General features: G+C 36.5%; 9 protein-coding genes and 1 long non-coding RNA gene across 11 annotated transcripts; 3 read left to right on the plus strand and 7 right to left on the minus strand.

Moving 5' to 3' along the window:
* Positions 1-2692: 2692 nt before the first annotated feature.
* On the minus strand, positions 2693-4129 carry LOC130993689 (uncharacterized). 2 transcript variants are annotated; one of them, XR_009091745.1, is made up of 4 exons: positions 3884-4129; positions 3601-3706; positions 3155-3285; positions 2693-2894 (listed from the first exon to the last, which is right to left on the minus strand). It is a non-coding gene; the product is annotated as an uncharacterized LOC130993689 (long non-coding RNA). The 2 variants fall into 2 exon arrangements; XR_009091744.1 differs by having other exon boundaries at positions 3601-4129.
* Positions 4130-12569: 8440 nt separating this feature from the next.
* On the plus strand, positions 12570-16434 carry LOC130993680 (nucleolar GTP-binding protein 1-like). Its single transcript, XM_057918684.1, has 3 exons — positions 12570-12776; positions 13320-15369; positions 15638-16434. The coding sequence occupies exon 2, from the start codon at positions 13335-13337 to the stop codon at positions 15357-15359; it is 2025 nt and encodes a 674-aa protein (XP_057774667.1). The 5' UTR covers positions 12570-12776; positions 13320-13334; the 3' UTR covers positions 15360-15369; positions 15638-16434.
* Positions 16435-17031: 597 nt separating this feature from the next.
* LOC130993687 (uncharacterized) lies at positions 17032-18493 on the plus strand. Its single transcript, XM_057918712.1, is given in 5 exon segments — positions 17032-17502; positions 17822-17989; positions 18063-18085; positions 18087-18188; positions 18190-18493. Coding segments are annotated over 5 exon segments (642 nt in total). The 5' UTR covers positions 17032-17255; the 3' UTR covers positions 18292-18493.
* On the minus strand, positions 18486-19734 carry LOC130993688 (protein PLASTID REDOX INSENSITIVE 2, chloroplastic). The gene is made up of 3 exons (XM_057918713.1): positions 19448-19734; positions 19266-19361; positions 18486-18852 (listed from the first exon to the last, which is right to left on the minus strand). The coding sequence occupies exons 1-3, from the start codon at positions 19664-19666 to the stop codon at positions 18661-18663; spliced, it is 507 nt and encodes a 168-aa protein (XP_057774696.1). The 5' UTR covers positions 19667-19734; the 3' UTR covers positions 18486-18660.
* Positions 19735-20076: 342 nt separating this feature from the next.
* Positions 20077-24445, minus strand: LOC130993682 (DNA polymerase lambda). The gene is given in 19 exon segments (XM_057918686.1): positions 20077-20310; positions 20391-20475; positions 20661-20728; positions 20945-21025; positions 21124-21214; positions 21443-21531; positions 21934-21987; positions 22090-22269; positions 22675-22737; positions 22873-23003; positions 23116-23209; positions 23373-23438; positions 23440-23529; positions 23531-23686; positions 23688-23726; positions 24065-24088; positions 24091-24204; positions 24322-24381; positions 24383-24445. Coding segments are annotated over 19 exon segments (1632 nt in total). The 5' UTR covers positions 24431-24445; the 3' UTR covers positions 20077-20211.
* Positions 24446-24598: 153 nt separating this feature from the next.
* Positions 24599-28666, plus strand: LOC130993681 (DEAD-box ATP-dependent RNA helicase 22). The gene is given in 9 exon segments (XM_057918685.1): positions 24599-25010; positions 25578-25853; positions 25954-26076; positions 26175-26495; positions 26497-26603; positions 27028-27352; positions 27663-27815; positions 28002-28053; positions 28160-28666. Coding segments are annotated over 9 exon segments (1731 nt in total). The 5' UTR covers positions 24599-24689; the 3' UTR covers positions 28213-28666.
* LOC130993683 (UDP-glycosyltransferase 74B1-like) lies at positions 28517-31233 on the minus strand. The gene is given in 3 exon segments (XM_057918687.1): positions 28517-28807; positions 28810-29412; positions 30486-31233. Coding segments are annotated over 3 exon segments (1374 nt in total). The 5' UTR covers positions 31125-31233; the 3' UTR covers positions 28517-28675.
* Positions 31234-46920: 15687 nt separating this feature from the next.
* Positions 46921-47846, minus strand: LOC130993690 (snakin-2-like). The gene is made up of 3 exons (XM_057918714.1): positions 47482-47846; positions 47354-47399; positions 46921-47276 (listed from the first exon to the last, which is right to left on the minus strand). Exons 1-3 carry the CDS (start codon positions 47578-47580, stop codon positions 47092-47094), a joined length of 330 nt encoding a protein of 109 aa, XP_057774697.1. The 5' UTR covers positions 47581-47846; the 3' UTR covers positions 46921-47091.
* Positions 47847-51004: 3158 nt separating this feature from the next.
* Positions 51005-51478, minus strand: LOC130994009 (uncharacterized). The gene has a single exon (XM_057919045.1). The coding sequence runs from the start codon at positions 51476-51478 to the stop codon at positions 51005-51007; it is 474 nt and encodes a 157-aa protein (XP_057775028.1).
* Positions 51479-65184: 13706 nt separating this feature from the next.
* Positions 65185-67115, minus strand: LOC130993691 (40S ribosomal protein S6). The gene is made up of 6 exons (XM_057918715.1): positions 66927-67115; positions 66761-66825; positions 66304-66361; positions 66092-66200; positions 65740-66012; positions 65185-65632 (listed from the first exon to the last, which is right to left on the minus strand). Exons 1-6 carry the CDS (start codon positions 66930-66932, stop codon positions 65394-65396), a joined length of 750 nt encoding a protein of 249 aa, XP_057774698.1. The 5' UTR covers positions 66933-67115; the 3' UTR covers positions 65185-65393.
* Between the last annotated feature and the right edge of the window lie 4295 nt (positions 67116-71410).

The following is a 71410-nucleotide window of genomic DNA, read 5'->3' on the forward strand; positions in this document are numbered from 1 at the left end:
ATGTTAATCAATAACAGCTCAGAACGACAAGAACAAAGTCGATTAATCGGTTAGACTAGAATATATAACTATAATGGGAAGGGATCTATTGAGAAGGCTATATGTGTTAAGAATGGAGAAATAATCCTAGCCTTTTATTAATTATCATCTAACAGCCCTCCAAAATTCTGATCTCACACGTTTTTTATTAATAAAAAGGATACAATGGTAAAATTCTTTAAAAAGCTAACCGTCATTTACTATAATTATGCTAAATCAAATCTATCTATATTTGGCTAATGTCATGCGTTTTTTTATGTAAGATATTATTTCCAAACACATATTTTATTATATATGTTTCCTTCACCAAACGTTTGATGTAATAATTTTTTTTTGTTCCTTTTTATTTTTATTTAACATAACTAATTAATTTGTACGTGCTTTTTTTTGTTTGTCACCATAAAAGTTTAAACATTATTTCCAAAACAACCAATTACAAACGTATTAATTTTTTTTTGTGGATCACATTTCATTAATTTTATTTCCTTGTACAATTAAATATAATGTGCAATTCAACACTCTTTTTAAAAACAAACAATTATTGATATTTATATAATTCTCTTAAAATTTTAGTTACATCTTCTCCAAAATCGATGTTTAATTATTTTTGTAATTAAACAAATTTTCCAGAATATATAACCTTTTATTTAGGAAGAGAATATATAACCTTAAGCATGTAATACTATTAGTTTTGAAATTCATTTTTTTCAAATATGGTCGTTCCAGCATTCGTTCGTTTAATTTTGGTGTTTATTTGTTATATTTATATGTTTTTTTGGTAAATGTTATATTTATATTATCTATTCACTAAAGAATTAATTTATTCGTTACATTTTGCATTTATTTGCTGAAGGGACATATTTGACTCAACTAGAAACACCTCTAGATTGACTTGCAATAGGACAAGGACACTCTAGCAGTGGTAAGTTAACCCAATGTCGTCTCTCAATGAAGATCTTTAAGGGCTCTAATTATGTCACGAGAAAATAGTAAACTACGGAGTTTGAAAGCAGTAAAATTAAACTAAAGCTTCGAATTTAAACTTAACTAGAAACTTAAATTAAAGAATTAACTAGGCGAGAAAGAACAAAGCTAAAAACGTAAGCATAAAGAAACTATAAACCCTAGGCATGAATGAAACGCATAAAGTAAAGGCAGAATTTAAATACTTGAATTAAAGCTTCTAATCTAATGAACATAACTAAAGTGCAGAATTTAAAGGAAAGCAATAAACGAAAGTAAAGCATAAACATAATGAAATTGCAGAATTTAAAGGAAAACAAGTAAAAGCAAAGCAAGTAAATAAACGTAAATACGAAATACCATAAAACGTCTCGAGAAGCAACCTGTCACGTGATTACAACTCTAAACGAAGAACTAATCTAAAACATGAATTAAAAGAACTATGCTAAACTAACTAAGAACATAATTCGAAACTAAGACTAAGAAAGTAATAAACCTAAACTTTGGCTGCCTGGCGGAAACTAAAGATTATGGCAAAGGAATTATATTTTACAATGAAAAGTATGGCCCTATTTATAGACTTCAATCTAATCTTGATCACCATCAACTTGCCATGCAAAATTGGACTCTAAAAGGAATAGAATCGTGTAAACATAGGTAAGTCCAACAAAATCGTGCTTTGCAAGTTATCTTCAACTCTGGCGAGAAATTGGCTACTCTGCACGTTCAGCTCTGGAAAGGGAAGTGCAGAGCTGAAAATCAGCTATGCATTAGCGAGCTCTGAAAAAGTGCAGAGCTGAAAAGTCAGCTTTGCATAAGTTGACTCTGTCGATCCTTAGCTCTGCTCTGTCAAATTTACTTTGGCGATCATGGCAGAGCTGGAAGTCAGCTCTGGCGGTCATGACAGAGCTGGAACTCAGCTCTGGCGGTCATGACAGAGTTGGAACTCAGCTCTAGCGGTCATAGCAGAGCTGGAAGTCAGCTTTGGAAATTTAGCTCTGGCGAGAGTAACTCTGCTCTGGAACTTAAGCGAACTCTGGTGCGTCAGCTCTGCCGAATTCAACTCTGCTCTGAAGATTTTAGCTATGCATAGGGAAGTTCAGCTCTGGAAATTTCGGCTCTGACTCTGCAAGTCAGCTCTGCTCTGACGACAGAGCTATCCTCGCAGCTCAGCTCTGGCGACAGAGCTATCCTAAAAACGCCATTCTTAACCCAAAATCTCCAAAATTGCACTCTTCCATCTATAAAACATAAATCTCCTGCAAAGCATAAAACAAACTATAAACGCACCAATTTCCAGAAGATTTAACTTAAAATATGCATATGCAAACCCCTAAAATTAGAACAATTAAGCATAAATCAATATTCATTACCCATTATTTACTCATTTGTTCATTAAATATTCAATGTTATTCAATAAATCTACTGAATCAATATAGTAATACAATCTTGACATATCAAGATTTAATAAATGTGTATATAATGAACGTTTAATACATGGTATTTGTTAATTGTAACATCTTATTCATTTAATTTTTGGAAATATTCATTAAATTTATTATATTTAATTTTTATTCATCTAATTCGTAGAAATATTCATTAAATTTTAAATTTCCAAACACAATACCCAGACATACGAACAATATAACAACACATGACGAATAATCATAATTTTTTAATGAACAAACAAGTATTAACAGCAAAACATACAAGCTATTGTAGTTCTAGAAAAAAGAAAAGAGAAAAATAAGAACACTAAAATAAAGGTCTATAATGTGAGATGCCAAGGCAACCTCCTTCGAAAATCCTTTTCTGATTGAAATCAAGCGCTGATGCAATAACGTAACAAATCTTAGACGATGGGCCAACACCGACTCCTTGCAGAAAAGTGACTTCAATGAAATATACACAAAAAGATACGTATTAATATCTGAAAGGCATACGAATAACATACCACATATAAAGAATAATCAAGACTTTTTAATGAACAAAACATTAAATATTAAATTTTTACATACCACACTCAAACATATACAAAAAATATAACATAACACAACGAATAAAAATTTAAGTTTCTGAGGTATATAACATAAGCAACAATCGCAGTAGCAAGAAATGCATCATAAACTAATTTAAGTTGAAAACGGGCTACCTCTTCTTTGGCAGAATGATGAAAGCCCTCCCATTCTTTGAGTGAAGAACTCATACTGATTTTGAATGGCATTCTCCTTCTTAGAATTTGCAAGAATTGATCAGAACCACAATTCATCATCATCATATACCCTATCATCCAACATCTAAAGTTAACAACATCATTATAAACTATTACATTCGGGATTCCAAATTTAAAAACAAATGATTACAGTAGAAACAAATTACAATTTTTGCTCCAAAACGCAATTAATGCATTAAACATTAACAAAGTTAAAAGGACAACAATGATCATTAAGATCAACACCTTTGACATTTGAAAGAAGAGATGATGCAGTAGTATTTGGGTTAGGATCAAAATAATATTTGCAGATCATATCTCTAAAAAACAGTCAATTCTCAAACCAGAAATTCCATAGACGAATGAAAAGATCGAAAATTCTTTACCTATTCAAAATTTTCCTCCAATACGAGGCGTCGCTCGTGCTCGAATAATGGCGACATTCGAACGATTGAGATTTGCAGTGGTTTAGCCAAAAGTGATAATTGAATTCTGTAAAAAAAAATCACCGCCAAACATAGATTACATTCAATAACTGGAAAAAATAAGAAAAATACCGCTGTCGAATCCAAATCTACTGAATATTAAAATAAAAATGAGAAAGAAATCCTTGAATAGCTGCGCCCAAATTCTGACGAACAAATCTTGAATATTAGTTTGAAACCCTACCGAATCTCCTTTTCGATTGCTGCTTGAGAGGGTAGGTTTGAAATGGGGGATCCCATGATTAATGGGGATGTGTAGGAGAGAGATTTGTTTTAATAGGTAACTTACAATTTTAGCCCTCCGTAAATGATTATTCAATAAAAATAATTTTAAATCATTAAAAATCTTATTGGAGGGACAAGATCTGGCCGTTGATATTCATTGAATGGACAGTTCAGATTATTTCTTAAGTCTTAGCACTAAGGCCTTTCTCTACAGATCCTTACCCTATGTATATATTAATCGATTAACCTAGTTGGTTTTTCAGGTTAATCGATACCCGAAATATTTTTCAAAGCATTAATTAATATCAAACCGTTAATCGAAAAATCGTTTATAGGATAATCAAACTTGATTCGTTTACGATTAAGTTTAAAATTAATTGATAACATTTAGACAATCCTAACAGTCATTTATCAAGTGAAAATATGAATTATATAATCAGTAATTATGTTCTAAGTATATAAAATTAGTGCATTAAATTTCTGAAAATTTGTATTGCATGTGAAGAATTATTGTTTAAAGTGGATCAACAATAAGAAATTTGCTACTATGACTGGTGTCAAGATGATTTTCAGTGCAAAAAAAAAAGAAAGGAATTCTGGGAGTAATGGCAACAATGTTAAACTCTGAATTTGTAGCATTTTTAAGAATAAGGGCATAAGGGAAATTGAATAAAGTTGACCTTCCAAAATTTGCGGCTGGAAATATGCAAAGACGAATTTTCCATATCTGATGATGACATAATTCATTTTGCATCAGGCATGAATTAATAGTAAAATTTGCATGAATCGCTATAAGCCATCAAATGAATACATGCAATTAATATGTTAATTGAAGGTATCACTGCGTGAATTAACAAATAAAAACACATTTTTGCATAATGCAATTCATTATGTTGAATGCATGAATTCATACCAATATAATATATGGTTAAATACCAAATACAACCTCAAGGTTGACCCGCCTTGAGCAAAAACAGCCCCAAGAAAACGTTAGTTGCATGTAACCCCTTACCGTACCATTTATTAAAATTTTCCGTTCACCCTTCTCACGTTCGTTACCTTTCTGTCAACAATTTTTTTTTTAAATATTAAAAGGCCCCCACTAATCGTTTAATAGCGGGAGAATCCATCCCCAATCATACATGAACCCTAGTTTTTACCTTCTCCAAATTATTGCGAAGCAGGCGAGATTTTCACGATTGAACTTAATGTTTCACTCTCCCTTTAGTCGAAAACTAAGATGAGTTCGAATATGTCTTGCAATTCGCGAGGCAGTTCGGCAAGTAGGAGGTCGAAGATGGATATAAACTACAAAGAATTCAGGTATTGTTCATGCATATTTGAAGGAAGGAAGTTGAAGGCCTCTAGAATGACAGCTTGGACAAAAGACAATCCAGGCCGGAGTTTCTACGGTTGTCAAAATTGGAAGGTATTTATTTGAGAAAGATAATTGAAGAATCCACGTATATGTTATGCACTATTATTGTTTGTGTAATTATGTTGTTGATGCTCTATTTTCATACTAAGAATTGAGGGTATTTTGAATGGTATGATGAACCATTATGTGCAAGAGGTAGAGATGTTATCATTAAATTGAGGAACGAGAACAAGAACTTGTTGAATGAGTTGAGCAAAGCTAAGGTAAGTGGAAGTTGTGATTTGGAGAATGACCTCGAAGAGCTATGGAAAACCATCCGAAAATTGAAGGAAGAAAATAATATAGGAAGAAAGAAGACTAGAGTGTATATGTTATTGCATATGTTATTCCAATTTTATCTTGGTTGATGTTTCTGTATTTCGTTTCTTTTTAGTATAAGAAGATGTACTTTTATTCCATTGTTGATTGCAATAAAAAGATTTACTTGGATCAATATTGAAGTGCAAAAGAATAGCATATAACTGAAGTTCCATCTTTTTTGAACAAAATTGAATGCCATGAAAACTCTGTTCTGGTCTTGTTCCTAATTAGTACCACAAAAAAAAAATTGAAGTTCCATCTTCCTATCACAAAATATTGAAAACAAAGTTCTGGACTTGTATCACAGTTTCATAAAACAAAAAGAGAAATTCCACTTCTTAGGCATGCCTAGTTGTTGATAGGGCTGTAAATGAACAGAGTTATTCGCAAGCTATTCGAGATTCGGCTCGTAAAAAACTCGTTCGGAGCTCGATTCGATAATAAACGAGCCGAGCTCGAGCCTGATTTTGAGCTCGAAAATTTTATCGAGCCGAGCTCGAGCCTAACAGTGCTCGGCTCGTTGAGTTCGCGAACATGTTCGAATTCGATTGTTCGCGAACATGTTCGCGAGCCTGTTCACGAACCTTCAGTCGAGCCTTCAATCGAGTTAGTACACGAGTTGAACTCGAACTCGAGTAACATATTAATTAAGAAGATTTTCTTAAATTTATAACAAATTTGAGCTTGAACATCATATATACGAACATCTAACGAGCCGAGCTCGAGCTCGATTTCGAATTCGATATTATCGAGCATCACCCAAGCCGAACTCGAACCGAGCTCGAGCTTAGTAAGTGGGTGACGAGCCGAGCTCGATCATCAAGATAAAAGCTCGAATCGAGCTCGAGCCGAGCTCGAACATACGAATATTTAAACGAGCCGAGCTCAAGCCTACTAGTATTCGGCTCGGCTCGGCTCGGCTCGTTTACAGCCCTAGTTGTTGATGCAATTTGTGATGACTCAGCTGCACTTCTTTCTCTTCCACTTCTTGTCTTTTGGCTATGCTCTCATCAATCAATTGTTGTGTAGTAACAGAGCTTTTGCCTTTCTACTTCAAACCTGGAGCTTTGAATGGCAATTGAGTTGGCACCCTAACTTCAGATCCTTGCCCATTGAAGCGAATTTGGCGCCCTGCTCTTGTGCTTCTCCTTATTTCTCTTTCATTTGGTATCGGAAATCTAATGTTGGGATGAACTTCATGTGGAATCACTTCTTCAGGGGGAATGATCACTCGTTCAGAGCTCAAACCAGGCAGAAATTTTAGCAAGATGAGAACTAATTATACAATTAAAGGATCTAAACAAAATCTGAACTTAAACCATGCTGCAAATGTGCTCATTCGCCTACATTAACTGTAGTTTGTCCAGTGGTTGTGTTTACATGAACTCCAATTCCAGTCAAACATTTTGAAGCTTTACTCTGCCTTCTTGCTTCAAGCTTTTCAGGCCTACTAGTTCGGGAGGCTTGTGTCCCATTAGGCTCCTAGGAATGAAAATTATTAGTATGTTATAGTAAAATATTGAAAAAACTTAACAACTTTAATTACCTCAGAGGTGTTGGCTTTGCAATAGGTCTTCTTCTGGCCCTCACTCTTACAAACACTACAACATTGTACTTGCCCTTTCCTAGAAAGATGGTTAGAAGATGAAGTCTCATTTGATGCTTTGATCCTCTTCTTTTTAGGCCTACCAGCTTGAGCCTCAACTGGTGGTAGTTTAATTGGTTGAAACTTCTCAGTTTTGTGGAATTTTATACTAGGAACAAGTAGTATAGGTAGACCATAAGATTTCAGATATGTGGACTTATGGTACCAATGAGATATGAAGGACATAGGATCTAGCTTCGAATGGTCCATAGCAGCTATTGCATGACTACAAGGAATTATCTATGAAAACAATATGTTTATCCTCTCCATCCCCAATCTCATACCCTTCAGCACTATTCCATAAAACCATACAACCAATAGAAGCTAATTTAGCATCCTGAATTAATCTCATACATGATGGTGACCACTCCCCAATCCATGCATCAGATAACTTCTTTTTGTCTCTAATCCTAGCCATCACCACAGTTATTATATATTCAAGCATGCTTATAATTGGCTTATACTCCCTTCGTCCATGAAAGAACTTTTTAGGAGGGAGTGGCACGAGTTTTAAGAAAAAAATATTGTTGAGTGTATTGAGAGTGGATAAAAGGTAGTTGAGTGTATTGGGAGTGGTGAAAATGTGTTATAATTAATATTGGAAGTTGTGAAAAGTGAAAAGTAAGAGGATTATAAGTGGTGGGGTATAGTCCAAAAATAGGTAGGAAGTTCTTTTGTGGACGTCCCAAAAAGGAAAGATAGGAAGTTCTTTCGTGGACGGAGGGAGTATATGTCTAGCATCTAACAAAGTTGAATTGAAACCTTCACTTATATCATTATCTACCATATAAGTGCAAGACCTGTTACTCTGGTAGGCTCTGCACCATGTGTGGACAAGGTACTTCATCAAGTCCTCTACAGCCTCTTTCTTGATCTCACCTAGCTTCGTTAGATTCTGTTTGAACTTTTTCTCAAATGTGCTCCATGCACAAATCTATAACTTTTTCTTGAGCTCGGTCCATCTTCATTTATTTGACCAATTTGCATAGATGTGTCTAGCACACCATCTATGCTCTGCATTAGGTAGAATGGATTGCACTGCATCAATTATGCCTTGTAATAGCAAAACAATAGTAGGAAACCATGTATTTGTGCAACAAGTATTTAAAGAATTTGTATATTTAATTACCTTTTGCATGTCAGAGACAATTGTCTTCGAGCTTCAATTCTTGTCTTAACCAGCATAAAAACCAATTCCAGTTGTTCTTGTTTTCCTTACTAAGAACCGCCCATGCAACAAGCACTATTCCATCATTACCATCTTTGCCTCTGCCAACTGTTGTAAGCAAGATCCCATGACAAACTCTCTTCAAGTGGCACTCATCTAAACTCAAAATAGGCCTACAACCTTCCATCCAATTTCTCCTACAAGATTCAAACATGACAAAAATTCTTTTGAAAACTCTAGTGCCATTCTCCCTCCCTTCCTCACTCAGTTGAACCTCACAAACAGATTCTGGATTATTGCGTTTAACAACTTCAATATATGCAGGTAGTCTCTTCATCACTCACTTGCTTTGCCTTCTTGGCTAGTCTCTTCCACACCCTTAAAGTTCTTTCGATCTCAGGATCAAACCAAAGTGCTCTGTTTTCTCCTGCAGGGTTACGAACGAACATACTCCAAAATAACAAAACAAATGAAATTGAGACTCACTACTGGAACCACAACTCCCTGGAAACGGTGCCAATTTGACGATGGTTGTACTTCGAGTTTTAAGCAAAATTGTTGTTTCAGCCAACGTACAATATAACCTTGCCCAAGACAGGCGTAGTGCCTAGTGGAAGCAGGGGTCGATCCCTCAGAGAGTTGGCGTAGCTTGTTTCATGTCACGAATAAAAATAAGAAAATGGTGGGGTGGACTATCGTCCTGGTCACGAGTCACCTCTCGGGACTAAACTCAACTTGACTCAAAATAATGAAAATAAACTGAAAACACTAAATAGAAATATCAGTAATAAAAGGCAATCTGATCAAGACGTCGAATCTGTGGATAATCTCTTACACTCGCTCCTTGGTCAAGATGTTCATTACAAAATTATGTCTACCAGTTATAACTTTCCAATGACCTGTGTCCCTCATTCTCACTTGTCACGTGCACTTCCATTGTCTAAGAAAATCTATCCTTAAGTGTGTTCAAGGTAAGAAAATCTTTCCTGCCTTCATCCTGCCCCTTCTCATGCCATTGATACCTCTCGTGGTGGATGCTGGTTTCCGAACGTAAATCAGGCCAACCTCTTGGTCAACGGCAGATAGCCTTGGCTGCAACACTCTCTCCCGAAAACTGCTCCAGAATGCCCAAGACTCGATACAACTCCTCTTTTGAGCGGTACTACCTACTTGATCAACATCATGCCCAGCAGGTCAGCATATGTGACTCTCGATCTTTGGATTGCATCCAACCTACAGGCTTCATTAGTTTTGATCGTTGAGGTGCCTTATCAGATCTCATCAGATTCACTCCATCTTGCCCATTATGGCTCCACGTGGCTCTGTCCAAACAAGTGTCCTCCCAGACACAAAAACAAGCAACAACACACACAAAAGACTCTATCTAGACCTAGACACAACAAAGAAAAAGAGCACAAAACATGGGCTCGTTATTCATCCTGAATTCTTTCCGGGTTTTATCAGTTTTATTTATTTTAATTGCTTTCTTATTTATTATGCTTTTGATTTATTTTGTAATGTCCGGCCAGTTTCTTTTTCTGAACCTAGGGCTTGTACATAGTTGATTGAATATGTGTGCTTAATTTATTGATATCAATTTGTCCTCCAGCATATGATTTATGATTCCTGGTGTTTGATTTCTTGTGAATTATCTGGCCAATAATTTGCATGTCTAGTTGTTCAGTTTGAGACTTGAATGTGATAATTGTTCAGCCGATTCAGGAATGCATGATACAGTTTTGTCTTGAGACTTGAATGATATAGGTGGACTATATGAAGCTATTCTTTGTGTGCTATTTGGAGTTAATTTATTCTCTTGAGACTTGAGTAGTATGAAGAATTTATTAATCTACTTTCATAGAGTTTCGTTAGAGAAGACTGTGAATAATATAGTGATCTTTCATCGGGGCTGGATTAAAATTAGTAATTGAATCAATAGGTTGAATCAATAAAGATAGTACATCCCTAGGGTTAGAGTCTTTTATTTATCTAATTTATTTATCTATTTTTATTTGCTCTGTTTTGGTTTTAGTTTTATTTAATCCATCTTTATTTGGGTTTGCCTGAATATGGGGAATGGCGTCGGGCACACGACGTAGCTAAATTGAGAGAGAGAACGACGATTGACAGTCACCGGATTTAAGGAACGCGGAGGGAAGCGATTTCTGATTTTGGGAAATTAGGGCTTCTGTCATTCACCTGACCTGAGAGATGAACTAATTGGAACGAGAGAAGAGGGACGGCGGGCGAACAAGACGCCGGCTGTTCGCCGGGAAAATTCCAGGGGCAGCGACGATGATTTCTGAGCATTTGTTTGGGGGTTTCTTTCCTTTTCTTATTTCACTCAATTTTGAAAGAGATGTAGTGAGGTGAGGAGGAAGCAGCCCAGGATCTGCGCCCTCGACCGGCACAGCCACGTCGGAGCCAAGCGGCGGACTCCACGAGTGAGGCGGACTGAATAACAGTGAGAGAGAGAGGGATCTGTTTGAAGATGTGTGTGATTGTGTGAAAACGTGTGTGAAGACGTGAGGTTGGCAGTTGGGCTATTCTTATTCCTTTGGGCCTTTTCTTTTTAATAAAAGAAATGAGTGTTGGAACTTGGGCAGTCGGCTATTCTTTGAGACCCAAAATTGTTTATAATTAATTAATTAATTAATTAATTAATAGTATAAACCAGTTAATCGATTTAACCGGTTAACCGATCAGGTTAAACCGATTAACCGGTTAACGAAGAACACACTAACCGGTAACTGAACTGAACCGATAAAAATCAATTTTCGGTTAACCGATAATCGGTTTTTCCGGTTCGGTTACGGTTTTAACCGGTTTACCAGCCCTAATTGTGAATGCTTTAAGGAGGAAAAAATTTGAAGCCTAACAGTAAACCCTTTGGGTTCACTGTCTCCGCTGCTATCCGAGTTCACGTTGTTGCCAACGTTACGAGTTATTCTAGTTTGGAAGTAATGATTTTGTATTTGGAAAGTAAATCGATGGTTTCATATTTATAAATCATAATGTTTTAGAATAATAGGAAATTAATAATTAATTAGTAATTATAATTTTGTTTAAATTGGAACATGAATTCTAAATTGTGGACTATGTGTAATATAAATCGCTATTGCTTAATTTTATCATAGATCGCATAATATTTACAAATTATATTGATGGATTATATATTTATATGTATATAACATATATTAAATAAAAAATAAAAACTTATTTTTGACATATTGAAACTTTAGTTTTTTGAAGTTGAATATACATATTTAGTATTGGTCCACGTGCTTTTTAGGAGGCTAGTAGGTTATCATCTCGTTGATGATGACAATATTATGCACATCTCTTTGAGTCAGTGATGTAAAGAAAAGAGTTGAATCGGGGCATCATAATTATCTTCACGTTAGAGAGACGGATCAAATTTCTCCTTTTATATTCTATTATTATTATTATTATTATTATTATTATTATTATTATTATTATTTGAATATTTGGTGCAGCAGTGACTTGGCATGACTGACTTTATCAATAAATACGGAGAAAAAGGGGGATCACTCGGGAGATAAGCTCCAGGGCTAATGACATTTCTCAGAAGACGAAAAGTGGATTATCTCGGCAGCTCTGCCTAAGTCTTGACAGGTCAATCTTGCTCCCGCCTTGGCAGCTTAGCTCTGCCTCGGCCCTATCGGATTGGTGTAACAAGGCATGGGCCTAATTGTTTGTGTTAATGGGCCCAAGTGTTAGGTCTACTTTGATGCTTATAAATAGAACTTTCATTGTTAAATTTGAAAAATCTCTTTTATTCTCTATTCACTGCTCACCATGTAAAATATAATGCCTCAAACAAAAACATAGTAAAAATCTCGAAAACCTCTCGTTGATATAGATCATTATGACCGAACCACATAAATTTTGGTGTTCTTTATCATTTCTCTTTAATTTGTTGATATTTGTTTAATCACACTGATTATAATATACTATATACATATATAGATTTAAATTGGAGATGAGAAAATTGTGTTTCGAACCCTATTAAAAAAAATAGCTTGTTCCAGTCTTAAGAAAAGAAGGCTGAATACAATGTTAAGACCCATTTCGTTTGTTAAAATTCACATACTAACATAGGCCCATTTTATATAAAAATCATCCAAGCATCAAAATATGCAATTAAATAGAGTCCATGTCAACACTAAAACCCTAAGCGGCGCTCGTCTTCGCCTCTCTCTCTTTCTCTTATCTCCGGCCTCTCTCCCTCGGACGTCATTGAGGTTTTTGTCATTCTTTGGAAAATTTTCAATTTAAAGGTGATTACTTTAAGTCCACCTTGAGTTCTTCAGGATGTTCTTATGCGTACAACAAATAGTTGTAATAGTTGTAATTTTTATCTCGAGAACCTGTATAAGAATTGCTTTAAATTAGAATTATTTTCTGTTTCTTGGAGCCAAAGTCTTTATTTGCATTGCTTTAGTTGATGGTTAAAGTTGAAATTACCTGGTCAGGTTGTGGTGATTGTTCTATCTCTAGCTAATATGTTATTTGCTTCTTCTTTAATTGTTCCATCTCTAGCTAATATGTTGTTGCTTCTCCTTTAATTGGTATGAAATCATGTCTGGATGATTATTTTTTTCGTGGTTGTGTATCACATCATATATTTCCGTGAGGAAGTGGTATAGGTTGAATTTGTTTTCTGCAAGTGTGCTCATTTCTTTGTATTTCCAGCTATCTTATTGCTTCTGTATGCTTCTGTGTATGTTCTTTGTTATATTTGCTGGTCCTGTTTTGTTATGTTTTGTATGATTGTTTTGTTTGTCTGGCGATTTGAATTCTCATTCTGTTATGTTTTGTAGGATAAAGAGTAAGCGATGGTTCAGTACAATTTCAAGAAGATTACTGTTGTTCCCACGGGCAAGGAGTTCATTGACATCATTCTTTCTCGTACACAACGCCGAACCCCCACCCAAGTGCACAAGGGATATGCTATTTCACGTCTTCGGCAGTTTTATATGCGCAAGGTGAAGTTCACCCAGCAGAATTTTCATGAGAAGCTTTCAACAATTATTGATGATTTTCCCAGGCTGAATGACATCCATCCTTTCTATGGTGACTTGCTACATGTTCTTTATAACAAAGACCATTACAAGCTTGCCCTGGGCCAAATTAATACTGCAAGGAACCTGATTGGTAAGATTGCTAAGGACTATGTCAGATTATTGAAGTATGGGGATTCTCTCTATCGCTGTAAGTCACTGAAGGTTGCTGCCCTTGGGCGTATGTGTACTGTTATTAAAAGAGTTACTCCTAGTTTGGCTTATCTTGAGCAGATAAGACAGCACATGGCTAGATTGCCTTCCATTGATCCAAATACTAGAACTGTCTTGATCTGTGGGTATCCCAATGTGGGCAAGAGTTCATTCATGAACAAAATCACGAGAGCTGATGTTGATGTACAGCCATATGCTTTTACTACAAAGTCGCTGTTTGTTGGTCATACAGACTATAAGTATCTGAGGTATCAAGTGATTGACACTCCTGGGATTTTGGATCGGCCTTTTGAGGATCGTAATATCATTGAGATGTGCAGCATTACAGCTCTTGCACATCTGAGAGCTGCAGTGTTGTTTTTCCTTGATATCTCTGGTTCTTGTGGATATAGCATTGCTCAGCAGGCTGCTCTCTTTGACAGCATCAAGTCCTTGTTCATGAACAAGCCCCTGATCATTGTCTGCAATAAGACTGACTTGCAGGCATTGGAAGGGCTTTCCGAAGATGATACGAAACTGGTCATGGAGATGAAGGCAGAAGCTATGAAAACTCTAGTGGGCCAAGGGGGTGAAGCCACAGATGGTAGTAATGTGCTCTTGACTATGAGTACTTTGACTGAGGAAGGAGTAATTGCTGTAAAGAATGCTGCTTGTGAGAGGCTATTGGATCAAAGGGTGGAACAGAAAATGAAGTCTAAAAAGCTGAATGACTGTCTGAACCGCTTCCATGTTGCCATACCTAAGCCGCGTGATCAGAAGGAAAGGCCTCCTTGTATTCCTCAAGCTGTTTTGGAAGCTAAAGCTAAGCAAGCTGAGGAGGATGCAGAGAAGGAGAAGAGGAAGCTGGAGAGAGATCTTGAGAATGAGAATGGAGGTGCAGGTGTGTACTCCGCCAGCTTGAAAAAGCGCTATATTCTTGCGCATGATGAATGGAAAGAGGATATCATCCCAGAAATTCTTGATGGACACAATGTAGCGGACTTCCTTGACCCTGATATATTAATGAGACTTGAGGAATTGGAGCGAGAAGAAGGTGCTCTCCAAGGACTGGAGGAAGATGATGATTTTGAGATGGATGGTGCTGAGCTGACCCCTGAAGAACAGGCTGCACTTGCAGAGATCAGGAAGAAGAAAAGTTTGCTTATCCAACAGCATAGAATTAAAAAGAGTACTGCTGAAAGCCGACCAACTGTTCCTAGAAAATTTGATAAAGACAAACAATTTACATCTGAAAGAATGGGGAGACAGTTATCATCTTTAGGACTTGATCCATCAATGGCTATTAACCGAGCTCGTAGCAAGTCTAGGGGTCGTAAGAGGGAGAGGTCCTCTGACAGGGTGGACTCCATGGATGTTGATGGCGATCAACAAAATAAGAAAATGCGTTTGAAGTCAAGATCAATGTCGAGGTCAAGGTCGAAGTCAAGACCACCAGGTGAAGTTGTCCCAGGAGAGGGCTTCAAAGATTCTGCTCAGAAAAAGAAGGCTATTAAGATTGCTAAAAGTTCAAGCAAAAATAGGAACAAGGAGGCTCGTAGAGGAGAAGCAGACAGAGTCATACCAACTCTCAAACCAAAACACTTGTTTTCTGGCAAGAGGTCAACTGGAAAAACAGATAGGCGTTAGTGAAATCAAGGTAATATTAGCTCAAAGAAATCTTATTCTAATCTCTTGCATTCCCTACGTTGCACTTACTTTCACCAAGCTATGCTGACCCAACCCAGTCAGAAACTTCTTTTCCTGCCATTCCTACTTTCTTTTTAAGATGGGAAGTTTTATAAGCTACAATTTTTTAGCGTCACCTCTGTTTTGAATTTTTGTGAAATGCAAAGATGCGCATTGGCAACTTCTTCAATTTCATCTCCCAACATCTGATATCATTTTCACTGATTTGTTTGATGCAGGTCATGAATGCTCATTGTTCTGTTGTATGCTGTTGCGTGACAGAAGTTCTGTGGCTAATGTGTCCTCAACTAGAGTTTGTTTGTTTTGGTTGATGAAAATTTTGCCCCTTATGTTTTGACTTGTTTTATTTTTACGCAATTTGTTAGGATGATGATAAATGAAGGTTTTGACCATTATATTTTGATTTTGATACTTGTTATAGTAAAAAAAACAGATGAATGGTGTGAGTTATTTATTTGATTGTGGCGTTTATAAGTATAAGATCATAGTGTTGATGCAGCTGGCCGAGGTGATTGGCTAAAGTAATGCCTCTCAGCAAGTTAACAGCTGCACATATTAGAAATTTAATGGTACAACAACCAGCTCTCGTCTCCCAGAGTTGCGGTGGCAAGATAGAGAGTGCCGTACATATCCCCTTTTTTCATTTTTTTTACTTTAAATTGTTTGGATATGCGTAAATTGGTGCGCGGGGACTAAATTTATGATGTTTGTTTTTATTTTGGTAGGGGATAAAATTGAATTCAGATACCAAATCTAGTTTTTTTATTGATAGGGTTTATAATCACTGGTTTGTTGCCCTTTATTTCGTTTGTAATGGTTTAGTGAAACCATTCAGTGAAACTAAATTTAGTTGTATAGGTTAGAAAATGGTCTGTTGAATTATGCAAATATGTAGCCAATTGTTAGTTCATTTTTATGGACAAACTACGAATTTGCACAGGCAAGATAACTTGGTTCTCAAATACGTTTGTACAGAAATTGGTTCAAATAACATGTATTCCACTTATTTTTTCTATTATTAAATCTTTATCATATATAAAGAAATCTTACTGAAAATAAATAATTACAAAATAAATATCACTAATCTTTGTTCGGTCCACAACTTTTTCAATTATTATGAAGCCTTAAACTATTTTCATCATTTCACCAATTGGGTTACTGGCGTGATTGTAATTTCGAAACAATTTTCAGTGATTAATAGGAAATGTAAACTAAAAAGAAATCGATGAACTTATTGTCACAACTAAAGTTCATTGCAAAAATTATCTTGGAGTAGGTATATTTGAGACTTATTTGCTATAGATGATTAAAATGTAGAATATACTTATGATACTCTAATATCATAGTAATTTGTTTCAAATAAAAGTCCTTTGTAAAACAAGGATTTATTATATTTATTCAATTTTTTTGAATTATGCATATATCTCCCACGTGGGATATTTCATGTGATACAAATTTTAATTATATAATTTTATTAATAAATTAAACTACTATAATTTCTCTCTCCTACAGTCCTACTATTGTTTAGTTTTTATAATAAATAATTTAGTATGTAATCAAATATAATGTTAATACTATTTCATATAGATATGACAATCAAATATATGAAGCTTTATTCGGGGTTGTAGTATTTCGTGTGAGAAGAGAGTGAAAATTCTTTTCCTGAGAGTGAAATTTGGGGCACTCCCCAAAGCAAGCAAGTATAAAACTGAACCGACTTGGAGCGTAAGAAAGCATAACAGGGACAAAAATCTGGACGATTCAGAAAATTTTCTCTCAACATCCAAAATTGATCATCGCAAAAAGAAGACATCCAAAAATTGATTACGTCCAGAGATGACGGCGGCGTTCAGGCGACCGGCAGTCACCGTAGCGGCGGCGTTCATGACCAGCCGAACTTGCTCCACTGCATTTTTGGAGCCCTTGAGCTGTCGCCGCTATTCGATGCGTAAATGCGCGCTTGCGGCGGATGTGCTGCTTCCCGATGCGGCTGACGCCGCGCCGCCCAAGCTTGAGATGGTACCGTTGGTCATTCAGCGGCGTGTAGTCCTATACGACGGCGTTTGCCACCTTTGCCACACCGGTAGCTTTTCACTTTTTCTGTCACAAAATAGCGATATTCTCCCTGATCTATGACGTATTAACAACTTAGGATTCGAGATTTTTGGGGTTATTTCACGCATTTGTGTGTGTGCGTTCTAGACTATATTCCTCTCTCAGTGCTGCTGCTGCTCTCTGTGTTATTTCCTTGTTTATTTGATAATTGCACGTATAAGTTTTGTTGTTCATTTTTCCAGAGAAGAATCTGAAAATGCTGCTAGTGTTTACCAACTAGCATGTGCTTTATTGTTGCTGGGGAGTGTATTTCATTGTTTGAAGCAATATTTCCTTTGAATATGTAGGAGTGAAATGGATCATCAAGGCTGACAAAGATAAGAAAATAAGATTCTGTTGTGTGCAATCAAAAGCAGCTGAGCCTTACATGAAAGTTTGTGGAGTGGACAGAGAAGATGTTCTTCGCCGCTTCCTGTTCGTGGAGGCTCCTGATTCATACCACCAAGGCTCTGCTGGTAATCGCTTCTCCACAGCCAGTAGCATCTAGTAAACATAATATGTTGGCTAATCATCACACTTTTTCTGCAGCTGCTTTGAGAGTTTGTTCATACCTTGCCCCGGCCTTTTTCTGCCTTGAGTGCTCTCATGGTTGTTCCCACCCCGTTGAGGGATGCCGTCTATGACTATGTGGCAAAGCGACGCTATGACTGGTTCGGGAAAGAAGGACGACTGCTTGGTCCTCAAGGAAGTGGAGTTGCTCGAACGCTTTGTTGATTGGGAAGAGCTACTGGAGCGCAGCAAATCGCAACAGCTATGAGACTGGAGGAACTCACAGGAGGACTCTTTTAGCACCAAGAATGTATGTATATATGTTGCTCTTTCACTAGACTAATTTCACCATCATGTGTGTGTGTGTGGTGTTTTTGGTTTAAAAGTTTAGTGAAATTTGAAACCCTCACAAAGGGGCTGATCATATGATGGTTCTTGAATTTAGATGAAATAAATCAAATGTTTCTAGATATGCTGAAGCACTTCATTTCCCAAATACAATAGTTGGATTCACAGAAGCTGGAAGAGATAAGACCAACTTTACTTATGAAATTGCGAATAAGGTGGTGAATACTATGGAATAATCCATCAACATATTTGGCTAACTATTCTATTCTACACAATGAGTTGATAAATTCTAGGTGCTACTGCTAGTCCATTCTTTCCAGTCTTTGTCTACATGAGCTTGAGCCCATTTAATGGCTGCTCGGGCAGCCTGCGGTCCTCCGGGCAAGCCTTTTTCGTTGATGGTATCCGCCATGTCAATGAACGGAAGCACCAAGAGCGTTCCTGGGCCGCCATACTCAGCGTGCAAGAAAGTATCAAATATCTGTTACAATACACTTATTCAGCTCACATAATATGGAGGGGAATGGAAAAAGGATAAGACGCTTTCAATACAGAATTCTGATACTTTAGGAAATCTGATGTTGAGCATCAAGCATAGACGTTTTGTTAAAGTAATGGTGCGTGTTTTTAACTCAACCATCAACACCCATCAACTCCACCCCACTCAAACACCGTAAAATGCAATAAGCAGCTATATTGAAAACATGTTTTCAATTTCTTGGAATTTCTAATTTGAAGGTTTTAATTATCAAAGAAATGATATGAAATGCAGTTCTCATATCCCCAACAAAAGCACAGCTGACAGCATCGAAATCTTAATTTATTGCATAAGAATCTATGGATAGAGAAGCAACGGTTGGGGACAAGTAAGAAAGAAACGAGTGTAGCAAGTACCTCAGTACAGATTTCGACAACTTCATCCACGGAATCTCCAAACATGTCTTTCTTGGACAACTTCTTGTGTAAATGGGACTTAAATTTTTCAGTCTCCTGGAGAGACAGACAGAGAGAATTCATAATCAAACAAGGGAAATTATCATGAAGAAACAAGTGAAAAAGAATAAAGTGTAACTGACGGATTGAGCAAATTCAGGAATTGGGTCTGGGAATTTGTACTCCTTTTCGGCCCTGCAAATGAGGTTCGATTTGGTTGTGTTGAGAAGCAGAGGAGGAAAGGCAAGGGTTTTAGACGATGAAGGGATACTAAAGGAAAATACGAAATTTGAAGGCAAGCGGAAAGAGGCAAGCAGTGAGGGAGCTGCTGCTGCTGCTGCTCTACAAATACCAGAAGCCATTCTCTTATCTGCCAACAAACTGGGGTTTTCGTTTCTCTCCCCACTATTTGATTTCAAGGGTTTATCTTTATCTACTCTCTTTGCTTTTTCTCTTCTTCCTCAGGTCAAAGGTCAAATTAGTCATTTCAGCCAACTATTACGGAAATATGCTTGGATTGAATGGCAAATATGTCCAAGAATTATACTTCAGGATAAATGCGCAAAAAAAACAAAGACGTAACAAAAAAATATTGGTAGATTGATTATTTCTATTGCGAGTAGCATAAATATAAAATGCATTTAGTAACACATATCAAACACTATATTTATAAGCATTAATAATTTTTATATACGAATACTGCAGAAATAGCGATTTGGCACTTCCATCCCATGTAAAAGTTGGGATTTAGAAAAGAATATCGACCCCCATGGAAAGTAATTTAAACCCATGAAACTGAGACAAAACATAACTTACAAATATATATGTGCAAGATAGTTACAGTGGTTTGCATCTCACAAAAAACATACAGCTCTGGACACATTGTTGCTGTAAAAGTAGAACAACTTCACAAATTCCTTTGATTAGGGTCCAGCCATGGGAACCCAAGAAAATCAAACACTTGTTTTTCAGTTGCAAACTTCAAACTTGCGCTGCCTTTGCTTCCCTGCATCAAAACACGTAGTAATACTATTATCACAACAATATATATATACAGTGAATAAGCAGATGATGATGATATCACACCCGTTTCCCCCCTGAACCATGAGTCGCAGGAAACAATCCTGTGTCATCAAGCCTGAATCCCTTTGATTCTGCTAATAGTCTCAACCTGTTCAAACATAATCAAAACCAAGAATCGGAAAACTAAAGTTGCTCAAAAAAAAAAACAATGGAAAATAAAGAGGAGAAATGAACACCGGCACATAAAAATATAACCAACTGGAGGCATATTGTAAGGGGCACCAAATAATTTTGCAAGTGAAAACTGGCACAGGCGAGTGTAAATGGGCACACCTTCTGTTTAGCACATCATTCCCTGTCCATGCTATTAATCCGAATGCATATATATCCCTTGGGTAAACCTACAGACGAGAAAAAAGAAGAATCTCCATGGTTACTGCCTACTGGATGCTTTTTTGATAAGCATTTTATGTAATCATTTTCTAATCAGCAAATGGATACAGAGTTTTAACCATGATGCCTTCAATTAATTATATGAGTGCCACAACTATGGTAGTATTTATTGGACTGAGACATTGGAATAGTATGCTGTTTTTGTTTAGAACTCAGTAACATACCTTGAAATCTATGCGATGTCGCAACTCTCGACCAGGATAGGTGCAAAGACCAAAATATGTATCCACTCCAGAATCTGTACCCTGAGCTCACATATGAAATCCAAATAAGAACCCGTCGTATTAGGAATATATCTTGACTTTCAAAACTATAAGCAACACGAGAAATGGGACAAAACTACCTCCTCACTGTGAATACTGAAGACCAAATCCTCTCTCAAGAAGTTAATATCCTTGAGACGCTTTACAAACTTTGGGAGAAAGCCTATATGACTGGAAACATAAAAGACCGAGTCATCGTCCAGGAAATAGCTGAACAGACTATATGATATTGTAATAATTTTCTCCTTGCTTTTGAAAATATACTCTAAAGAAATTCCTTTCCTTTCCCCATTTCCATTTTAAAGGAAAGAAATAGCTCAAGGAGCTGCAAGTAATTAGTTCAATATATGAAAGCCGATACAAACAATGTACTGAAGATATATTACTGCGATACCTCACCTTTTCCCATCAGCGTGTGTGATCACAATATCCATATCCCCACAAGAAGCCTTTCCACGTCTGTATGATCCTCCACAAACAATGTCTACCTGTAGAAACATAGAACCATGGGAAAAAAGTTTCGAGAGGTGTTGTCATGTATTAAGTCCTAAACTTCTTCCAAATTGACCAGTGTGACCAAGAAAGCAAAACTATACTTGATGATAGTTGCTTCAACAAATTGACTTGAGGGAATAATATCAGAAACATTAGCTTTTAGGATCAGACTTTAATATGAAACGGAAGTGTGTCAGCAAGCAGATATCCATCTAATGTCTCATTAAAGCATATCAACCAACTTGGTGATGATCGCCTAAATCTCACTGGTGGTCATCGAGAGAATACCTAGTTGGCCTACTGACAAGAACAATTGACATAGAGCTTTTCTTTATATATTCATTTAGTACATAACTGTGACCTTTCAAAGTTGAACCAGGAGCTGAGATTCTCACCCCAGGCAATATCTCTTCTCCAACTTTCTTTAGAAGACTTTCCATCTCCTGAACCTAAATGGTTTTGAAAGTGATAAATGCAATGAAGAATAATAATCATATTACATTCTTTAAATGAAAACATTGAGAAACTAATTTAAAAGACAGAGAGCCTACCTCGTGGCGTGCAATTCTGGTCTTGATGTCATCAAAGTATTTTAAACCTAACCTCTGGGCATTTGTTAACGATTCCTCATTTTCCAGATCATCTAGGGTTCTGTGTCCTTTCTCATAAAGTTTTGATGCAGTAGTAGGTCCAATGCCCCATACTTCTCCAAATAAACTGATCGAGCGTACCTGAGAAAAGATAAAAGTATCTGGCAGAAGAAGCAATGATCTTTGTTTGGAATGTAGGAAGAAACCTATGACCTTTGCAGACTATATATCCTAAAAAGGAAAACTATGTATCTGCACTTATTGCACTAATAGAGGGAGACCACAGCAACTAGATGGCAAGGAAACATTGCAATTATCAACACTCCATCTTATGATTTAATTAATACAAAGAAGAAAAAAGGTACAAGGCTCCATGACCAAAGAAAGAGAAGAAGCTTTAGCTTAACATTTTTCAGTACTGACATGAAAACCAAATAGCAAATCTGTTTTCAGCATCCAATGAAGCCAAAATACAACAGAACATTTTGGAACCTCTATGCCACAACTGCAATGAAAAACTACAATTTTCAGGAAGAAATGCATTACCTTTTCATCCTTCTCAAAGTGATCCAACTTTGAGAGCCTTCCAGTATTCACTATTTCCTGAATCTGTAATTATGCAATTGAGGATCACCAAATAAGGGCATAGCCAAGAAAAAAACTACTCCAATTATCTCTCAATCTCAGATAAGATGGCTTGGAATTAGACAGAAATTGAGTGAGATGACAAGCAGAAGTGCTTACATGATCCTGCAGAGACTTTCCAATACCAGGTAGATGTTTAACCTGGTCCGCACTTTCAATTTTGAAAGGCAATTTTTCAATAACTGGAATAGCCTTGTAATAACTAAATGACCTGCGATCTTCACCTAGGGCTGTCATAGTGTCATGTCATGGAACATATAAAGAACAGCTATCTTAGAGGCTGCTTTAAAATATAGAAAACCGTATACTGATGACAAAGGCTGTATGATGAATAAGTTTAACCTCTGTAAATGTCGATAAGCTTTCCGAATATCTCAGTTATATTCCTGTTCATATCAGGAGGGCTATACAACGACGATGTGTCAGATGACGAGACCTGATTAAGAATGAAATTATGGTTTCACAATGAACAGAATGTTGCATAACAAAGAAACAGTATTCTCATGATATCAGAATGATTCTTTTGAAATGTTCATGTGAAGTGAAAGAACGCAAAGACCTGCAGACAAATCCCGCAGGGGAGAATGTCAAGAACTTACATCTTTATTTAAACCATCCAAACTCAGACTAGTGACCTCTGGGCTTATGGGGCCTGCAGATTGAGACTGAGCCGCTAGCATTATCAGATTTTGGGGAACATTTAGCGGAATCCACTGGATGTCTAGGCCTTTCCTCAGATTCAACAGTTTCGGACTCATTGGGGACAGGTCTTAAGCTTCTTTGATGGCAATTGGTCTTCATAACTCAAATTTGCATCGACATGTTTCAGATTCTCTTCACTAACCTTGCTACTACAATTTTTCGACGCGTCCTCTGAGAATACGTATGGATCTTCAGACACCTTTTCTCCTGCTTCTCAAGCTGTCCTCTATCCACTGATAGTTCAAAATTTTCTGTTACAAGGTCCATCAAACCAGACCCTAATTAATCAGACGTGTAAATGCAGAAACAAAACTATAAAATCCTTTATGCAACTAATATAATCATTTTCAAAGTATTTACAAACACAACTTAAAATCAAAGTATTTGCAAATAGTAAGTTGATAGTTAGCTATAACCAACTGAGCATATGTCAATCTACTAAGAAACAGTCATCACTGCACAAAATGTAACTCCATGCATCCTAAACTAAGAAAATAAATGCCCAATTACCAAATAAAATAAAAAATATGGCCTCACAAACAACAACTTTTTGCATACAGAACAGTTGCAGCAATTATTACACACTTACCCCTTTGAATCGCTTCAAGTTCTGGGCTGCCTACTTTTCTGAGAAGCGAATCCGCGTCCGCCGGCAAAAATGTGGGTAACCCTTTTGGAGAAACTCTCCTCAATCTTAGCCCCCAATTGCACCAGTTTTTGCTTCCAAATCTTCAAAATAAATAAATAATAGGAGTAATTTTTTAAAAAAATCGGCAACGTCTTAATTGAGATTTCAGCAAGCAGAACAGTAAAAACTTCGGCAACATAAACAAAATGGAGAAAAACCTGAAGGCGACGCTGTTGAACGCCGGCTTCAATAAGGAAGACGGTGATTCCGGAAAATACTTCCGTTAGGATCAGACGGTGGAGATTTCTTCTTAGGCTTTGGCGCCATTTTTATGTGTGTTCCTTTTTCACTCTGGAAGAAGTCGTTTGATGGAAGACTGCAAAGCTTGTAATAAACGGAAACAGAGATGGGTAGAAAAGGTCATATCACAGCTTGGGCCCAAAATTCAGTCATGGTGAAAATTGGAAGCCCAGCGGGACTAATCACACTTCCATTTCAACCCTTCCGAAAATAAACAGAAAAAGTGAAAAATATAAAAGAGCAAAACCCAAAGCAAAACCCGTCATCCATTCCTACAGCGGAGAAAATGCGTCTGCAGCGTTCAATTTCAGTGCTTAATTCTTGCAGAACTTCATTACATTCGACGAGGATTATCTCAATTTCTGCGAGCAACCTCTCTTTACTATCACCCTCACCGGCGTATTTTTCCAGTCTCAGCAGTTATCGCCAGCTCAAGGCCCATAAACTCCGAGCCTTCGCCACAAACGCAGCCGCCGCCGCCGCCGACGACGAGAACGCCGACACGTTTTTGGCGGAGGAAAGCGTTTCCTGGGCTTCTCTTGGCGTTTCCGATTCCATCTCACGCGCCCTCTGTAATGCTGGGCTGCCTAGACCGTCTCTAGTCCAGGTTAGTCCTATTCTTGTTTTTGGGTATTGGTTTTTCATTTCCTTTAATTTGTTAATTCTTTAGAATTTTTGTTTCTGGGGTTTTCACATGGGCGCTGTTGAAATTTTGCACTAATTCTGAAATGATAGAATTTCCTTGAATTCGTTGTGATTTTGAAGTAAACTCTCATTCGTTTACAAATCTTAATGATTCATATTCACACAATTTATAGTGAATGCAGCCATCATCATGTTGTATTTTGTTCGGAGCTGCTGCTACTGTAGTATGCATTCATATTAATATTCAAGCCAACTCTTTCACTATTTGGTAAAGAGCATGATGACTACCGGAAGCTTTCTTCTTCACACTTTCTGGTAAAGAATGGACAACGATAATTGTGATCAGAATCAGTTACCACTTCGTCTGTGTTGTTGTTGCTCTCATCACTCCTCAAATGAGCATGATGATGAAATCTTGAAATAAAATCTGGATTTTTGCCAATATAATGCTCTTTTCTGTTATTCTCTATACTAGCTACCCGAGGCCATTATTAATCATAGTGTAATTAACATATAAATTGTGATGCAGGCTGCCTGTGTTCCGGCCATTCTTTCTGGAGCTGATGTGGTGGTTGCAGCAGAGACAGGAAGTGGTAAAACTCATGGGTACTTAGTTCCTATAATTCATAAAGTATGCAGCAACTTAGATGCGTTGCATGATCCGAAACCGAAGAAGTGTCAGCATGTTTCTCTTGTTTTATGCCCTAATGTAATGCTGTGTGAGCAAGTGGTTCGCATGGCAAATTCCCTCCTTGACGGTGCCGGGGAGCCGCTACTCAAAGCAGCTGCCATTTGTGGCCGTCAGGTATGAAATTGGGGTTTCTTCATCCTGGTGGCTGTTGCGAACAGTTTCTCTTATGTAGCATTTGGCCTCCGGGTTCTTATGGATGATGTATTGACTGCAGGGGTTGTCAGTTAAAGATCCCGATATAATAGTATCGACGCCAGTTGCACTTCTGAACTATTTGTATGCCATTGACCCTGAAAAACGCAAATGTACTGATTTTATACGTGGCGTAAAATATGTGGTAATTTTCAATTGTTTATACCGAGTGATTATGGACTGAACATATCTATATTATCCAAGTTCACTGGTTTAGTTATCTATCTCTATATATACATTTAGGTATTTGATGAAGCAGACTTGCTGCTCTGTGGGAGTTTCCAGAACCAAGTGATTCGTCTCATAAATATGCTTCGTTTTGATGAGAAGCAGCTATCTAGATTGAAAGACGCAGATGCTGGGGCTCAGGATCCTTCGTCTGTTTCTGCAAATGCTTCTGATACAGAAGAAGATTTTCCAGAAGATTTCAACTTGGAGGAAGCTGAAGATAATGATGAGAAATGCATTGACGAGTCTAACACTGAGCCCAGGAAAAGAACCTGGAAAGACTGGATGAGAGTGAGGAAAATATATGCACGAAGTAAGCAGTACATTTTTGTGGCAGGCCACCCTTCCTCTGAATGGTAAGAGAACTGCTGGAGGAACATTGAAACGGATGTTTCCGGATGCAAACTGGGTTAGTGGGAGTTATCTGCATCACCATAATCCAAGGTTCTCTCCATTCAGTCATTGTCACCCTCACTTGATCCAGTTACTTGGTGTTTAATTAACTTTGTTTTACTAGCACTACCAATGCTACAATTCAAATATCATTTCGATGAACAAATAAATTCCTTGTTTGTTTTGTGATCTGATGTCTCATCAGTGCAAAAAATTTGCTACCTCTCGCCAACACTGGACACTTCATGCCTCCTGGTTTAAGATGCTTAAGAAATAATGAATTTGATTTTAGTGGAAATGCAATTTAGAAATTTAGTAATGTAAGTCGCCCGCTATATTAGCTGTAAATATTCTAACATGTAGACCTTTTCTTTTCCGCTTCTTTTGGTTGCTTTCTTTTATTCTGAGTTATATAATTCTAATGAAGCCTATGTCTCTGCTGATTTGTAACGATCTTTCTTCTGCATGAGCTTAGGTTGGAGCAAAAATGGATTGAAGTGTCGACAGATACACAGGTAGATGCGCTGATTAATGCTGTCAAAACCGGATATAAAACCAATAAAGATTCTGCTGCTGGAGTAGTTTGGACCATGGTGTTCGCCAACACTGTTGAAGCTGCTGAAGCTGTTGCTAATATTTTGGTGGGAGCTGGAATTAGGTGTGTACGGTATCATAGAGACATCTCTCTGGAAGAGAGGACGGAGAATCTGGTTGATTTCCAGCAGAATGGTGGTGTTTTTGTATGCACTGATGCTGCTGCTCGTGGACTTGACGTACCAAATGTTTCGCATGTTATTCAGGTGTGTCTTTCAACTTGTTCTCTTGATATGTTTCAAGTCTTCTGTTTCCGCCTTCAATGCATATGTTTCCATGTAAAATTGATTAATCTAAAGCCAATGCTTGACATTTCATTCAAACTGGTGATAAATTATGTTACAAAACCAATCAATGCAATTCTGAGTTATTCCATGTGGGCATGTGCTCACACGTCTGAAAAGTGAAAAATGCAAATTAAAATTGTAGTTGATTCGTTTTATTTTGGATTGGTGGTCTTTGTACATTCCTTTGTTCCTCGCTTTAGCCTGATCTTGCCATATTTGTTTTGTGTAGGCGGAGTTTGCTAGTTCTGCTGTAGACTTTTTGCACAGAGTTGGACGAACAGCCAGAGCTGGTCAGCCTGGCCTTGTCACAAGTCTTTTTACAGAATCAAATCGAGAGCTTGTTGCTGCAGTACGTCAGGCTGAGGAACTCAGTTTGCCTGTGGTAATTTGTAGAATTTTTTTTTATTTTTTTTTCACCTTTTGTTTCTTCTGTAGTTCTGTGCAAATATGAAAATAACATGTAGTGTAATATTCTCTCTTGACAAACAATTAGGAGTTGTGCTTGAATCAAGTATTATGATGAAGTAGATATGATCTGTAAGTCTAACCAATTTTGATATGGTTGCAGGAGAAGGCGTTTAGTCGTAAGAGAAGTTTCCGGAACAAAATTAAGAAGAGAGGTATTTTACCATATTCTTCTTGTATCCACTTTGGCAACAAAGTGAAGGAACAATACCAATTCAGCCAATGAAATTCAACACTAAAGCAAATTCCCCTGCCTATCAGGTTTAGGACAGCGAGATGGTGCAGCATCAGAGTCGCGGCCAATTCCAGCATAGGCTACTTGGTGCCTAGAGAATCTCTACAAACCCATCTCCCAGTTTCGGACATTGGTGTCTTGAAAAGATTGTGAAGCAATGCCTTGGGTTGTCGGAGAGGCCTAAGTCAAAAAATGGGCGCCATCTCACCATTCGTAAGTTTGTAATGTGAGAGAAGGAGGGTGATGCGAGTTTGGAATGTTACAGCGGCGCGTGTTCATGAGCCATCACGGTGGATCAGAACGCTCCTCGTAGTTCAGATATTGTTCTTCTCACTAATGTGTATGATAGCATTTCAAGATTCTCGAGCATTTCAAAAATCATCTGATAATTTACTTGCGAAAATTCTATTATTGTTGATCTTGTTGGAAAAGTGCAGACAAATTTATAAGTCACTTTTGATACCCCTTAAAACATCTAAGACCCTCTCTATTATTAATAATCAAATGAAGCACGTAAACTCATTATTTTGGCAGCACTGTTTCTAATTTTCTACTGCAGTAGCAACCTTCAATTTCATTACAAATTGATTGATGGCATTGTCTGAGCTACCCCCTTGATCAGTTGCTTCCATGGCCAACTTCCTCCATTTCCTTGCATTGCTCCTCAACTTGTGTCTCCTCTCTCCTCCATCACCTCTTTCAAACAATAAAGCAGCTCTTCCCTGCCTGCAACCCCAGACTTATCCTCCTTAGCCCTAACCCCCACCCCCCATATCTCCTCTATGAACTTGGCATCCGTCACTTGGTCTGACCACTGCGGCAACGCCACCATCGGCACCCCCAGCGCCAGTCCTTCTAGAGTCGAGTTCCAACCACAGTGGGTCACAAAACAGCCGATGGCCGGATGAGCCAGCGTCTCCAGCTGGTTGCACCACGATACGATCAGCCCCTTGCCCTTGACGGATTCGGTGAATCCGGGGGGGAGCTTGTCGCGCTCGGTTTCCCTGACAACCCAGAGGAAGTCGGAGTTGGTCGATGTGAGCGCCCACGCCATCTCTTCCATCTGTTTGGAGCTCACTGAAACCATGCTCCCAAATGAGATGTAGATTACTGATTCTTGCGCTTTGGTGCTGAGCCAAGCCGAGCATTGCTCGCTTAGCGGCTTCCATAAGCTGGCTCCGTACCCCTTGTCTCCCTCAATTCTTCCGTCCAGATACGCCGACGGCAACATTGGCCCCACCAGCTTCGCCGGCCACTGCTTTTCCACGCTTTCAGCCTCCTTTTTTGTTTTACAAATTTCTAGTCAGAAAAAGCACAACTTTGACACGTACACCAATTTTAGACTATCATCAAATTTGGGATTTTTTTTAAAGTCCATTAAATTCAACTTCTATAGCCTTATAATTAACCTTTAATTTGTTTTCTACAAATTTTTGCATAATTACGGTAATAAAATAGACAATACAAGAACACAATTTAAACAATAGAATTCAAAAAACCTCAATCAATTATATCTAAATCTTAACTCCAAATTCATGCAAAACCAATTCTATCTAAATCTTCAATCCAAATTAATTGATGCAAAATTTTAAGAGGAACCAATTTGCAACAAGTTAATTAAAAGGTAGGTATGTATGAATAACGTTTTAAAACTTGGTTTGTTCTGCAAAAAAATCTAAAAGGTTGGAATTTAATTTGCAATTAATTAAATTTTTAGTTGATATTTATATTTCATTCTAAAGATATTTATATATATAAAGGTGTACTGTAGTGTGACCAGGGACGGAACCAGGGGGTGCCTGGGGGGGCTGAAGCCCCCTCCCAAATTTTGAGATTTTTTTTGTTTTTTTAATTTATGAATTTATTTTCGAAAATACATATAGATATATGTCTTAACTTTGTTATACAAAAGTTGATTTGCTTGTTATATTCACCCGTATATACTTAATTTAAGGATAATCGTGTTATTTAAAACTATATAATCTATTAAAATATTGTTCATTATTATTATTATGCTTGTCTTGTAATAGAAAGTGTATGAAATGCCCAAAAAAAAATTGTTTGTTATTTAGATTATACTTATCTTTTAATAAAAAATACCTAAAATGTACGAAATGTTCAAAAAAAATTGCAGTGTTTTGAAACTAATTTGTAATATATTGAAACTATATAATCTATGAAAATATTGATTGTTATTATTACTATTATGCTCATATTTTAGTAAAAAAAATGCCTTAAATATGCGGAATGCCAAAAAAAAATTCTTGGGGATAGATTCAGCCCCCCTTGAACTTAATTCCTGGCTTCCGTCCCTGAGTGTGACATGTGGAAAAGAGAAAATACTGCAAGTACCTGTCGTTCTAGTTGATGGAAAGTGTTAGCAAAGACGAAATCAGCCTTTTCCAGATTGGAAAACTGACTCAACTTCATAGCCAAGTAAGCAGGGTAGCTCTGAGGGTTCCTGATGAAGGTAGGAACGTCGCACGAGTTCAACGGCGGCAGACCGGGCAAAACCAGAGGCTCGTCCTCCACGTTCACCGGCAACGTCAGCGCGCCGCTGTGAATGTGGCTGAAGATGGCGCAGACGGTGGCGGAGTTGGTGAAAAACGCAGCCCCCAGCGCGCCGTGGCGCCGGGCTACGTCGAGCGCCCACGGGAAGAAGGCGTCGTAGATCACGCAACTTACGGGGAAGCCGGCGGCTTTGTGGTTGTCAAGGAGTCGCGCTAGGGATTTGGAGCCGTGCTCTCTGATTGAACTGAGGTAGTCTCCTTCTTTGCCAGCTTCGGCGAAACCGGCGTCGTCGAAGCCGTCGGAGATGGGCTCGACGGCGACGGCGGAGGTGTGGACGGACTGCATGGTGTTTGTGGTGGTGGCTAGGGTGGCTCTGACGCCCTTGGCGGCGAGGCGCTTGGCGAATTGGAGGAGAGGGTTTATGTGGCCTTGGCTGGGGTAGGGGAGGACTATGACGTGAGGTTGGTTTGATTTCTCCATTTTTGGTTTTGAGGAGAATGATTGGGATTCAGAGTTTAGTCTTCAATTTATAGGCGGCAATGGCATGAGTTGTGCTGCTGCCGTAAACGGAACAATTGCCAATTCGATCGGACTTCTTCCATTTTAACTTGCAATATATTTGGACAAATTTTTATCGTCCCAGTAAATTTTTTGTCTCCAAACGTGTCATATTTGTCATGATGCTGCATGGAATTTTAGTTATAGAAATGAAAAAGACGTGGAAAATGAATCCATCCGCATCAACATAAAATAACGTTGTTTTCACATCCGCAGTAATGGTTGATCATGTGTGAGGTGAATATTCAAATTTAGAAACTTAGTTCTTATTGTTATGTAAGTTATACTTTGGCAAGTATTATATAATGTTAGTTTAATTTGCTATTATCATTTAATTTATGTTTTTTGCAAGTAATGTTGCTTTATGTTGTTGAAATAAATTGATGTGCAACAATTTAAATAAAGTTATTAATAATATAAATTATTTATAAAATATGTATATTACTTTATTATATTATAATTAAATAAGATTTAGGGTAGATATAAATATAATCAAATGGAGTATGTATAATAGTTAGATAAAAAAAATTAATTTAATAATAATAGAAAGTATAAAAATAAAATACTTCATCGTAAAAAGTGAAATGTAAACTTGATTGTTGGAGAGCTAACATGAAATTACTCTACATTTCTTTGTAATAGAGTAAATCATTGGAGTTCCTCTAATACTATTCCTATAAATTGTACTCCCTCCGTCCACGAAATGAGTACCCATATTTCCTTTTTCGTCCGTCCACGAAATAAGTACTCATTTCCCTTTTTGGCAAATGTACCACACACATCTCTTTAATTAATACACTCAAAAAGTGGGACCCTTAAACTATTCACACTACACTCCATACATTTCTTAAAACCCGTGCCGTTCACAAATGAGTACTCATTTCGTGGACGGAGGGAGTATATTTTATTTTATTTATAATATTTTTAATAATTTTATTAAAATTTATATTCAACTAATTATAATACTCACTCTCCGCCCCATTGATCTTGTCCTGTTTTTCTTTTTGGTTGTCACATTGATCTTGTCATGTTTCTATATTTGATAATGATTTCACACTAACAAACAATATAGTTCAATACTTTTACACAATTTTATTACATTAATTATACTCTTTTTAATAATCGTATGAGAAAAAAATGGGACGAAATATGATTCTTAATTTCCGGTGAAGGAAAAGGAAATTAATTTAACGAATGAATAGAATATAAGATAGTTGCCGACCCATGATCGGCGAGGATAAAATTGGAGCTACATAATGTGAGAGTGCAAAAATATGCATTAGGAAAACGTTTACGACAGTCGAATTCATGGATGTAATTGCACCGCAAATAAAAACTAAGTTGGGCGCAACTACTATTCTAGGACCCATGAATCCACGATGATGAGGTTTGTGTCACAATCAAAAGTAAAGACGCAAAATCCAGTTTTAGCATCATATCGTCACTCCTCAATGTCACCACATCTGCGTCACCAATGACGCACACACACAATTTTACTAAATGAGACAACTATGAGTTGGATTGGATCATCTCCGATTCTCCGACCACAGCTAACACCGCTACCTTTTCTTTTATTGTTGGAGATTACTATGCTACCATCGTCTCATTTTAGTGCAATCAACAATATTACGCGTAAGAATAGTGTGCAGTTGTGTGCGTGTATTAGCTTAAGAGTAGGTGGTTAATGTTCAAAGTCTCATTCTGAATTAAAATTCATTGTAACGTGATCATTATTATTTTATTTTTTTGTGCGTAATTTAATACTCCCTCCGTCCCGTTAATGAAGTCCCCTTTCTTTTGGGCACGGGTATTTAGGAGAGTTAAAATGAATGTAAAAGTAGTAGGGACCACATAATTAGTACTTTATTTAATGTTATTTTATTTACTAATTCAATTAACTAATACAACAAGGAATATAGCAAAATTAAAAAACTGGAAATTAATCAAAATCATTTCCGGTGGTTTCTCCGGCCACCTTCTGGAAATTTTATCTCTCACAGACCACCTTCTCTCTCCGGTGGTCTCTCTCCGGCGATCTCCGGCGGTCTCTCTCCCAGATCTAGCAAAATTGAGTCCGGCGCTGGGCAGAGAACCACCATGGCCAGAGATCTGTCCGCCGCCACCACCAGCGCCCTCTTCCTTCCCTATTCTCTCCCTGTCTCCGGCGACAACCGCACCACCCTCTGTAAATATGCAACCCCACCCCAACAACCAAAACCAGACAATTTTCCCTAAATACCTGCAAATCCCTAAATTATTTGAGCAGATCTGCCCGCGGTGGAAGGCGGCGTAGGAGGAGGCGCGAAGCGGCGGTGGCGTTGGAGTCGGTGAAGACGGAAGCGCGAGGCGGCGGAGACCCGATGCGGAGCGAGGCGGAGCAGGAGGTGTTGGAGGCGGCGCGAGTTGCGTTGGCGGCGGAGACGTGAGGCGGAGCAGGAGGTGTTGGAGTCCGGCGCAGTGGTGGTAGAGGCGGTGAAGGTGGAGAGGTGGGAAGCGGTGGAAGAGGATGGCGGTGGAGGAGATTGAGAGAGAAAATAGAGAGAGGCAGTGGGGTTGAGACGAGAGAGAGAGAGGAGAGAGAGAGAGAAAAAAGCAAATGGGTATAAACACTTAATTAAATGCTTAATTGAGTCCTAATTATTGCCAAAAAAGGAAAGGGGACTTGTTACATGGGACGGCTCAAAAAGGAATACGGGACTTGAATATTGGGACGGAGGGAGTAATAATAATAATAATAATAATAATAATAATAATAATAATAATAATAATAATAATGAGCAGTTGAAGTGCATTTCAATTTCAAAATAGCGCCCAACGCTAATTTGCCGTCTCCATTGAAGATGGTCTAAATAAAGCTATTTTTCAATTGGGAAATTTGCACCTAAATACACAAACTTTGCCGAAAATCCATATTTGACGCGAAGTTAGGAATTTACATTTTAATACACCAATTTAAGAAGTTGTTCAATTTTGACACATTTTTCAATTCCGGCGACCGGCATTCTGACGTGGACGCCGGAATGCCAATGTCGCAGCCACGTCACACACACACACACACACTCCACTCTCTCTCTCTCACACCCCACTCTCTCTCTCTCTCTCTATACACGTCACCTTCCCCCTTCTCTCTCATCACTCTCGCCGCCCTCCACCCTCTTTCTCCCTACCTCTCTTCCCTCTTCTCTCCTGCCGGCGCCGCCGCCTTCCATTCCCGGCGAAATCGCCACCAGCTGCCACCACCACCTTCTTCCCCTCATCAAACTCACTCAAATCCCGTTCTTTCATTCTCAAAACCGAACCAGATGAAGTAACTCATGAAACTCTCCCCTTTTTCTCTCAATTTCCCGTCGACAGACGGCCGGCGAGTGCCGCCGCCGCTCTCTCTGTCTTTCCTTCCTTCCCCCGACTCTCACTCTCTCGCTCGTCCCCCTTATCTCCTCCCTCACAAAAATCCCCAAATCCACAAATCACTCTCTCTAAATCCCTAAACCCTCTTTCTCCTACGATTTCCGGCAAGGTTACCGCCGGACTTGCCCCCTCTGCTCCAGCCGACAGCAGCAGTCAGCCGGACCGCCGCCATCGCCGCCTCCCTCATCCTCGCCTCTGCCCTTCTCATTGATAGACGAACAGCAGCAGCCATCGGCCACCACCGCCGTCGACCTCACCCTCTCTGGACCGTCGGTCGACCTCAAAGGCTGAGGCCGCCATCGCTCTCTCCGCCGAACAGCCCCGCTGTCCAGTTGCCTCCCCTCACTCTCTCTCTATCGACGGTGGTGGTGGGAAATCAGGTTGGTTTGGTTGGTGGAGGTGGCGGGTGCGCCGCTGTTCTGGGGAGGGGGAAGTGGCTGACGGCGGGAGGGAGGGTTTGTGGTTGTGGGGCTCGACGGCGGTGGTGCGACGCAGTTCTGGGGAGGGGGAAGTGGCTGACGGCGGGAGGCTGGGCTCGGCGGCGGTGGTGCGACGCGGTTCTGGGGAGCGGGAGGGTCCGACGGGGGGGAGGGGAGAGAGGTGACGTGTAGAGAGTGAGAGAGAGTGGGTGTGTGACGTGGCTGCGACATTGGCATTCCGGCGTCCACATCAGAATGTCGGTCGCCGGAATTGAAAAATGTGTCAAAATTGAACAACTTCTTAAATTGGTGTATTAAAATGTAAAATCCTAACATCGCGTCAAATATGGATTTTCGGCAAAGTTTGTGTATTTTGGTGCAAATTTCCCTTTTCAATTCTATGTTGATTTTTGTTTTTCAGTTTCAATTTGATTTTTGACACGTCTATCAAAAACTAAGGGGGGTGTATTCGTTGTGAATTTCCGCAGACTTTAAAAAGTCCATGGAATTTAAATTCCATGGAATTCACATAGATTCCAGACGACTTTCAAAGAATTCGTGGTTGGATTTCACCCCGATTTTTACTGATTTTCGAAGACTTTACGGGATAATTTTGGAATTGAATTCCATGAAACCAGCGCCCGCTAGAAGAGACCCAGCGCCCGCGGAGTCCCAACACCCGCTGAAAACCCAGCGACCGCTGCGTTCCAGCGAGCGCTGGAAACCCATTCAAACATAGAGTTAACACATTCAACATCTCAGCTTTAGTTTTGTGCTTCCAATAATCTCAAAATCATGAGCACTTTCACTCTCGCTTTGCTTCTTTTCGTCACCATATGGAGCTCACGAGTAGCAGCATTATCATCTACTGACAATTTTCTTGAATGTCTGCATAAAGAATTCAACAACTACTCTTCCATCTCCAACAAAGTCTACACCCCAATCAACGCTTCTTACTCTTCCACCTTGCGTTATTCCATCCATAATATGAGATTCGCGTCGGATTCCACTCCAAACCCTCCGTAATCGTCACCCCGGAACACGAATCCCAGATCCCGCCGCTCCTCTGCTGCACCAAACTGAGCGGTCTGCATATCAGAACTCGAAGCGGCGGACATGACTACGAAGGGCTGTCGTCTTACGCATCACAAGTCCCGTTTCTGATCCTCGATTTGATCAATCTCAGGGAGATAACAATCGACGTCGAGCACAAAACTGCTTGGGTTGGCGGCGGCGCTATCATCGGCGAGCTGTATTACAAGATCGCGGAGAAAAGTCCGGTGCTAGGCTTTCCCGCCGGAATCGGCCCTGCCGTAGGCGTTGGCGGGCATTTCAGCTCTCCACTTTGCTTGTTTCCTTTGCCATGGCTTCTAAAATAATTGTCAGTGGCAATTATAAGTTTCAACATGCATTCCCTAAAGATGTAGCTTTTGAAGCTAGAGCTGCACTTTTCTCATTTTTGGATTACACATCTCATGTGTTGCTGTTGGTGACTAAAAACCAATACGAACATGCAATTAGCTCTGTTGTATCTGTTAGGAATTCCCACACAAAAAGAGATAAAGCAGATCATGTCAGTGAACCTTCTGACCTATCATATCCGAAAGAGACTTTGGTTGCATCTCGAAGTATCACCGCGGCAACCCAGCGGCCGCTGGGAATTGCTGAGTTCCAGCGCTCACTGGCTTCTTGGCCGCGGGCGCTGGAACTCAGCGCTCGCTTAAAACTTCATGGATTTCAATTCTCGTGGTTCTTGGCCGGATTTCGTCGTGTGTATTTTTTGGATGAAATCCATGAAAGTCATTCCGGATTTTAAGTCAATGGAATAACGAATACACCTATATTTGTATGGATTTTAAAAAGTCTTGAACGAATACACCCAGATTTATATGGACTTTTAAAAGTCTTGAATGAATATAATACACCCAGATTTCTGCAGACTTTTAAAAGTCTTGAACGAATACACCCAGACTTTTAAAATCCATAGAAATCCATCAAATTCCACAACGAATACACCCCCTAAATAAAAGAACATTACATCTAAATATGTTGCTAAATACTTATTCACGACACCTTTCATGATAACACTAAGTTATAAGAAATTGGTTGACTGTATTGTAAGTGATATAAGAATTTCATTTTTATTAATTATTGAGGATAAACAAGAGAGTTGTGTGGGTTCATAACTTCAAGTCTTCATATATTAATTACATACTCCATTTGGTAAATAAGAAATAATACTGAAAGTTAAAATTGGAAGGTTGAATTATAAACTTACCAGAAATAGAATTATCTATTTTTTGTAAGTGGACTAAAATGAAAGAATGAAAAAATGAATTATAAATTTCCTCTAAAAAGGAATTATAAATTGACGCCACTACTGAAAATAGAGATATAAAGATATATATACTCACACCATTCCATAAGAGTGTGCATGGTTGTTGGTGGCACATATTTTAATAAATGTTAAGTGCGTTATTATTAGTGAAAAAAGTGGCTCACTTTTATTAGTTGAAGAAATGATCTAAAAAAGGAAAGTGCACATTCTCATGGGATGTTCCAAAATAAAAATAAGTGCACAGTGTGTGTGTGTGTGTGTAAACATACAAATAGAAATCTTTGTATGTTTGATCAAATTTTGGTTCCTGATGCTGTGCTCTGGATTTTCGAACAAACATAATAAAATTATGAACAACAAGATAAAATATTTGAATTTTTCTTGGTGACATAAAATACTTAGCACAAACCATTTCGAACACACATAATAAAATTACGAATATCTAAATAAAAATATTCGAATTTGTTTGACTGATATAAAGAAAAAGGAATTTGCCTCTCCTCATGAGTTCGTCAAAGCTTATGCCACGCACCTCAAGCGGTCCAACAAAGATGGAGCTTCATGAGTGGACCGACATCATGAAAATTGGTGTCCTCATAGAACTTGCTCCTTATGATCCCGACTGGTACTACATCAGTGCCGCTTCCATGGCTAGGAAGATATACCTCAGGGGAGGTATTGGTGTTGGCTCCTTCAAAAGAATTTACGGAGGGAGCAAGAGGAACGAAAGTCGCCCGCCTCACTTTGGCAAGAGCAGTGGTTCTGTTGCTCGTCGCATCCTTCAACAGTTGCAGAACGTGAACATTGTCGAGATGGAACCAAGAGGTTGGAGAAGAATCGCATCCAATGGCCGGAGGGATCTCGACCAAGTTTCTGGCATAATTATTGTTGTGGCACCTTGAGTTGCACTCGCCCATCTTTACCTTGTTGGCTTTGTTCTCAGAGTAAAAACCTGAAATGATTTTGGGTTGAAATAGAAATCTTTGTATGTTTGATCAAATTTTGGTTCCTGATGATGTGCTCTGGATTTTCGAACAAACATAATAAAATTACGAACAACAAGATAAAATATTTCACTTTTTCTTGGTGACATAAAATACTTAGCACAAACCATTTCGAACACACATAATAAAATTACGAATATCTAAATAAAAATATTCGAATTTGTTTGACTGATATAAAATATTTTACATCTGACCTTTTTGAAGAGGCCTAAAAAAATTATGAACATATAAATAAAAGTATTGTACAGATAAGTAATGAAAATATTTTACATTTGAACATTTATGTATCTTTAGTTAGTTATTTTAAGCAATTATTGACGTAATTTTAATTAAAACTTCAATAACTAATTTTAGCAAAAAAATAAATAAGATAAACTAAATAGCTGACTTAAACAAAACTACAATAGTAACTAAGTATAACAAATAAACAAAATAAAGGAAAAACAAGAAGTGAGTCGTATTTGTTGGATAACAAACTATATTTTAGGAATCTACTAAATCTTACCAAATATATAATCGGCTGAATCTCATTCAATTGTAGAAAAAATCGGTTATAATTAATGTATGATTATATTTTTGACCTTTTCGAATTAAAATGCATAAACAATTCCTTAATTATTTCAGCCCTTGGATGAATCAAAATAAAGGCTCTAGATTCATTCTCTATTCTCTACATATTTGTCATTCTCTATTGAACCTTTCTCTCTCTCTCTCTCTCTCTCTCTCTATATATATATATATATATATATGTATATATATATATATAGGGTTAAGATCAATGAAGAATTTCCTATGTATTAAGAATAAAGAATAAATATATACCCTAGATTACTAGAAATCCTACGGTGAAGATCAAAACAAATTAGAAACTTCTCATCACCCATTTTGTGTTTTCACACGGTGGAAGGGTAAAAATGAGTTTTTGTCCCACCGAATCACCTCCATTCAAAATCAAATCCCATCAATTTCGACTTCCATATTCAACGATATCTCCGTTTCGATCATTGCCTTCACTATTCTAGGTTTTCTCAAATACAATCGGAACGAAGATTTTCTCTTCTCCTGCGCCAAGGACCACGCATAGGGGTGAAGCAAAATACCGAAAAATCGGAATACCGCACTTACCGTACCGAAAAAATACCGAAAATACCGAAATTTCGGTATACCGAAAATTTCAGTACTGTATTAAACCGTACCGAAGATTTTCGGTACGGCAACGGTATCATTTTCCTCATACCGCGGTATACCGATACCGCGGTATATGCCGAAAAACCGGTATATACCGTTGTTTAGGTATATACCACCGGTATATACCGATAGTATATACTGAAAAAATTCGTAAGCCGTCGGAATCAATTATATATATATATATGTATGCCGTCGGAATCAATTATTTTTTTCTTTGTTGAAGATGTGGAGTTTAATTGTTAGAAAGTTATTTGTATTTGTTTAATGAAATTTCAATATGTACAAATATACGGTATATCTTAATGGTTTGGCAATTTAGGCATGAAACGATATAACAATAATTTCGGTAATACCGTAAGGTATGGTGTACCGACTTTCGGTATGGTATACCGCACTATCGGTACGACAACGGTATGAAAATTCTCATACCGAAATTTTCGGTATGCCGATCTTCGGTATACCGAAAAGTACGGTACGGCAATGGTATGAAAATTCTCATACTGCAATTTACGGTATGGTATACGGTATGACGAAAAATTTTCGGTATACCGTACCGATCCACCCCTAACCACGCATCCACCGTCTGTCTAGTTCGCCGACAATGGCGAGTGCCTAAGAACTTATACCACGGTCACAATGGCGTTGTTTGGACCTGCGACATCTCCAGTATCATCTATTTTTCCCTTATTTTCGTCGATTTCTAGACATTTTCATCGTTTTCAATGTCTGGCGGGGATTTATGCGACTTTGAGATTTTATTGGGTTTTTGGTGTTAGTGGATGGATAGGTGAATTTGTTTTAGCTGTAAGCTCGTAAGTTAGTGGATGATGGGTGAATTGTCTTTCTAGTTTGAGGAATTTTAACTTTTTTCTTTTTTTCTACAAATAGTTATTCGGTAATCCATATGTTGTGAATTAATTCATATAATTTGTTGGTTTATTCGATTATTAACTAGCATAATATCAGTTGAAGTCATATCGAATAAACCAACAAATTATATGAATTAATTCACAACATATGGATTACCCAATAACTATTTGTAGAAAAAAAGAAAAAAGTTAAAATTCCTCAAACTAGAAAGACAATTCACCCATCATCCACTAACTTACGAGCTTACAGCTAAAACAAATTCACCTATCCATCCACTAACACCAAAAACCCAATAAAATCTCAAAGTCGCATAACTCCGCGCCAGACATTGAAATCGATGAAAATGTCTAGAAATCGACGAAAATAAGGGGAAAATAGATGATACTGGAGATGTCGCAGGTCCAAACAACGCCATTGTGACCGTGGTATAAGTTCTGAGGCACTCGCCATTGTCGGCGAACCAGACAGACGGTGGATGTGTGGTCCTTGGCGCAGGAGAAGAGAAAATCTTCGTTCCGATTGTATTTGAGAAAACCTAGAATAGTGAAGGCAATGATCGAAACAGAGATATCGTTGAATATGGAAGCCGAAATTGATGGGATTTGATTTTGAATGGAGGTGATTCGGTGGAATAAAAACTCCTTTTTGCCCTTTCACCGTGTGAAAACACAAAATGGGTGATGAGAAGTTTCTAATTTGTTTTGATCTTCACCGTAGGATTTCTAGTAATCTAGGGTATATATTTATTCTTTATTCTTAATACATAGGAAATTCTTCATTGATCTTAACCCTATATATATATATATATATATATATATATATATATAGGGGAGGGCTATTCAGAAAACTCCTCTTAGACTATAAATTATAAACTAATTAAAATGTATGAATTATATGTAGAACACCCATGAATCCGCTGTGTAAATGTATGAATCATGAAAATTAATTTTTTTGCTACCTATGAGATTCGAACTCATGACCATGAATTATTCCAACAAGGTGATGAATTAACCGTAGATCTTGATGATCCAAGGGCTGAAAATGGTTCCTATTTTATAGTCTATCTTTGATTTTTATTTTAGCCTTCCCCTATATATATATATATATATATATATATATATATAGAGAGAGAGAGAGAGAGGGGGGTTGGGTTGAAATAAAAATCACCCTTAAGATAAGAAATGTAGAACTAATCTACACCATTAATCAATTGTAATTTAACGGCTACAATTAATTGCTTTAAATATGTGATTTATTAATAAATAAAACAATAATTAAATGAGAAAGGGTCAAAAAGTGATCACATAAAAGATAGTGCCGAGAATCTAGGTGGAGTTAAAACAAATGGGTTTTCACTCTTCATGCCATAAACTAAACTCCATAGCCGTCATTTTCAATTCTCCTTTGCAAAAATTACATGAATTCCTTCATTATTATTCACCAAGAGAAAATGAATTGACCAAATCCACTTCGAAGAATCAAAACACCGAAAAATATTTTTTTGATTTGGTGTTAGATCTTCATGTGCGTGCAGATTGATGGTTCTTCGTGTGTAGGTATACTCCTAGGTTTTTTTTTATCTGAAAACAAAAATTGTAGAACTAATATGCACATAAGCATAAATTCATATGCACTACAGTACATAATAAACAGCACGAAACTATCATACAAGAAGGATACATTGAATTCTTTAATTTATAACACAATAACAACAAATTCAATAATTCACATAAGAAACTAACCGATCTCCATCATTTTGAATGCTAATGGAAGAACAATCAATTAAAATGAAAACATAAAGAAAGAAGAAGACACTGATTTAAAAACCGTAGATGAATATTTTAAAGCCATCAAAACCGACACTAACATAATAGTTAATTAGTCATTAACATATTTAACCCCACGTTAATTATAAGAAAAGAAATAATACAAAAAAAATAATTAATATCAGCCATTAACTTTACAAAAATAAATGGACAAGATTAGTTATGCGTTCTTACCATAAGAATGGTTTTTATTTGAACCCTTCACTCTCTCTCTCTCTCTCTCTCTCTCTCTCTCTATATATATATATATATATATATATATATATATATATAGGAGAGGGCTAAAATAAAAACACTTTTTAAAATATAAAATATAAACAATTTTCAACCTTAGATCATTAAGATTTACAGTTGATTCGTAACCATGTTGGATGAATTTGTGGTCATGAGTTCGAATCCCAAAGGTAACAAAAATTTATTTTTCACAATTCGTAACCCTGTTAGATGAATTCATACGTGTTCTACATAAAATTCGTACATTGGAAAAAGTTTTTATTTTTATTTTAAGAAGTGTTTTCACGGTGTGTGTGTGTGTATATATATATATATATATATATATATACGGGGAAGTTCTATGGAAACACAAAGATAGGCAGAGAAAGGAGATATGATCTCGTTCGTTGATTTGATGAAATTTGACGATAGTAAATCAATCCCATTACTGGCTTGATATTTTACTCATTTGTCTAACCGTAGGTTACCTTAATTATATGTAATCAAATCTACTTTATTATAGAAAATTAGATATGCAAATACGTTTGTTGCATTAAATCATAAACAAAGATTACATAGAGAGAAAAGCTAGAGATCCCCCGCTGCAGAAATTTCTTTTTCCATTGAAGAAAACCCCAGACATTGAATGTCTAATATGGATTTTGAAGGTATGTTCATGGAGTCGAATTTAAAAGTTTGAAGTTGAATAAACTCTCTGCACTTCTTCTTGAACACCAATCTCTGCACGTATATCGAACCTTCATGCACTTCTTCTTGAACACCCCTCTTTGCACGTATGAACGAAAGTAGTTGTTCAAGCAAAGTTGCCGGCGCTAGCCACCCTCGTCTCCCTCTCCTTTTTATTCTCTCCACCCTCTCTCTCTATCCCTCACGCCAAGCACGCACCCCCTAGACTAGAACACCCCTCCCATGTGCCCTCTCTCTCTCTCTCTCCTCACCCCATCGCCGCCGTCGTCGTTGCTCCTTCCACAACCAGTGTTTGGGGTTTGGGGAATGGGGGGGGTGTTTTTCTTAGATCTATGGCGCAGCGGCAGAAAGCCACCCACCGCCGCTCCACGAGACGTGGCTTCCCTTCTCGCCGCCGCCATGCCCTAGACCCCAAATCAGACACCACCGCCTTCCTCCCCCCTCGTTTTTCGGCCTCCCTCCTTATTCCCTCTGCAAATCAGATGGCCACCGCCTTGTTTTAGGAGTTGGTGGTCGGGAGGGTTTGGGGAAGGGGGGTAGGTTTGGGGGGTGTTTGGGGATGGGGGTAAGTTTTTTTTTGTGAATTAATTTATTAATAAATTATTATATTTTAATAAAATAAGATTAAAAAAATAAAACAATGACATGTCATAGGTGTTTGCCATGTCATCTCGCCGGATTTTTTAATTTTGGGAACATTAAGAGCAAATTCTTATTCATGTATTCCTAAGCCGAATTTAAAGGTCGTGAGAAAATCGCGAAAAATCCAAAACCTTTTTAATTTTACGGCAATTAACCCTTTTAATTGATGGAATTCTAATTTTGTATTTAGGTTATGTGTGTTAATCGTGGACACACGTTCATCATATTCATATACACATTACTAGGTGCGATCTTTCCTCTCTAAATTCTTATATTATGTGGTTATTATTTTAATCTTTACTTTGTTTAGTTGTGCACTTGAAACTTGTTTTTAAAGCCTTGAGCTTAATATGATTAGAAAATATCAATCTGGATATTAAAATGCACTAATAAGGAAAAAGTTGAACAATTGATCCAATCTCAGAAGGGTGCTATAAAGAATTTTTTTTTCTCAAAAGAATCTCAAGTAGGTGAAAAGTCAGTTGATTCTGAAAAATTAAATGAAATTAATGTTGAACAAATAGAAAATGTGACTGATGATAATAACAAGAATAATACAAATAATTCAGACTATTTGGAACATAATTTAGATAAGATTTCAGGTGGGAAGAACGGAAATGATAATGTTAAGCAAAATTATTCAATTTTAATTGATATATATGATCCAAGAAGATGAGATTCTCTTGATAAAAATTTGATTGATAATTTAATAGTAAATGGTCCTAAAAATGACTTGACTATAGTAAAAAGCCCCAAAGATAATTTTTTCTCAAATATTCTCTTCAACTTTCTATACAAGATACTTGTCCAATGGTAAAACTTGTGATAGAGATTGACTAGTCTACTCAAAGGAGCTTGACAAAGTTTTTTGTTTTTGTCGTAATTAAGATATTCAAAAAGGGTAATGGAAAGGGTAATTTAGTAAATGAAGGCTTTAAAGATTGCTCTCATCTTAGTTTTAGACTTAAAGAACATGAAACAAGTGCTGATGAACATGTATTGAGTATGACAACTTTGTGTGACCTTCGATATAGATTGCAACAAAATGAAACAATTGATAAAGTTGCTCAAGAAAAACTTAAGAAAGAAAAGGAATACTGGAAATGTGTAATCACTAGAATTATTGTTATTGTGAAATATCTTGCAAAACATAATCTAGCATTTAGTGGAAAAAAAGGAAAAGCTATATCAAACTAGCAATGAAATTTTTTTGGGTTTGATTGAAATGTTGGCTAAGTTTGATCCTGTGATGAAAGAGCATGTTAGTCGTATTTGTAGTGGAAAAATGCATCATCATTATCTGAGTCATGATATTCAAAATGAGATGGATATTGTTAATTTCTTTTAAGATTAGATCTGTTGTTATTAAATTTATAAAATTTACAAAACATTTTTCTTTGATGTTGGATTGTACGCCTGACGCTAGTCATCTAGAACAAATGACCTTAATTTTGAGGTGTGTTAATAACTCTTTTGAAATAAAAGAATATTTTGTTGAATTCTTGCAAGTTGATGATACCACTGGTCAAGGACTTTTTCAAGTGTTAGAAGATGTTTTGAAATCTCGTGATCTTGAGATAGATAATGTTAGGAGTCAAGGATATGATAATGGATCTAACATGAAAAGTAAAAATTAAGGTGTGCAAAAAAGACTCTTAGATGTGAATCCTAGAGCTTTCTATACTCCATGTGGCTGTCATTGTCTTAATTTGATTTTGTGTGATATTGGAAATACTTATGTGAAGGTAAGGATTTTTTTTGGAATAGTCCAACGCATTTATACTTCATATATATTGTATATCAAACTATTGCATCACTGGATAAGAGATTTGAACAATATGAGTTATATGAGAATGTCCTTGGTCTTTTGTTCAACTCTGAAAAGTTGCAGTCACTTGATAATATTAAACTCCAAACTTGTTGCAATCACTTTGAAAATGCTCTTAGAAGAGGTGATGTATGAGATATTGATGAAAATGATTTGTTTATTGAGTTAAAATTGTTTATAGAGCTTTTACCCAAGTAAAAATTGGGAGTAATAAATATATTAATTTATCTTAAACGATTTAATTGCTTCCCAAATACAATGATTGTTTATAGAATCTGATTAACAATTCCTATTAATGTTGCTTCTGCAGAAAGAAGCTTTTCAAAATTGAAATTGCTCAATCGCAAGAAAGACAAATGAACTTGCTTTCATGGCGATTGAATGAGATATTTTGGAAGAAATTGATGATGAAAGTATTGTAAATGATTTTGTTTCAAATTTGCAAGTAGAGCAACATTTTTTAAGTAAATAACATAATTTTTTATATATTTATTAAGTAATTTGACAAAAAAATGTATTATTTAATTAAATATTTTTATAATATATATATTTTTTCTCAACTATAAACAGAGGACCCAAATTTAACAATTCACTAATTTTTATGGACGAACGAAAGTAATAATAAACCTGCAATCTTCGCAGATGAGAAGAGTACTATTTTTTGTTTTATTCTTATACATCTGTTTATGAGTCGATTTAAACTCCCTGAACTTGCATGGTGCTCTGGATCTGCTGGATAGCTTTGGAATTGGTAGTTATTCGGGTTCAAAACTGGAGCTGGACTGACCCATATCGTGGCCCAATCTTACAGCCCAATATGCAGTTCTCTTTTGGATTTGCTTTGATACATTTTATGGGGCTATAGGGGTGATATGATACCTGTAAATACATTTTCCAAAATATTTGTTTCTAATGTCGTTTCATCATGTTCGATAACAAAATACAGAGTCTAAGACAATGTAGTAGTATTGTACATAAATATGGCAAGTACATTCCTTTTATTTTGAAAATTTGCCTAAGTCCCAAAGTTGAGAAGATTTTCCAAATTACTTTTATTATTAAAACATAAAATCTCATGTATATCATGTACAATGTCATTTTGATAGCATGATAATGTCATTTCGAGATAGTGTTACCGTAGCTTACGTTGGTCTAATTTAATATTTGAAGCTAAAAATCTTCAAAATTAAGTTCATTACCACATGACTAGCTATCATTATTTACTGTTGGTTCATATAAAAAAGAAACAAAATAGTACAACGTAGTTATGAATGTTTCCTGAAGAAAAGATAGTTTAAATTTCCATATATGCAAAACCAAGCAACACTAGCTATATTATAGAGTTGAATGAAACGAAAATTAGGTAGAAAGCGTAAAATGAAGGGAAGCAAGCAAGATAGGTGAAAAACAAGGTGATATGGTATTGAAAGAGGAGAAAGAGAAAGTTAAGGGCACTTGGTCTTGTTGGCATGAGTGGTCATATCAGTGTAGCAAGTCCCACAAATCTCGCGGTTGCCGTAAGTGCCAGGTGGCACGCACTTGCACCTGAGGCAGCAGGTCCCACATGCTCTGTTGCACAAATTGGGCCTCGAGTGCAACCTGCACCTCGCCTTGCACAGCTGTCCACAATCTGCATTGCAACCAACCATATTACATTAATATTTTCACATCCTTAATGGAATTCCATTGAACACTAGAATACCGCACCAACATAGCTTAAAAGCCTCCTGTTACTGTTACCGCCTTTCACCACCTGAAATAAATTAATTGCAGGGGAAATTAATTAGAGAATATATATATATGAAGTTGCAATTGCATGTATGTGAGAATTGAACCAGAGAGGATTGTTGTCCGGTTTCAACGTGGGTTGATACGAGAGCCAGAGAGAGGAGTAGAAGAGCGGAGACAAGAAGCAGACGATAAAGATAAGCCATCTTAGTAGATCCAGTTTTAATGAAGATGAGACCTAATTTTTGTTTGGAGTTACCTTTCTCCTTTCTCTCCACTGCTTCTAATTTATATAGCCTAGGTCTGGATGACTACTCGTCCCTACCTTTAAAACTGCGATTTTTGATTCATTTATTTATTATCCAACAAAAATAAAGTTAAAAAGAATGCATTCGCCACATTGTTCGCACTAGCAGACCATAATAAACACATATTTTAATGTAATTCAATACTAATGCTTCATTTTATTTTTCGTCTATCAATTAAATATGAAAACTAAGTCAAGTTTTAAATATTTTTTTATCGAGATAATGTTAACTTCTGGCATGTTCTTAAACGATTGAAAAATGATCGTTTCTTTATTAGCATGAGAATTGGACATAATTCACTAGAAAATTTGGCAGTGCACAACTCAATCATTTAAGCACATAAAATCATACTACCCTCCCCTCACAAGGGTGTGCATAATTTTTTATGACAAAAATTTTAATAAAATGTTAAATTAGTACTCCCTCCGTCCCATGAATCTTGACACGTTTGGATTCGGCACGAGAATTAAGGAGTTATAGATTAGTATTTTAAGTGTGTAGTTAATAAAATATAAAAGTGATAAAATAGGAAAGAGAGTAATAAAAGTGATAAAATAGGAGAGAGAATGTAATAATTATTACCCAAAATGAAAACGTGTCAAGATTCGTGGAACGGTCCAAAAAGGAAAACGTGTCAAGATTCGTGGGACGGATGGAGTATATTGAGAGTTGAAAAAATAATTTATTTTATTATAAAATAAAAAATAAAAAAAAGGAATTAATGATGCAATAGTGTCTAAAATATCAAATGCACACTCTTATGGGACGGACGGAGTATGTTTTACATTTATATAATTTTAATTATTATACATTTCCTTTATAAAATAAAAAAATTCCTCCAATTATGATTTTCTGTTATAAAAAGTAACTCTAATTTTCTATTTTCTTCGATTTGTTCGAGCTACTCATAAATTTTACGATTAGATTAACATCCATACCTACTAGTACTACTGGCATAATAAAAATTGAACACGCAATATCCTTTATTTAAATGTACACTGCCTCATATAAACCTCTGCATGCTGCTACTCTGATAACGATGAGATAGGAGTATATCAATTTAAATTTTACATCTATTGGAATGATTATCCGATGACACCGACTTGAGTAAAATAAATAATACTAACTCCGTTTATGATATTATTTCCATTTTATAAATGCTACGAATTTAAAAAATAAATATTGAATACTAGGTTATAATAGTAATATTGTTGTGAGTACAAGTTTATGGATATCACTACTATAAATAAAAGTGGAAACAATATCGTAGACGGATCAAAATGATAAAAATGAAAACAATATCGTGAACGAAGAGAGTAGATAAAATATCTATTATTTAAAATAAATAGATAACCAAAATAAATATTTAATACTTCATCTGTCCCGTAAGATTGTATTACATTTTTCATTTTCGTCCATCCCATAAATATGTACTCCATCATTTTCATATTTTGGGACATGGCTTCAGTTTATCTTTTTAACCACAATCATTTATTTTTACATAATCTCAAAATTATTTTAATTACAATTATTCATTTTCACTCAATATATTATTTATAATTTTTTTCTTAAAATTCGCATTATTCCATATATGATATATTTTTACTGGACGAAGGAAATAGGTAAAAACTAAAATAAAGTAATGAATAAATAATAGATGACCGACTCTGAGTAAAATAAATACTCCTGCTAGATAAAAACCAAAATAAACGCGCAATATCTTATAGCAATTCAAATTAATTTTGCTGTCAAAAAAAAAATTCAAATTAATTTGGATCAGATCACCATTTCTCTGTTACGTCATTTTTCTTGTTTTTTTCTTGAAAAAAGAATAGTACGAATTTGGATTTGAGCCCGACGTGTATTATTTTTTTTGTTTTTGTTTTGAAAAAAAAAAGTACTAGTACAAGTGTGGAGTAAACTCATTATCCCTTCTTTCCATTACAAATGTTTCACTTTCCATAACGAGATGTATCATTATAAATATTTCATTCATTTTTTAATAAAATATCCTCTCTCTATATTTAATATTTAAATAATTTTTATCAGCCTATTTTATCTACTTTTTACATATTTCTTAATCTTTATGTTCAAAATTCAAAAGTAATAAGACATTTGTAATGAAACGGAGGAAATAGTATTTTTTTTTTTTTTGAGAAGAAGATGGAGTAAACTCATAATTGCATGCCTCTTTTAAGGGCGTGTTTGGTAGTAAGTAAGAGTTAATTGTTATTTTAATCGAACTTCATTAATTAATGTTTGCACAAATACATGTAAATCTAATAGTAGTTCATGCAGTGGCCTAACATGTTTCTAGATTAGGTTTGAGAACAAGAATTGGGAGGTGTCCAATCTTGTTAATGAGGTCAAAGGGAGGCTTTGGAGCTGGAACAAAATCTTCCATGTGGTTGATTCCAATGTTCCTTTTACCTTGTGGTGCTCTAACGAGCACGCACCACTTGTATGATGTTTTTGGTACTCCTGGTACCGCCCCAGTTTTTTAATAGATTTTTAATTGATCAAAAAAAAAAAAACATGTTTCTAGATTAATGAGTAAATTTTTTTTTTGAAACCCTAGATTAATGACTAATGATTTTAAAAGAAGGCCGATAAGATTTGAAGTGAAGTTGTGAAATTTTTATGAAGAATTGATAAGCCTCTTGCTTTCCCATCGAACTAACCCCATAAGTTCATAGCTGCTTGAAAAAATTTGTATCTCTTGCCAAAAAAAAAAAATACTCTCTACGTCCACGAAATGAGTATCCATTTGTGGACGACACAAGTTTTAAGAAATGTATTGAGTGTGGTGTTATTGGAATAAAATCTCACTTTTTTAGGGTAGTAATTAAATAATTGTGTGGGGTATACTTATTAAAAAGAAAAAAAAATGGATACTAAATATCCTACATTGAAATTTTAGAAATAAATGGAATAATTAAAAAGTAGAGTAAATAAAGACATGATTCATGGTACGGATGTTGCATTTCATCATGCAGTGGGACAGACAGAGGAGAGGGGAATCCAGCCATATTCCAGTTGGATGGATAAATCAAATCCAAATCCTAATTTTATACAATTAAATTTTTATTGGACCTAAATATCTACTTCCTCGAGATTGAAACGTACAAAAAATCAGATTATACGTTGAAATACATTCTAAACGCACATAGTTGCAATGTAACAGCTAGGGGCGCGACTGATCACTATTTCATAGATTTTACCCCTAATTTGATATCAACACACACACATACTTTTTTTTTTTTTTGATCTGGAAAAGGAAATTAATATTAGAAAAGGGAAAAGGTACCAGAGGTACCGGAAGTTACAAAATGAAGTGAGAGATGTTTTTTGTCATCCACTCCTGAAAGCTCACTTCGCCCTCAAGCAGGTCGAAGATTTTGCTCCAACTCCACAATCTCGCTTTAATACCTCCTACCATCTTGTCAATCTCCCAGCTCTTGCTCTCGAATCTGCTTTCGTTCCTCCCTTTCCAAATAAGCCAAGTGGTGCACGCCCAAAGAGTAGAGAGGAACTTCGAACTGATTTTCCTCGTCCCAAGGTTTGAGAAGGCTTCAAAGTGTGCTTCGACATTGTCGGGTCGAACTGAGTCAACTCCCACCCATTTTTGGATTTCATTCCACACCATTTCTGTCTTCGGGCATCGTAGAAAAATGTGTTGAACTGATTCCTCCTTCTGGCAGCAAGCATTGCAAAAAACTTCCTCTTCTCCAAGAGAGATCCTCCGTTTAACCAAGTTGTCACAGGTAGGCAGTCGATTCCTCATGATTCTCCACATTGTGACTTTCACCTTTTGGGGGGCGCGAATCTCCCATGCTTTGAAAATTGAAGAATTGGGTGTGAAGAGGTGTGATAAACATGGGAGTGAATTGATTTTGGATAATAGAGCTCTGCAAACTCAGTGTGAGCTGGATTCTACTAGTGTAATTTCTCTTCTTCTTCTTCTTCTTCTTTTTTATATCTCGGGAATTACAATCTTGTGAAATTGCACCCTCTTTTTACGACTATAAATTAAGCACGACTAATGGAAGGCAGTTAGCTAAGAGAGATTGGAATGAAATTAAAGGTTTCTTTTTAGGTTAAATATCAATTTTAAACTTTAAATTATTTTTATACTGTTAATTACATTTTAAATTATTGAAAATATTTTTTATCTATAAATTATCAATTTTATATTTATTATACTTCGAAAATTTAACGTAGCTCTTCAAATTGTCATAATATATAAGAAAGATGTGGTCTTGTGTACACCTGGGTGTATCATACAATCGGATTATACCTTCACTTAAACTTTGGCCCGCACCCTGATTTGAGCCCATATCCTAACCCAATCAACATAAATAATACTCTATTCGTCCCACTTGAAATGTCTTGTTTCTTTTCAGCACGGTTATTTAGAAAAATGTTAATTTAAGTTGTGTGGTGTGGTGGTGTAGAAAAGATGATGCGGATCCCAAAATTTTTTACTTTATGAGAATAATTTTTTTCATAAAAAGAAACAAGATATTTAAAGTGGGACAACCAAAAAAAAAAACAAGACATTTGAAGTGGAACAGAGGAAGTACTATTTTAAATACAGATCAACCCGATTTTACGATACACCCAAGTGTACCCTAAATTTTGTGTATAATAAAAATAAAAGGTAAATTAACACGAATATCATATCAGTTAAAAAAAATTAAAGAAAAATTCTCTCTCGGATAAGATATGGGCAAACTTATAATAAAGTGGCACGCGGAACACCTAAAAGTTTACGCCACAATTCCCGGTAATAAATAAACACGAATTTGAAGAGTGAATTTATCTATATACTCTTCCGTCTTAATAATGTCTCAAATTTTATTTTTAAATGTTCTATTTCTAATATTTTGATTTTAAAAAATATATTTTATTTATTCTATATCTCTCTCCTTACCTTTTTCACCATTATTCTCATTTATTTTATTTATATTTTTCTTAATTTGTGTATTCCAATTTTTTTGGGATGTTATAATTGAAACAAAGGAAATTAATAATTAGAGATATCAATTAGATAAATTCATCAAAATTTTAAGTTATCTCTACCGACTTTCTTGCTATTCGATTTAAATTTTTAGGGCTAGAATTTTTGGACCTTAATCCTAAATTTTTGAATTTTAAGCTAACTCGTTGAATTAGTCAAACTTAAAAATTTATGAACATAACAAATAAACTAGGGGTCATTGCCATAAAATACATCAAGTTTGTCAATTTTCTGATTTATATAATCATACTCACCTTTTTTTTGCCAGAAAATGCATGAATTTATAATTTGTTCGCAAAAATCCCACGATGAGTAACTCTGATGAAATCGAAACTTATGTGTCATTTAAGTGTCTTATGTGGCATGAACGTGGCATTTAATTTATATGAGAGTGATGATGATGTGTTGCCACATCCCTCCAACACCACCCACAGACCGCCCCCCTCCCTCTCACCCCTAACCCACCCGACCGTCCCCTTCTTCCCTCTCCCAACCCCACCCAACAGACTGTCCCCCTCCCACACCCACGCCGCCACCACCAGCCCGGCGGAGCCCCTTCCACCAACCCCGCTGCAACCACTCCCCCCCTCCAATCCTCTACAATTGGTTGTTCCCTACAATCCTCCTCATTTTCGATTTTCCCAAAATCGGCGCAGGATTCGATTTCCTCAAAGGATAGCCCTAGAGCTTTATTTTTGGAAGCGGATAATGATTTTGTGGGACGAAGCTCGAGGATAAATGTGGCAGATTTTGAGGGTTTTGGGAGCGGCGGTGGAGGGGGGAAGCTGCTGGCTTTGGGGGCAGAGGAGAAGAGGGATTTGATAACCGCGACGACGGCGGCGACGGAGGAGAGGCGGTCGCAACTGAACGAGGACCACGATGGGTGCTGCTGCTGCTGCGGTGGCAAGGGCGGTGGTGCTGTTGGGTCTGCGGTGGAGGGGGGGCTCTGTTGGCGGGGTTGTCGCAGCTAAAAGAGGACCGCGACGGGTGCTGCTGCTGCGGTGACGGAGGAGGGCGGCGAAGAGGGGAGGGTCTGTTGGTAGAGGAGGGCGGCGGAGAAGAGGCTCTGCTGGCTGGGGAAGGCGGCGATGGCTCTGCTGGTGGAGGAGGGCGGGAAATAGGAGGGTATGTGACTTGTGTGTGTGTGTGTTTGTGAGAGAGAGAGGTGTGTACGTGTGTGTGTGTGTGTGAGAGAGAGAGAGAGAGAGGTGTGTACGTGTGTGTGTGTGTGTGAGAGAGAGAGAGAGAGAGAGAGAGGTGTGTATGTGTGATTTGGCAATTTCGGCAGCCACGTTGGCAATTCTGGCAACCACGTTAGCAATCCGACTGCCACCTCAGATTAATTTGGGCAAAATTGTAAATGATGGGACAATTGGGAACAAATTATAAATTCATGTATTTTCTGGCAAAAAAAAAAAGTGATGATATAAACCAAAAAATTGACAAACTTGATGTATTTTATGGCAATAACCCCAATAAACTAATAGTATATTATTTTGATAATTTTATAGAGTAAAATTTTGAAGTAACCAAAATGAAGCATAAAACACAATTTATGGCCACACATTGAAAAAACATAAATTTGGTCTTTTTATTGATTTGGACGTTTTTACCCTTAATGAGGCGGACCGGTAGGATCAGGCACGCGGGTCGCGTGCCGGGTCGGGTTGGGCACTTATGGCACTATTAGTGCCATAAGTGCCAAGATTTTACTTTGGTTTTATTTTGGATTTCCGTTGGTACTTATGACACTATTAGTGCCATAAGTGTCATACGTGCAACAGAAACAACAATAATAGAATTAAGAAATTATAAATGGATAATCTAAACCCTAAATCGAACATCTAAACTCTAAATGGATAATCTAAACCCTAAATGAAACATCTAAACCCTGTGATGCAGACCAAAGATCGTCGGTGCATGTTCTCGTTGGTCCAGTTACAATCAAGGAGAGCTTAATGATCTTGGTTGAAGAAATCTGGAAACAAGAGTTGAGGAAGCCAGTCGGAGATGGTGGAGTTGGCGAGCAGAGCCCAGGCGTGATTAATCTTATTAAGTGCAGAGCTGACGCGCCAGATCAGAGCTAAGCTCGCCAGAGCTAAAATCGTTGTGCCAGAGAAGGTCTTCAGAGCAGAGTAGAGTGCCAGAGCAGAGCATACTTTCCAGGAGCTGAAGTCCAGAGCAGAGAATACTTTCCAGAGCTGAAGTCCAGAGCAGAGCTAAAGTTTCCAGAACTGGCGTTCTCGCTAGAGCTATGTTTTCCAAAGCTGATCTTTTCAGAGCTGGCGTTCTCGCCAGAGTTGACCAACCCTTGCCGAACAAGTTTCCTTGTTTTTACGTTTCTTTCCTTCATCAAATTAGGTTTAGTTTTGCCTATATATATGGCTGTTGTATGGAACGAAAAATATATCTTATATATTACATCTTATCTTTTATAAAAATTGTGAGTTTTATTATCTCTTGAGAGCTTCGAATTCTTCTTGATTTTGCCAAAGGCGAATTCAATTTATCGACGTAACGGCGAGTTCAACCAATTTTCGTCGGGTGTCATTCATCGTCCCCGAGTTGCTGCATCAACCACACGTTGGGGTTTAGGGATTCGTTCGCCTAGATCATTCCGTGGGTTAGATTCAGAGATTTTGGGATTCCATTCTCCTATCATATCTTTTGTTTATAAAGTCTTCCGTTAACGTGTTCGTCTGAACGGTCTAGCAAAGAATTCATATCATTTGGTATCAGAGCATATCATTTGGTATCACGTATCCAGGTTTCATGTCAGGGTAGACATTTTCTAGGGTTTCTCATATTTTTTTTCAGTGAGTCTATTTCCGTGAGTTCCTTTGTCCATATTTTTGCGTTTTAGGGTTCTGTCTTTTCGGTTTGGGTTCTGTTCGTTTTTTTTTTCAGTCCGTTCTTGAGACAGTATCTGTGCAGCACGTTTTTGAGTTAGTGTCAGTTTTTGTTGGAACGTTCTGTCCTACATATATAATCTGGTTTTCTCGTGTTTTAGGGTTAGACGTTTAATGTTTCAGTCCTTATCTTTTTCGTGTGTCCATATATCTTCCTGTGAGAATTTTCGACCATGCCTAACAAGGAATTTCCATCTAACTGGAGTATTACTGACGCCGATTTGATGTATATGAAGGAAGAGGTGCGGAGAATGGTAAAGGATGCATTTAAGCCTATGCATGAGAAGTTAGAGAGGTTAGATCGACTTCTGCAATATCACCAGAGACCGGCTCGAAATTTTCGAAGGGGTCTTATGAAAGAAGAAACATCTTTCGAGGACGACTTCAAGAATGCTCGTCGACACTTTTATGGCACCAACAACAATAGCAATCAGTGCCAGACTCAGGGCCATTGGAGGTAGTCTCAACCAGTTTCTCGTGGTTCCTCGTCAACAGGGAATCCATGGAAAAAGGAGGCGCCGCCACATGATTACAAGAAGCAGTTCTTTAGGTCTCAGACAGAGGGTGTGAGTTCAGCAAATCGGAGCACTCCGACAGTTTCCGATGGTTGCAATTAAGATAAAAAGTGTTTCATGTATCAGGGATTCGGGCATATTATGAGTGAGAGTTCGAACACAAGTTATGATCATGAGAGATGATCGGGAGGTGGTGACTGCTGGTGAGGAGACCGATCCCGATATGCCAAAATTGGAGAGGCCCAACGAAGAAGTGGCAGTTGTGGTGGATATCAAAGATGAGGCATGTCTGAATCCAAAGGAGTTGGTGGAAATCGATAGAGAGGTTGTTGCTACCAAAGATGAGGCATGTTTGAATCCAAAGGAGTTGGTGGAAATCGATAGAGAGGTTGTTGCTGTCAAAGATGAGGAGTCTAATCTTAAGTTGCTGGAATTGAAGGATTCACGTGAGGAAGTGCGTGAGGAATCTATTCCATCTACTTTGGAAGCAAAGGCTTTGACGCAAGCTAAGGGCGTTGAAAAAGAGCAGCGATGCGATGTTGCCAATAAGTTAGGGATGATCTTGTTACAGCAACCAAAGCTGCAGTGGATGAATGATATTGGAGATACCAAGCTGATGAAGTTGGTGAAAGTTCCGTTTCAAATAGACACGTGTAACAGTGCAGTCTTTTATGATGAAGCGCTGATGCACGCTACATACAAATGGTTGAAGCAACCATGGCTGTTCAGAAGAGAAGTGAAGCATGGCGGTATTTTCAACAACAACTTCTTCATGTTCAAGGTTCAAGAAAAATCAGAGTTAGAGCCGAAGCATCTGGTTTTTGATCCCGGCAAGACGAATGATGGGCAAGAGAGAAAAGCTATGGTCCAACAGTCGTTTCTTGCAAGAAACGAAGATCTGATTTTTTATCCCGGCATTGAATTGATTCTTTGGATTTGAGGACAAATCCTCTTCAAGAGGAGGGGAATGATGCAGACCAAGGATCGTTGGTGCATGTTCCCGTTGGTCCGGTTACAATCAAGGAGAGCCTAATGATCTTGGTTGAAGAAATCTGGAAACAAGAGTTGAGGAAGCCAATCGGAGATGGTGGAGTTGGCGAGCAGAGCCCAGGCGTGATTAATCTTATTAAGTGCAGAGCTGACGCGCCAGATCAGAGCCAAGCTCGCCAGAGCTGAAATCGTTGTGCCAGAGAAGGTCTTCAGAGCAGAGTAGAGTGCCAGAGCAGAGAATACTTTCCAGAGCTGGCGTTCTCGCCAGAGTTGACCAACCCTTGCCGAACAAGTTTCCTTGTTTTTAAGTTTCCTTGTTTTTACGTTTCTTTCCTTCATTAGATTAGGTTCAGTTTTGCCTATATATATTGCTGTTGTATGGAACGAAAAATATATCTTATATCTTACATCTTATCTTTTATAAAAATTGTGAGTTTTATTCTCTCTTGAGAGCTTCGAGTTCTTCTTGATTTTGCCAAAGGCGAATTCAATTTATCGACGTAACGGCGAGTTCAACTAATCCTCGTCGGGTGTCATTCATCGTCCCCGAGTTGCTGCATCAACCACACGTTGGGGTTTAGGGATTCGTTCGCCTAGATCATTCCATGGGTTAGATTCAGAGATTTTGGGATTCCATTCTCCTACCTTTCGTTTATAAAGTCTTCCGTTAGCGTGTTCGTCTGAACGGTCCGGCAAAGAATTCATATCACCCTGCGGGGAAGTGTTTAAAATGGTTCTTTTGGCACTTATGGCACTATTAGTGTCATAAGTGCCAACGGAAATCCAAAATAAAACCAAGTAATAAAATGATGTGTATGGCACTTGCCATAAGTGCCATACGCACAGCGGGCGCTGGCTTTTCCCCGCGAGTGCGCAATTCACCCATAAGCTTCCAGCGGCCGAGTAAAAAGGGCAAATTAGGCATACCACCTAATTAATGGCCATATTTTGATGTTTTAAGATTATGGGCCAAAAATTGATTTTCAATCTTAATTTATAATATATAAGTGAGTACATATATTTGACTACATTGTTTTAATTTTATATTTATAATATACTACTAAAACACACATATATAAGTGTCATTTCAACGTCGACTTACATAATACTCCCTCCTGACCCTCCGTCCACGTTAAGTGTGGTTTTTTTGTCATTTTCGTCCGTCATAATAAGTGTGGTTTTTTCATTTTAGGACATATACTTTTATACTCTTAACTCATTCACACACAATATTTACAAAAAGCGCGTCTCACATACCATTTATTAATTAACTAACAATTCAACTTTGATAGGGCCATTTCTCTACTTTATACAGATCTCCCACTATTTTCTTAAAACTCTTGCCCTCCCATCCACAGTTGACACCACACTTATCGTGGACGGAGGAAGTAATAATAAGTATATATAACTACTTCCTCCCTACACGATATCGTTTCCACTTTGTGGACGACACATGTTTTAAGAAAGTGGTGGATAGTAATTGATAGTACTAATATCTTTAATATTCCTTTCATCCACGATATACATATTTTCCTAAATAATCATCATCTTTTAATTTTTACATCTAAATGTTTTATGTTAAGCGTTAAAAAGTAAAAATATTGAGAATCAAACGTGATGAGTTTAACTTTTAAATATTAAATCAAAATACATTAAAAATATATATATGGAAAAATAAATCTTAAAAACTAATTTAAAAATAAAATAATAAAATTGTGAAACCAAATAATGAATATTTATTGATTAATCAAACAACTCACTAATTTTTGGATAAGCCAACCTTATATAGGTTCGAGCTATTTTAAATCACTCGCAATAAGTTAAGAGGCTATTTGATCATGGATCATTCTGTTGTAAATATATCTTCTAGATATATCTTATGTGTGTTGACCAAGAAACCTAGAGGGAGAATAACACTTGACATCTTCAAGCCGCCGGAGTTGACTGTCTTCCGTTCACACCGGACGTTCACACCGGACGTGTGTGAACGTTCACACCGGACGTTCACACTTGGTTTAACACCTATAAATATAGGTGTATTGTGAACTTCATTGGGCATTCTCTAATCTATTCTCTCGCTTCTCTCAAGTTTATAACATCTCGCTTCTCTCTAGTTTATAACACGTTATCAGCACGATAGTTCTAGTCCTCTCATCTTCCTTCGATCATAAAAGGATTGGAGGTATGCCCTAGGAAAGAATTGTGTCTTTCCAATGAGGTACGACTAATTTTCTTTTCATCTGAATTTCAATCCGTATAATTTTAGTAATCATCTACATCCAGACGAAAGAAATTTTGAAGTATTAGAATATTATACTGTTTAATATGTTTATATCAATAAATTGGCTTGGAAATAACCAGAAAACGGAATCATGGTAACATATATGCTTTGCATAACAGAGATTGTTATTGAAATTTGTGCAAATTCCCCTTATATTTGTGGTTTGATGCAAATATGTTATATTTGTTTATTACAAATGATATAATTTTCGTTATTCTTGAAGAAATACAAATAATCCTAAAAGTTATATTTTGATGCTATTAAAATAGCATTTGTTTGATCATATTAAATTAGTGATGCATTTCGAATGATATTGATCTTAATCATTCCACCAAACAAAAGTGAATTTTGATTGGAATTTGGAGGATATAAAGTAAATTTTTGATCTGTACTTAGAGGGAATATGTCATTTTATGTAAACTTGTATTTGATGTGGTATAAAAAGTCAATGTGAAATAGTAGATTTTAGAAAAATAATAAAGAAAAATATGAAAAGTTGACGCAAAATAGAAGACTATTTTGATAATTGGAGACATAATAGATTCGCCCGATTATGTTAAAAAGATAAGATGCCAATAGATTTAATCTCAATATTTTTGTGCACCCTTTCGGTGAGATGACAAACATATATAATTGGATTTTAATTTATTTTGTTTGTTAAGAGTGCAATATTTGATTGGATCTTATTCTACAAAATCTTGAATATGATTTACTACTACGTGGCAATTCTTGTTTCATATTATTTTATATAATCAGTAAACTTCGATGTTCTACTACTTGAATCACTATTGATATTATCATGTATTGGGAATTTTTTTTAATTCATAATGGATATATACTTTGTATATTATATATATACAACGTATTTTTTTAAATAATCTTGAAAAACTCATTGATGCTATTCAAATAGCACAAGTAGTATTCCTGAAGAATATTACATTCAAAATCTTAAATTGATGCTATTAAAGTAGCACAATCAATATTCCATGAAGAATATTACATACTCTTCAAGAGCAATCCATATTACATGCTCTTGAAAATTAGACCTTGAAGGTCAAACGGCCCTAAAGGTCGAATGGTTGTACTCTTTTTCCCTTACTAAGTTTTTTCCTACGAGGTTTTCTTAGTTAAGGTTTTTAACGAGACAACTAGTGTAATATATGAGTAAATATATATATCTTGTACTCTTTTCCTCTACCGAATTTTTCCCATAGGGTTTTTGCGGAGAGGTTTTTAACAAGGCATGAATATATATACATTAATATCATATGAAATCTTGTGATATTTGTCTTGGAAAATAAATACACATATTATTCTTCAAAAGAAGAAGTATTTCCTTGAGTTGACATTAGATGAGAATAATGTTAACACAATATCAGGTGCATCAAACATCATTGAAGGCTCCGGAAGAGCTTGTATCATTTTGCCAAATGATACTAAATTAGATATTGAAAATGACCTGTACTCTAGTAAGTCTAAAAGGAACTTATTAAGTTTCAAGGATATCCGCAATAATGGATACCACATAGAGACAATTGCAGAAGGTAGCAATGAATATCTTTACATAAATTCTTTTGTTTCAGGCTATAAGCTGACAAAAGAAAAATTAGCAACACTACCTTCTGGAATGTATTACACATTCATAAAAGCAATTGAGACAAACCATGTCATGAACATAAAGTTCAATGATACAAAAAGCTTTAAGCTTTGGCATGATAGGTTTGGACATCCTGGAGCGACTATGATGCGCCGAATAATCAATAATTCATATGGGCACAACATAAAGAATCAAAAGATTCTTTCTACAAAGGAATTCCCATGTGATGCTTGTGCGCAAGGCAAGTTAGTTATTAGACCTTCATATACGAAGGTTAATACTGAATCTCCATCTTTCCTAGAAAGAATTCAGGGAGACATTTGTGGACCTATACATCCACCTTGTGGACCTTTTCGATACTTTATGGTATTGATTGATGCTTCTTCTAGATGGTCACATGTATGCTTGCTTTCTACTAGAAATGCAGCATTTGCTAGACTACTTGCTCAAATCATAAAATTAAGAGCTCAATTCCCAGACAATTCAATTAAAAGAATTCGTCTTGATAATGCTGGTGAGTTTACATCTCAGGCATTTGATAACTATTGTATGGCTATTGGAATTGAGATTGAACATCCAGTAGCTCATGTCCATACTCAAAATGGTTTAGCGGAATCATTTATTAAACGTCTTCAAATTATTGCTAGACCATTACTTATGAAATCAAAACTCCCAACTACTGCTTGGGGTCATGCCATATTACATGCTGCAACATTAGTTCGACTAAGGCCATCAGCTAATCATGAATACTCCCCAATGCAAATTATCTTTGGCCGAGAACCCGATGTTTCTCACTTACGAACTTTTGGTTGCGCGGTTCAAGTCCCAATTGCACCCCCACAACGAACAAAAATGGGTCCCCAACGAAGACTTGGGATATATGTTGGATTTGATTCACCATCGATTATAAGGTATATAGAACCTTTAACAGGTGATTTATTTACTGCACGTTTTGCAGATTGTCATTTTGATGAAATGACATTTCCAACATTAGGAGGAATAAATCTACATCCAGAAAAGCACAAGGAAATCTCTTGGAATGAGAAAAACTTATCACATTTTGATTCTAGAACAAATCAATGTGAACAAGAAATTGAAAAGATCATTCATTTGCAAAAGATTGCAAATCAAATTCCTGATGCTTTTGTAGATACAAGAAAAGTGACACAATCTCACATACATGCTGCAAATACTCCAGCTAAAATTGATGTCCCTGAAGGACAAATAGCTTTGGCAGCAAATGAGTCCAAAATTCGTCAAAAACGTGGTCGACCAGTTGGTTCCAAAGATTCTATGCCTAGAATAAGAAAGGGGCAAGATGGAAACCAAACAATGACGAAAACGACTAATCAATCAAATGAAAGTGATGTAATTCCTGAAGAATTACCAGTATCTGAAAATCATGAGATCTCAATAAATTATTTACATTCAAATCAGATACTAGAGAGAGAAAATATCATCGTTGATGATATATTTACCTTTCATATAGCTCTTCAAGTTTTAAATGAGGATCCTGAACCAAAATCTGTTGCACAATGCAAACAGAGACTTGATTGGCCAAAGTGGAAAGAAGCTACATAAAGGGAATTAAATTCCTGTGATAACCGAAAAGTATTTGGGCCTATAGCCTTAACTCCGGAATCTAAAATCCCAGTTGGATATAGATGGATTTTTGTTAGAAAGAGAAACGAGAAAAATGAAGTTACGAGATATAGAGCAAGACTCGTAGCACAAGGTTTCTCACAAAAACCAGGAATTGATTATGAGGAAACATACTCTCCAATAATGGACGCTATTACTTTTAGATTTTTGATTAGTCTGGCTGTGTCACAAAGGCTTGATATGCGCCTTATGGATGTAGTGACTGCTTATCTATATGGGTCATTAGATACTGACATATATATGAAAATTCCTGAAGGATTTCAGTCAAAACCCAAAAGCATGTATTCAATTAAACTGCAAAAATCGTTGTATGGGTTGAAACAGTCTGGTCGTATGTGGTACAATAGACTGAGCGAGTATCTTTTGAAAGAAGGATACAAGAATGATGAAATATGCCCTTGTGTTTTCATTAAGAAAACCGAAAGTGGATTTGCAATCATAGCAGTTTATGTTGATGATTTAAATTTAATTGGGACTCCTGAAGAGCTAAATAAAACTGCTGAATATTTGAAGAAAGAATTTGAGATGAAAGATTTGGGAAAGACAAAGTTTTGTCTTGGTTTGCAAATGGAACGTATCCGTGGAGGAACGTTTATCCATCAATCCACATATACAGAAAAAGTGTTAAAACGCTTCTATATGGATAATGCACATCCATTAGCATCACCAATGGTCGTTAGATCTCTTGATACTAAGAAAGATCCATTTCGACCAATTGAAGAAGGTGAAATGATACTTGGTCCTGAAGTACCATATCTAAGTGCAATTGGAGCATTGACTTATCTGGCTAATAATACTAGACCAGATATAGCTTTTTCTGTTAATCTTCTAGCAAGATTTAGCTCTACACCCACTTTGAGACATTGGAATGGTGTTAAGCACATTCTACGTTATCTAAAGGGTACCATTGACCTTGGATTATATTATCAAGAAAATTCTGATAATACTCTAGTGGGGTATTCGGATGCAGGATTTTTATCCGATCCACATGAAGCTAAGTCACAAACTGAATATATTTTCACATATGGTGGAACTGCTATATCATGGAAGTATGTGAAACAAACATTGACTGCAACATCCTCAAATCATTCTGAAATCATTGCAATCCACGAAACAAGTCGAGAATGTGTATGGTTGAGAAATGTGACGAGTCATATCCAAGAGTCATGCGGGTTAGCTTTATCAAAGGCCAAACCAACTGTTTTATATGAAGATAATGCTGCTTGCATCGCGCAACTCAAGGAAGGATACATCAAAGGAGATAGGACGAAGCATATTTCTCCCAAATTCTTCTACACACACGACCTTCAAAAGGGTGGCGATATCGACGTGCAACAAATTCGCTCAAGTGAAAATCTGGCGGACTTATTCACCAAGGCATTACCAGCATCGACATTCAGAAAGTTGGTACACGAGATCGGCATGCGTCGACTCAAAGATATTCAATGATTTCAAGTTCAGGGGAAGCAGTTGTACTCTTTTTCCTTCGACTAGGTTTTGTCCCATTGGGTTTTCCTAGCAAGGTTTTAATGAGGCAACATCTTTTATTTTAGGGATTGGTCAATCAAGGGGAAGTGTTGTAAATATATCTTCTAGATATATCTTATGTGTGTTGACCAAGAAACCTAGAGGGAGAATAACACTTGACATCTTCAAGCCGCCGGAGTTGACTGTCCTCCGTTCACACCGGACGTTCACACCGGACGTGTGTGAACGTTCACACCGGACGTTCACACTTGGTTTAACACCTATAAATATAGGTGTATTGTGAACTTCATTGGGCATTCTCTAATCTATTCTCTCGCTTCTCTCAAGTTTATAACATCTCGCTTCTCTCTAGTTTATAACACATTCATATTTAATTTTTTTGGACTATAATTTTTTAATTCTAACCCTATTAAATTATACAACTCACATGTTTCGAACTATATTTACATTCCTATTTATTTATAACTCATAAACCTCAATTTTCTTTTTCTTTTTTTCTTGCTTCCAAACAAATATCCCGCAGTCTCATTTCAAAATTTGATAATATAATTATAACATTATTTTTATATTTACCCTTCTTTAAAAATTTTCATAATTGACAAGTAATAGTATGTGTGTGTGTATATATATAGTAATAAAATTACAAAGATAAATTTCTATATTCTCTTGCTATTTGACAGCATGAACATTTAAAGACAAAACCCAAAGGTATTATTGTTGAGGTCTCAAATCCAAAACCTAACATTTACCATCCTATACTAATAATCACAGAATTTTTCTATGCAAAACAATTGAAAATCACTAAATAACTTCTATTTTAGTATGTTCTAAAGAAAAAATATTTATTTTTTCCCTAATAAAAAAAACAAACAAACACCACATAAATTGCTTTTTCTTTAGCATCGAACAGCTGGAGTTAGGTCTGAAAAAAAAAATCAGTGGGGTGCATGAATTTGGACATGATCACTTCATTCTTCACATCTTTCAAAATATAAAAGCATCAGTCAAGGTTCCAGGCTCAAAATATCAAACAGGGTATGTAATCCTAATTAAAAACTGCAAGCAATGCATTAATATATTCTAAAGAGAGTATTAAACAAAACAAGCATTCAAAACATCTTCAGAAGCAAAACAGCCAGTAGACAAAAATACTTGAACCTCCTTAGCTAAGACCCCAATAAAAGTCCAAGGCCAAAATGGCACACGACCACAACATACACGGCTCACCAAAGGATGATCCTAGAAGACATCAAGCGGCAATGGATGGCTTTGAGGCTGCAGAGAGTCGAGACCTCTTCTTAGCCAAGCTCTCGCTACGCCTTTCCCTCTGCTCCTTCAACCGTTGTGCAAGAAGCTTCTGGTAATCGGCAGCTTCCGACTTTGCCTTGGCAATTCTCTTCTTCTTCTCAGCAATTCTACCTCTCTTCCTCTGCAAGGTCAGTGGAGTGACCAGCCTTTGAATCTTAGGAGCTTTGCTGACTTTCTTGCCTGTGTTCATAAAATAAATGTCAAATGGAAGCATGTGAAATCAAAATAGGTTTAAAGTCACACAAGGATCATTGTATTTGTATACCAAATGAATGCAAATATCTCACCAGATTTGGTGGTGAATGTGCGACGGTATGTGTTGACATACTTCCTAACATCATCTTCCTTGTTAAGGTTGAAGAGCTTGCGGATCTTTGAAGCCCTCTTTGGACCTCTCATCCTTGGTTTCTCAGTATCAGTGAGACCAGGAAGATCATTGTCACCTTTTTTCACTATCACCAAGTTAAGGACAGAGAGATCAGGACTAACAATGCAGCCACGAACAGACTTCCTTCGGCGCTCGCCATTTCTCCTTCCATAACCACGAAAGCACGGGGTACCTGTTTAAATAAGTGGATACCAATTAGAAATTTCATGTAAGATAAAAAGCTCTTAAAAAAGGGAGCCATAGACGCATACCGCGGTGCAGCAGGAGTCTCACACGACCAGGTGTCAAGACACCCTGCTTCATTGGGAAGCCCTGCTTGTCACAGCCACCCATAATCTTGAAAACATACCCTTTGAACTCCTAGAATTAACATAATCATGAAAATTTTCATGTTAGAATCAACATAATCACGAAAAATTTGGTGTAACATTTAGGAGCACTAAATCAACAAATCACAGCATACATCTCCAAGTGCATCTCCACTGACTTCCTGAGAGATCCTCTTGTCCCAGAAAACACGGCTGCAAATGACAGAATCAGGCACATTCATCACAACTTCGTCCAGCCACAACCAAATAAAACTAAACTAGAAACCTATGAATACCAATAAGATGGGGAGTCTAACTTTAATCACTAAGTATCATATCCCTTACACAGTAGAATCCTAAAAAGAACACAAAATGCCAGATGTAAATCATGCTTTTGGAAAATTCAATATTTTGCAGGTTTCATCTCTACGAATACTCAATGTCGAAAGAATGGGCAATATCAACTGAACTTTTAGACAGCTAAAAACTAGAAAAGTAAAATCTAAAAAACGTGAGAAAGAGCTAATTCAAACAAATAATAATTAAGAATCGAACAAAATTATGAAAATGACAAACAGACGATTCGAAAGCAAACAAGGAAGGAAGACATACAGTTTTAGGTCATCGTCAATTTCCAACTTCTTCTGGCAACCAGTGGTCGGATTGGCTATGTTGAACTATAAAAAGAAGAATAAAGTATAAATCTCAAATAAGATATGAGCAAACAAGATTATAAAAAGAAAAACAAATTATAAATCTCCAATAATGCGGATTGAACCTTCATTGAAGATGGCGATGTGAGAAACACTCTAAAATGCCGGCCTCTCTTCTCCCAGTTTGGCGATGTGAGAAACACTCCCTCTCTTCCCGAGCTAGGGTTTCGAAGGTGGTTTATGGGACCTTCATAAATAATGATAATTGGCCCAAGAAGTTATGGCCCATCTTCTAAAATGATGGCCTCTCTTCCCGAGCTAGGCCTTCGAAACTGGTTTATGGCACCTTTAGTATAATACCAAATTGGGTTATTTCGAAATCACTATATGGATTTCTGCAAATTTAACATTTTTAAGAGTTTTAATGATTCGTGTTTATTATTCCTAACTATAAATTTAGCATAATTGGGGACTATAGTATGAGTAAGAAATTTAGAGATTATCGATCTGTATCATGAGATTCCATATTACATATTCTTATTCATTATTATTGATATGTAATACATGTAACAATGTGTAATCCGACGAAATTCGTTATGTTTATGATTATAATAAATGAAACAATCTTTATACAGAGCGATACATCTAAATTTGATATGTAAATAACGATTTTACTATTCGTTCTCATTACAAAAATGTATAGTAATACATATTAGCTATTTACACAAATTTGAATTTATAAATATAATTTATCATAGTAATTGGTCATTTGTCTCAATACAGACTCAAATATTTTATAATAAATATAAATATACTAAAATAATAGATTGAAAATTATATATATAAAAAAAATCATGCATGCATGTTGATAGATCGTACCCATCAAAAATGTATATTGCTTGTACCAAAACAAATTGAATAACAAAACACTTCAATTAGAGAAAGTTCCACAAAGACATGTCGACAAATGTTCGTACTCGTCCCAAATTTGATTAATTACCCGAACCTGTTTAATTTTATAAATATAAGCTATTACAAATTTATATATTTGTACCCGTTTATAATTTATATATTCATATTCATCCCAAATTCAATTATAAAGCGATTTTTCTACACATTCATGTTTCAATCTCGTATAATCTTATCTGCTATTTAAATAATATCTTAATAATCTCAACATGTACTATCACAAGATTGAAAATGTGCTACAATGTTATATTAAGACCTCAACTAAACAATATTATATATTAATACATTACATATAATATATATAATAACATGCAATTACGTAAAATTTTATACCCATACATCACATATAATACATATTCATATTCTTTTTTTCTTGCTTCCAAATAAATATCAAGTCCCATTTCAAAATTTGATAATATAATTATAACAATTTTTTATATTTGACCCTTCTATATATATATATATATATATTCATTATAATAATTAATAAAAAATTACAAAGATAAATTTATCTATTCTCTGGCTATTTGACAGCATGAACATTTAAAGAATAAACCAAAGGCAATACTATAAGGGTTAATATGCAAAAACACACCCCAACTACACTTAAGCCCCTAACCTAATGTTGATAGCAACTAACACCCCAAAATTCATTAAGTACTACAATTAAACCCACAAATAAAATTTCTTTCACAAAATTAAGAAATTCATTTTTTTTAATTTATATAATATATAAAAGGGGAGTTTTCTCCCTCCATTTTTCCCCACCATTTTTTCTCTCTCTTCTCCCATCAATTGATGTGAGAAGAGAGAAAAAAATGGTGGGAAAAAATGGACGGAGAAAACTCTTATTTTATATTATATAGACTAAAAAAAAATGAATTTCTTAATTTTGTGAAAGAAAATATTTGTTTACGGGTTTAATTGTAGTACTTAATGAACTTTGGGGTGTTAGTTGCTATCAACGTTAGGTTAGGGGCTTAAGTGTAGTTGGAGTGGTAACGTTAGAGATGTTTTTGCATATTAACCCATACTATAATTATGGAGGTCTCAAATCAAAACCTAACATTTGCCATCATATATTAATAATCACAGAATTTTTCCATACAAAACAATTGAAAATCACTATATAACTTCTACTAGTGTGTAACCCGTCGAATTTCGACGGGAATTATTTGATGCTATAGTTTATAAAAAAAAAAAAGGAGTGAATGTTACCCTATTTCGATGGAAATTATTTAATGTTATAGTTTATAAATAAAAAAGTCCACCTCCCTTTCATAATATATTTATAAATGATGAATATTATTCAATAAAATAAGTGTTAACATGACATAGGTCTATGCTACATATCAAATTAAAATAAAAAATAAATTAAAGATGACTTTCATCCCTAACATGACTTAGCGAAATATATATTCAAAAAAAATATTTGCCACTCACTACTATTTGTCACCCATACCCGTGACCCGCAGATACCCGCCACCCGTCGGGTATCCGCCATCCGCTACCCGTCAGATACCCGCCACATACTACCCGTTGGATACCCACTGAGGCTTGAGGGATAGGGGCGTTGCTGCTTCTCGGCGTCGACATCCTGCAATCAACCACCCAACAAATAAATCACCACAAAACTGCAGCAAATTTTAGAGAAAATTTCAACTTCTTATACACTTCTATTTGCCACCCATACCTCCGACTCGCGGATATCTGCCACCCTTTAATTGAGTATCCACCAACCCACTACCCGTCGGATACCCGCCATCAGCTACCCGTCAGATACCCGCCGAGGCTTGGGAGGTAGGGGCGATGTTCTCGGCGTGGACATCCTGCAATCAACCACCCAACAAATAAATCACCACGATACTGTGATCACTAATTTATTTAGCAACTAAACCGCAACTAACACGGTGTAATTGTAGCATATATGTAGCAATCGAGTATCGTATCCTTAGGGACTGACACAACGAAATAACTCTAGCTATCCCCTAAACAAACTATAACAGTAGACAGACAAACGAATAAGAAGAAGATTTAATTAAAACTAAATTCAAACAGAAGCAAATAAAATTCACAAATAAAATCAAATTATGAAACAACTGATCCTAGTGTAATAATTTCATTAATTAAATCCACATAATAAATCTATTAATCCTATTAACCAATTTAATCCAGTTATGATGAGAGATCACTTAATTAATCAATCACTTATTTGAGATGCTCTTTTGCCGTGGCAACTTCAAGACCAGGAACATTAGAAATAATGCAGAAAAAGGCAATAAAACATCAACCAACCAAAAAATTCAAATCCCAAGAATAACATCACCACAAACACCTGAAAATTCATAATGATAAAAAAATTAAAAAATACCCAGCCAATAAGCATAATTCTAATTTTAAATTATATATGGTCTTAAATTATATTAATATCAACCATTTATAGTATTATTTTTTTATTAAAATAATTAAAATGTTGTTTTATATAAGCTTTTCATTTGATAAAGTTTCATAAAAGGTCGATGTGATTAAAGATTTTAGAAATATGAGAAGAAAAAAATGTGTAAATTATACAGAGGATATGATGGAGAGATTAATTTGCCACATTTGACGTTAATTGTACATAGACAATATTTACTCCCTTCGTCCCTGAAATAAGTTTCTCTTTGGGGACGACATGGGTTTTAAGGAAAAGTGGTAAAGTGTATTGATAGTGGATAAAAATGTGTTATGATTAGTATTAGAAGTGGTGAAAATATGAAAAAGTGATATAATTAGTATTGGGAGTAGTGAAAAAGTGAAAAGTAAGAATAAATAAAGTATTATTAGTGGTGGGGTAATTGTCCAAAAATGGAAAGAAAGAAAGAGGCACTTATTTGGGGGACGTCCCAAAAAGGAAAAAGATGAACTTCTTTCAGGGACGGAGGGAGTATTAGTTTTGCATATATATTTTTTATATTATCAAATAAGAACTAATTGAAGATCACATTTGTCATCTGAGCATCATCTCATTTGAACCCTGTAAGATCATATCATCATTTTAAGCTCGAAAGATGACATTTGACTTTTGAACATCGAACTTCTGAGCATAATCTTGTCTGTACCTTGAAATTATATACTCCCTCCGTCCACCAAATATATGCCACTTTGCTTTCGGCACGGGTTTTAATAAAATGTGAGTGAAGTTGGTAGTGGAGTAAGGGTCCCACTTTAAATGTGAGTGGAATGGTGTGGACCCTACTGCTAAAAATGGATGTGGCATATTTTTTATGGACGGACGAAAAAGAAAATTGTGGCATATTTTTGGTGGACGGAGGGAGTATGACTTATGCTTTAAACTTCTGAGCAGTACTATATAGAGATAGAAGATTATAACTGACAATTGAACTTCATTTATTCTTGAGCTTGAATGACCAGAGCTGATTTGTGAGATTATATCATCTAGAGCTTGTAAGATCACAACTGACTTTTAAGCATCATCTTGTATGGAGCTTGAAAGACCGTGAAATACTTTGTACATCATCACACGTAGAGCTTGAAAGACCATAACTGAATTTCGAGCATCATTTTGTCTGGAGTTGAAAGAATATAACTGATTTGTGACCATCATCTTATTTGAAGTTTGAAATATCATAACCAAATT

The sequence above is a fragment of the Salvia miltiorrhiza genome, chromosome 7, assembly GCF_028751815.1.
Source record: "Salvia miltiorrhiza cultivar Shanhuang (shh) chromosome 7, IMPLAD_Smil_shh, whole genome shotgun sequence".
In the NCBI taxonomy this organism is placed as follows: domain Eukaryota; kingdom Viridiplantae; phylum Streptophyta; class Magnoliopsida; order Lamiales; family Lamiaceae; genus Salvia; species Salvia miltiorrhiza.

Bases quoted from the DNA above. Each gene is read 5' to 3' on its own strand.
- LOC130993680 (XM_057918684.1), top strand. From the start codon at position 13,335: ATGGTTCAGTACAATTTCAAGAAGATTACTGTTGTTCCCACGGGCAAG.
- LOC130993688 (XM_057918713.1), bottom strand. From the start codon at position 19,666: ATGGCTTCTGGTATTTGTAGAGCAGCAGCAGCAGCAGCTCCCTCACTG. The intron at 19,362-19,447 runs GTCAGTTACACT...CTGTCTCTCCAG, and splicing joins TTCCTGAATTTGCTCAATCC to GAGACTGAAAAATTTAAGTC. The intron at 18,853-19,265 runs GTACTTGCTACA...GTATTGTAACAG, and splicing joins TTGTCGAAATCTGTACTGAG to ATATTTGATACTTTCTTGCA.
- LOC130993690 (XM_057918714.1), bottom strand. From the start codon at position 47,580: ATGGCTTATCTTTATCGTCTGCTTCTTGTCTCCGCTCTTCTACTCCTC. The intron at 47,400-47,481 runs GTTCAATTCTCA...AATTTATTTCAG, and splicing joins CCGGACAACAATCCTCTCTG to GTGGTGAAAGGCGGTAACAG. The intron at 47,277-47,353 runs GTGCGGTATTCT...GTTGCAATGCAG, and splicing joins GAGGCTTTTAAGCTATGTTG to ATTGTGGACAGCTGTGCAAG.
- LOC130994009 (XM_057919045.1), bottom strand. From the start codon at position 51,478: ATGTGGAGAATCATGAGGAATCGACTGCCTACCTGTGACAACTTGGTT.
- LOC130993691 (XM_057918715.1), bottom strand. The intron at 66,362-66,760 runs GTATGTCTTCCT...TGTCATTTGCAG, and splicing joins ATTGACGATGACCTAAAACT to CCGTGTTTTCTGGGACAAGA. The intron at 66,201-66,303 runs GTATGCTGTGAT...TGTTAATTCTAG, and splicing joins GTGGAGATGCACTTGGAGAT to GAGTTCAAAGGGTATGTTTT.